At 61.2% G+C, this 68286-nt stretch overlaps 1 protein-coding gene across 8 annotated transcripts; it reads left to right on the plus strand.

The window, feature by feature from the left end:
• Positions 1-17569: 17569 nt before the first annotated feature.
• On the plus strand, positions 17570-45751 carry MEF2D (myocyte enhancer factor 2D). 8 transcript variants are annotated; one of them, XM_045086733.1, is made up of 12 exons: positions 17570-17929; positions 33327-33514; positions 34079-34282; positions 35702-35836; positions 36499-36709; positions 36908-36964; positions 38393-38583; positions 39077-39097; positions 40207-40336; positions 43327-43558; positions 43959-44265; positions 44472-45751. In XM_045086733.1, the coding sequence occupies exons 2-12, from the start codon at positions 33461-33463 to the stop codon at positions 44481-44483; spliced, it is 1554 nt and encodes a 517-aa protein (XP_044942668.1). In that variant the 5' UTR covers positions 17570-17929; positions 33327-33460; the 3' UTR covers positions 44484-45751. The 8 variants fall into 8 exon arrangements, with proteins under 8 accessions (XP_044942668.1, XP_044942669.1, XP_044942673.1 ...); XM_045086734.1 differs by having other exon boundaries at positions 17571-17929; positions 43330-43558; XM_045086731.1 differs by lacking the exon at positions 35702-35836 and adding an exon at positions 35518-35655 and having other exon boundaries at positions 17578-17929.
• The last annotated feature ends 22535 nt before the right edge of the window (positions 45752-68286 follow it).

A 68286-nucleotide genomic window follows, 5' to 3' on the forward strand; every position in this document is an offset into this window, starting at 1 on the left:
GCCCCGCGCTGGGCCTGGAGCTTACTCAGAAATGTATACCTACCTACAGATCAGTCCATCACAGGGTGGAAGTTTCTGGAAGGTGTCTTTCACCACAGTGGGTCTGAGGCTGCTCCCGGGGGCGCTACAGAGGAAGGAGGGCTGTTGGATCGCAGGGGGCACTGTGTGGCTGTGCAGATCACCTGTCCGGGTGGTCTTAGTTTCTGCTGCATTCCTTCAGCCATGAGAAACATTTTTCCATGTCTTTAAAATTTCTCCAAAAACATTCACGTCTCTAATGGAGCCCATATATTTAATGCAGTTAACATCCATGCAACGGTAAGCGGCTGCTTCCCAGTTTCACTATTAAAGCCTGGAATGGCCATCTGTGTCCGAGAGCTTTCTATTTCTAACTTATTGCCTTAGAATAGAAATAACGAGATCAGCGAGCAGGAGCTTTTCTTTAAAGACGGTTCGCTTATTTAAGTCATCTCTGCATCCAGTGTGGGGCTCGAACTCACAACCCTGAGATCAAGAGTCCCATGATCTCCCGATGGAGCCAGCCAGGTGCCCCAAAGAGCATGAACTTTTTTTTTTTTTTTTTTTTTGACAGACAGAGATCACAAGCAGGCAGAGAGGAGGAAGCAGGCTCCCTGCTGAGCAGAGAGCCCGATGCAGGACTTGATCCCAGGACCCTGGGACCATGACCTGAGCTGAAGACAGAGGCTTAACCCACTGAGCCACCCAGGCGCCCCGAGCATGAACTTTTAGAAAATTACTGTTTTTTTTTTTTCCCCAACTATATATTCATTGTAGAAAGTTTGGGGGAGTAAGAATATTTCATGATACCATTACAAAATGATGACCACTTATAATATTTTGATGTCTTTTCTTCCAACCATATTTGTAACTAGAATCATGCAAAGCATATTATTTCATACCTGTTTATTTCCATCTACATTGAAAACACTTTGCCATCTTAAATGGGCCATTCCAGGGGCACCTGGCCCTCTCAATTGGTAGAACAGGTGAGGTGACTCTCGATTTCAGGGTTATGAGTTCGAGCCCCAAGTTGGGCATAGAGCTTACTTAAAACAACAGCACCAACTGGGGTGCATGGGTGGCTCAGGGGGTTAAGCCTTTGCCTTTGGCTCAGGTCATGGTCTCAGGGTCCTGGGATTGAGCCCCGCGTCCGGCTCTCTGCTCAGCAGGGAGATTGCTTCCCCTCTGTCTCTGCCTGCCTTTCTGCCTGTTTGTGATCTCTGTCTGTGTCAAATAAGTAAATAAAATCTTTTAAATAAGTACATAAAATAGCACCACCAACAACATCCCAACCACCTAGATAGATGGTTTGTGTTTTGAGGGAAGAATGCTGTGCGACAAACCCTTTGTGGAGGTCCCTTCCTTTGGGGAACTGATGTCCCTCCCTCCACACAACTGTGCAGCTGACAGCAGATCTGCCTCCCACCGCCCAGGACCGTGGGCAAAGGACTTCTTTCCCCTGGGCCGTGGGAACTTGAATTCGGAGGGCGGCACCCAGGAAGGGAAGCCCGTTAAGGCTGAGTCACCCACTCGCAGCACCCTGTGGAGAAGGCCACCAGCTTCTGGCACTAGGATGCCCAGAGGGGTCAGACTGTCATCTCCCCCAGGTCAGGTCACCCCACCCCACCCCAGCCACACGCGGCACCTCCCAGCAGCCCCCCATTGGCTGATGTCCTGGGCCCAACGCTTCCCCGCGGACAGGTCACTTCCTGGTCCGTCCTTTTTCCGGAGCCTGTGCCCGGGTGTGTTTCCTCGGACTCTCCTTCCAGAAGGGAAGTTGCTTCGTCAAAGGGTGTGCGTTTATAAAGGGTCTTCTCACATGTGGCCTAGCGTCCAGAAAATCTGCTCCGGTGAACACAAAGAGGGCACCGGAGGGGAGAGAAGGAGGTGCACGCCCTGGGGCCGGACGCCCCGGGTTCTCCGGTCCGGAGAGAAGCCCAGCCTGACCGGCTGATCGCGGAAACCTGCCCAGGCTGGGCCTGAGCACCTCCGCCGCGGCCTTTGTGCTCTGTCTCGGTGTCTGTCTCTGAAAGAAAGAAATAAAATCTGTAAAAGTAAATAAATAGAAATAAAATTAAAAGTACGGCTTGCCGATTGTGGTAGCGTGACCGGGACACTGGGACGGGAAGACAACATCCGCGGGACACTGGGGGCTCGGAATCCAGGTGGGGCTTCAGTGAAGACGAAGATGTTGATACCGGTTTCTTAGAGGGGCGCCTGGCTCGGTTGGCTGGGTGACTGCGGGGCTCGATCCCAGGACCCTGAGACCACGACCTGAGCCGAAGGCAGAGGCTTTAACCCACTGAGCCACCCAGGCGCCCCTGGTTTCTTAGTTTTGACAAAAATACCACAGAAACTCCAGGGTTAACCTGAGGGAAGCTGGGTAGGGGACCACGGGAACTCCCTGCACTGTGCTGCGACTTTTCCGTAAATGTAAAACTATTTCAAAATTAAAAGTTTATTTAAAACTGTATTGCACCAATTCATAGTCCCGCTGGAAGGACACAGTAGTCTTACCACAACCTTGCCAGCAGCAAGTATTTTTAAAAATTCAGTCCTTCAGCAAATATTTCTTTTTCTTTTTTTTTTTTTTTAAGTTTTATTTATTTCAGAGAGAGCTTGAGCAGGGGGAGCAGGAGAGGCAGAGGAGGAAGCAGACTCCCCGCTGGGAAAGGAGCCCGACAAGAGCCTCGATCCCAGGACCCCGGGATCACGACCTGAGCCGAAGGCAGACGCTGAACCAACCAGGCGCCCCTGACAAATATTTCCCAAGTGCCCTCTAGTGCCAGTCCCTACCTCAGGTGCTGGGATCCTTAGGTGCTGGGGTCCGGGAGCGAAGCAGACGTGGCCCAGTGACAGCTGGCTGGTGAAGACGGATACTCCACTGTCAGAAGCGATAAGCGCGGGGCGCCTGGGGGGCTCAGCGGGTTAAGCCTCTGCCTTCAGCTCAGGTCATGATTCCGGGGTCCTGGGATCGAGCTCCAAACCGGGCTCTCTGCTCAGCGGGAAGCTTGCTTCCCTGTCTCCCACTCCTCCTGCTTGTGTTCCCTCTCTCGCTATGTCTCTGTCAAATAAATAAATAGAATCTTATTAAAAAAAAGGGGGGGAGCAATAAGCACTTTGGGGGAAGGAGCCCGGGACCAGGCGCGAGTGGCGGAGACGAACGGACGGGCTGCACTTCCCACCCGTGCAACTAGGAAAGCCTTCCCTGAGGAGACATCCCAGCCCTGCCTCAGGAGGAGGAGTGGGAAGCCGTGTGCTATCTGGAGAAAGGTGACAGTCAAGACCGAGGGCCACCCTGGCACCTGCTGGTGACAGCCTGCACAGACGGCCCCGGGCCACACAGACACTCTTGCTCTGAGGTTCGGGGGAGCCCGGCCCTGCTGCTCAGCTCCCGGCGGGACACAGAAGGACACAGCTTCCCCCGTGTGAAATGAGCCGATTGGGAAAAAACGAGGGTCTCTGTTGGTTTTAACCTTTTTGATGATGAATGAAAGTAGCAGATGGTATTCTCGAACAGCGACGTCACACAGTCCCCGCTTCCCCGTGCTCTTATCGCGACATCAGCGCTCCCGCCACTGACCGGTGATGTCGGTGCCCCTCCCCTCGAATCCGCCAGTTGGTCATTAGTGACAGCGAGGTTACTGTGACTTCTACAGCAATGACACCACAAACGGAGGCTGCGACTTCCACAGGTCCTGGGACGGCTGCTTTCGGGAGCCTGCTGCCACGCCATGAGGACGCCGGGGTCCCGCGGAGAAGTCAGGTGTCGGTGTCCTCCTGCCCTTTCCTGCTGACGCCCCTGCGGACACCTGGCCAGGTGAGGACGGCTCTGCGGGGTCTCCGCCCACACGAGGGGCCCAGAGTCCGAGCCGCCCCCCTGCTGAGCTCAGCCAGGCCCAGATCCACAACCAGAATCATCCCCTTGTTATTGCTGTTTTGAGCCACAGGTGGGTTTTCTTAGATTTATTTATTTTTATCGGGGGGAGGGGCAGAGGGAGAGAGAACCTTAAGCCGACTCCCCGTTGAATGCAGAGCTCTACACGGGGCTCGATCTCATGACCCTGAGATCACAACCGGAGCTGAAATCACAAATGAGGCTTGGCCAACTGAGCCACCCGGGTGGCCCTTGAGCCACTAAGTTTTTTGCTTTTTGTTTTGCGTTTTTATTTTTTTAAAGATGTATTTATTTATTTATTTGACAGAGAGAGAGATCACAAGTAGGCAGAGAGGCAGGTGGGGTGGGGGACGCATGCTCCCCACCAAGCAGAGAGCCCGATGCAGGGCTCAATCCCAGGACCCTGAGACCACGAACCAAGCCGAAAGTGGAGGCCCAACCCACCGAGCCACCCAGGCACCCAAGCCCATAACTGTAAGAGCGAAGCTGAACATCTTCACTATTTTTATGTAATATATTTTTAAAGATCTTATTTTTAAGTAACCTCTACACCCAATATGGGGCTCGAACCCAAAACCCTGAGATCAAGAGTCACCCGCTCCAGCGACTGAGCAGCCCGGGCGCCCCCATTTTTATCCACTACATTGAAGTCTTTTCACACCACGATGCCACATCCTTGACAGGGCCGCTTTTTCTCTTTCCACATAAAAGTGTGAAAACAGGACGAGGCCATGGATGGAGCTACCAGAGATCCCTCAAAGCCGGCTCAGATCTACGAACAACGCGTTCCAGCTAGAGCTGTTCAACTAACGTGCAGCAGGTGTTCAAGGAACATCTGTTAAATGAATGAATAAGGCTGTCCTTGGGGGGCGGGGGGTGGAAATGAGGGGACGTTGGTCAAAGGTCACAAACTTCCAGTTGTAGGAGGAGTAAGTTCTGGAGACAGAAGGCACGGAGCGGTGATTGCAGTTAGCATCACTGTATCATACACTGGGAAGATGCTGAGGGCAGGTCCTAAATGTTCTCACGACTGGTGAACATGGTAACCATCGCACCAAGAGAGGCATTACTTAAGCCTACTGCAGTGCTCATTTCTCTTTCTTTCCCTGTATCTATGTATCTATCTTTTGTTACACTATGTAACATGTTACACTCTGTAACCATTACATAGTATATCACATTATATTATATATTAACTGTTACACTATGTAACAAAAAATATAGAGAGAGAGATCGTTACATTGTATACCTTAAATTTATATAATGTTATGTCAGTTATAGCTCAATAAAGTTGGGAAAAGAATCATAATTCTGTCCTCATTTCTGCGCCTTATTTATTTTAAAAGATTTATTATTTATTTATTTGAGAGAGAGCACGTATGAGAAGGGAGAGGGTCAGAGGGAGAAGCAAACCCCCTGCTGAGCAGGGAGCCTGATGTGGGACTCGATCCAGGGACTCCAGGATCATGAGCTGAGCCGAAGGCAGTCGCTCAACCAACTAAGCCACCCAGGTGCCCTCTGCACCTTATTTAAACTAGAACCAGCGTGGGGTGCCTTGCTGACTCCGTTGGCAGAGGCTGTGCCTCGACTCTTGATCTTGGGGTTGTGAGTTTGAGCCCCACGTGGGGTATAGAGCTTACTAAAAAAAAAAAACTTAAATAATAAATAAAATAAAATATCACCAACCTGGGGCGCCAGGGTGGCTCAGTGGGTTAAGCCGCTGCCTTCGGCTCAGGTCATGATCTCAGGGTCCTGGGATAGAGTCCCGCATCGGGCTCTCTGCTCAGCGGGGAGCCTGCTTCCTCCTCTCTCTCTCTCTGCCTGCCTCTCTGCCTACTTGTGATCTCTCTCTGTCAAATAAATAAATAAAATCTTTAAAAAAAAATATCACCAACCTAATGTAATATGTTCATAAAATTCAGATGCATTTCAATATTTTCCCCAAATCCCGATCTATCAAACCTTTCATTATGAGGGGCTTACAGCAAAGCTTTACTTGGCTTCTCTTCCTTTTTTCTTCTCTTCTGTTTCCTATTCATCAAACCAAAGAATGTATCTGTCATCTCCAAGGACTCAAGGCATACGTAGGAAGGCAGGTGAAACTTTGCAGCACCCCATCTTCTCTAAGGGGAAGCCCTGTCATGTTTTGGTGAAGATCCTTCGGGGCCTTTTCTCCTCATGTTCATGGTCATGTTCTCAACATGTTCACCAACTCACTGTGGCAGAATCTGCTCTCTTCCGCAGGTGGGCGGGACATGTCCTATCACACCTGCTCCCCCACCAGGTGGGGGCTCTGTGGGACCCCTGGGCGGGCCCCGCGACTGTCTCACGAGTGTGGCACAGAAATGATGTGGGGTCGTTCCCAAGGCTAGGTCCTAGGAAGAAACATTGATCCCCCTTGGTGCTCTATGTAGGACACATAACTTCTGAGTCCTACACCACTCCTAAGAATACTGGCTACCGGGGTGCCTGGGTAACTCTGTTGTTAAGCGTCTGCCTTTGGCTCAGGTCACGATCCCAAGGTCCAGGGATTGAGCCCAGCACCAGGCTCCTTGCTCGGCAGGAAGCCTGCTTTTCCTCTCCCACTGCCCCTGCTTCTGTTCCCTCTCTCACTGTCTCTCTTTCTGTGTCAAATAAATAAATAAAACCTTAAAAAAAAAAAAAAGGGATTCTGGCTACCTGGAAACCCCTGGGCCGGGAAGAACACAAAGACGGGACTAGGAGAGACAGGATCATAGCTTTGTCTGGACCCCACCTGTCTGAGTGTTCCCAGCCCGAGCGCCAGACACATGAGGAGGCCTTCACCCTGGCCCCGTCAGGACGCAGCCAGCCAGCGGGAAAAGCACCCAGCCACCCCGTTACTCCCCGACCCTGCAAGTTAACACGACACGCCTGCTGTTCTGAGCCGCTAAGTTTGCTGAGATGATGGTTTCCCTACTCATACGTGCCTGATTTGTGCAAGTGGCCTAGTCTGGCGTACACTGCTCTGAGACGGGCTTTGTTCCCTGGAAGTCAGCTCCACGTCCAGTGTGGGACTCGAACTCATAACCCCAAGATCAAAAGCTGCATGCTCTCCCTACCGAGCCGGCCAGGTGGCCCTGAGACTTGCTTCTTCCATCGGATAATGTGTGTCCAGAGGCTGTGTGTCCCCGCGCCGGCCCCATGGCTTGCTCTGCAAGGCTGTCTGACGTTCCATAGCAGAGATGTTCCATCACAAAGCACGAGGTCTCTTCTGTCTGGGGCTGGGTCCTCAAAGGGAGGCTTTCTTGGGAGCCCACCACAGTGTGTGAAGCGAGTGGAAGAAACTGCGGGGCTCCCCACACCCCGCCCGCACTAACCTCCGTGGCGGGAGGGCCTTGAGGAGCTCCTGGCTATCGAGGACATCTGTGCAGGTCTCACCTGGGCAAAGAGACTGTGCACAGAGCACCGCAGCGACGCGGCCCGTCCTCCTCTCCCCTCCGTTTGACATGTAATTGACAGGTAACTGTAGGGAGCTGCAGACGTGTGACAGACGGACTCGGTCTCTGTGCCAGTCGTGAAGTGGTTGCCGCAATCAGTCCAGCAAACCCCCATAAGCACACAGGCTCAAATGCACATTCAAATCACCTGTGCCTTTGGGGAAACGAGAGTTGTGCTTGACAGGTCAGCAGCACAGTTCTGGGCAGTTCTGACCACCTGCCGGCCGGGTCCGCACGTGCCCGAGGGGTCCAGAGTGGCCCACCCCAGCCCGCTCCCGCCTTCTTCTCTGACCTTCCAAGACGCTGATGTGGGTCAGCCTGGAGCGGTGAGGATCGAGCCTCCCGATGCCCAGGGAACCTCCTGTTCTCTGCAGTTCTCTCCAAGATGCCTCCCAGTCCAGGCAAGGCCACCGCAGTGGGCCGCAAGCGGGGGTCCACGGCTGAGCTCCGCAAGGCGCACACAGGAAGTCATGGACGAGCAGGTGGGGAGTCTATTCTCACCATTCTCGAACTCCCATTCTCTGGTCTTCCCATTCTCTGGGAAGAAAACAGGCACTGGCAACTGTGCCCCTCTGTCACCTGTTGTAATCACTCACCTCTCCACCAGAGGACGCTCTTTTGGCCCTTTCTGGACAACTCTGGCTCCTCATGTAATTTCCCCACTGCCCGGCCAGAGAGAAGGACACACCTCAGACATTCCACGAACCGCCGTGAAGCTTGGGGCTCCCCCAGAGCACAGCTGGGGCCCCACCAACAAGTCTGCATGGGCCCTTCAACTTGCCCTTGGCCACAGGGGATCTTCACCTTCTGGGTGGATGGGAGAAGGGGTTGGTTGCAAGGCACCAGACACATATTGTTCGGCTTTTCTTTTCTTTTTTTCTTTTTATTTAATTTTTAATTTTTAATTTTTTTTTTAAAGATTTTATTTATTTGACAGAGGTCACAAGTAGGCAGAAAGACAGGAAGAAAGAGGAGGAAGCAGGCTCCCCGCTGAGCAAGGAGCCTGATGTGGGGCTCAATCCCAGGACCCTGGGATCATGACCTGAGCTGAAGGCAGAGGCTTTAACCCACTGAGCCACCCAGGCGCCCCTCTTTTCTTTTTTAAAAAAAGATTTTATTTATTTATTGGACACAGCAAGAGAGGGAACACAAGCAAGAGGAGTGGGGGAGAAAGAAACAGATTTCCCGCGGTGGGGCTGGATCCCAGGACCCTGGGATCATGACCTAAGCCGAAGGCAGACCCTTAATGACTGAGGCCCCCAGGTGCCTCATCGTGTGCCTTTTCTGTCGTAAACTCTAGGAGTATCCGCTTTCCACTATCACTGCAGAAAGCCAGGATCAGAGAGGGCCAGTGACTTGCTAAAGGTCTCACAGCAAGAAGTGGCTGAGCTGGGGTGGGACCTTAGGTCCACCCGGTCCAGCCTTCTCTGCTGGCTCTCGCTCAGCCTGAGCCGCTCTGAGGCCACTGTGTGAGCTTGGGGCTCTGAGGGCTCTCTTTTCTTCATTAGCACTTGAAACACCGAGTCCCTGAGGATACCTCCCCTCCATGCGGACTCCTGGGCCCAGCGAGTGTCCCTGTGACCCTTGACGGGGCAACAGACAGGCCTGGCTTCGAACCCAGAGCCCCTTCTTGCTGTGTGCCTATGAACATGCTCCTTAACCTCTCTGAGTTTCTGCTCCATCATCTGTATGAGGAGGACAAGAATTCTGTGACAGACGGGCTGTTCATTGTACGATGATGAGAAAAGCGTGTCTTGGGCCTTGCAGAGGGCCTGGCATGACACAGAGATGAAAACGAGCCAGGCTCGTGCCCTTTATCTTCCGTTTTCTCTCTTTCTCCCTGGATCAGCTATCAGGAGGCCCCTAGGTCCTCCCAGCAACACAGCCCTTAGGGGCAAGTCTGGGGTGTGGAACGGGCAGCTGGCGACTTCCCAGCCCTCCCGGAGGGGGTCTCTGCAGAAGTCGAGGCCCACGCCAGCACCGACGGCAACAGCTCCCAAACGGGTCAGCATGCGTGCTGCCTGCCCCTGGCCACTTCCCCAGGGCCCCAACATAGGGCCACAAATGCTCACCCCACGTGGGCGCTCTCTCTGGTTGGGAGCTAAGCCCATGCTGGGCCACGGGTCAAGAGTGGTGACAGCCTGTGTCCGCACTGCGGACTGCCCGAGCGTCTTCCTCAGCCTGGCAGAGATGCAGCTGGGTGGGGAACACGACCTCTGTTAGACTCCGGGCCACCTAAAATACACGGAAAATAACATTATAGAAATACGTCAGCCTTGAGAACACTCGGACCACTTTCGGGCGGCTTCTCCTCCGGGGCTCCTCTCTGGCACCAGGCCCCCACCCACCCAGCTGCCACCTGCAGTCCCTGCATCTCCACAGGGGCCCCTACCCTGTCTCGGGCAGGGCAAGCCCTCCCCTCCCATGACCAGGGAAAGATGCTTAAGCATCTTTCCTTCTTCCCCCTCCCCGGCCCTGCCTGTCCTCAGAGACAGTCCCACGGGAGCTACGTGGGCTCAGCATCCTGGAGAAGGACAGCACGCGTACACTCCCAAAGACAACACACTTACTGGGTGACAAGTACATCCCTCCTGTGCCACTGGCGTGAGGACGGTGGGAGAGGGAGGCTTGAGCTCTGTCCACTCAGCTCCTTCACCTGCTCCCTGCCTCCCCGGCCCCTCCCATGCCCTCCAGGTATACAACCTCTGGTTGCTTAGCAACAGCCAGCTTCTTCCCCCTAACCTCAGCATCGCCCCTGTAGCTCTAGTGGGGGTGGGGGGTAACCTGGACTTTAGAGGAGCTCCTGCCAAGGAACATGTGGGAACAAGCCCCCAGATAGCCGAGTGAAACCCAGGGTGCTCTATGAGCACTGCGGTCCCCACACTGACTCTCGGAAAGTCCTGTCCCAGCGTCTGCCAGCCTGCTGCTTTCCCCTCCCACACTGGATGTCCCCTCTGCCATTCTGCCCTGGGTCTCTGGGTCTGCCCAAGTGATCGCTTCCTCTCTTGGGGCTCAAAGCTCTTGTCCTCCTGTGACCCCACCTCCTCTGGCCTCTGTCTCCCGGGCTGTCCCAGCCTCTCCGAGGGCCCCTCAGCCTCTCCGCAGGCCCCTCAGCCTCTCCGAGGGCCCCTCAGCCTCTCCCAGGGCCCCTCCTGCTCAGAGGCCCATCACCTGCACCAATCCCCTCACTCCCTGAGTTGTCATAGCAACTGTGCCCCCACCCCCCAGTTATTACCTTTCTAGGAAAGGCCTGTGCAGGGGAGGGGGGTCACAGAACAGCTCCCCACCCCCACCCCAGGGTACCCAGCTTCCCCATTTGCCTGCCCTGGACTTGTTTCCTTTTTTTTTTTTAAAGATTTTACCCATTCACTCGACAGAGATCACAAGCAGAGAGGCAGGCAGAGTAAGAGGGGGAAGCAGGCTCACGGCTGAGCAGAGAGCCCGATGTGGGGCTCGATCCCAGGACCCTGAGATCATGACCTGAGTTGAAGGCAGAGGCTTTAATACACTGAGCCAGGCGCCCCATGGACTTCGGTTTCAGTGGAAACTGACCCTGAACTTGCGGCCAACCAGAAAAGCATTAGGCCCAGAAAAATAGTCCAGAGGCTCAGGGGACAGTCAGGAACCCGCCTCACCCGGAAAAGCCCCCCCAGCCTCGGCAGACAGGGTACCCTCAGAGGGCACAGCATCTTCCTGTCTGTGTCCACCTGGCTTGACCTCTTTACCTGCACTTCCTGCCCCCCACGAAGTCCTGGAAGCTGGGGTCTGATAAGAGGATCTATGGGCTAAGAACCAGGACTAGGAAGCAGTCATCAAAGGGTCCACTGAGGGCAAACACTTCCAGAGTCAAGGGAGGTGGGTGGGGCCCAGCTCCCGGGCAGGGCAGGCTGGGAGGGGTGCAGGGGGAGGGCCTGAGGGAGGCCCAGGGAGGGAGGCCCCGGTCCTCCTTCTAGCAGAGGAAGCAAGCGAACAGCAGATGGAACTTTCAGGCAGGAGGCCTCACTGAGTGACCTCACTTAACCATGTGCTCTGCTCCGATGGCAACCTGGCGAGCCTCCCTGCTCTCCTGGGTCCCCGAGCCGGAGAGCTTTTTATAGTTCATTCCCCAACTTGGGTTTGAATAATTAAACAAGATGGACAGAAATAGCAGCTGGACAGCAAAGTTGGGTTATTTTGGGGTTTTCTGGAACACAGAGTGCTCCTGGGCAGCGCCCTACCCCTGCAGGGGGCGGAGTCAGCACTAAGGCTGCCTGGAGATTCGCGGGGACCCACCCGTGTCCCTCAGGGTTCCTGAGTTGGTCTCCCCCACTTCTTCCCTGGTCTTCAAGGAAGGAGAGGGCTCCCAGGGCCCCCAGCTCACAGCTCCTCCCCGGGGAGGAAGTTCCTTCTGTTGCCTGTGGCCCTTCTACTTCAGAGATGGTGACAGATACTGAAAATCAGATCGATAAGCCACTTCGAGACAGGCTGAACCCGGATGAGGCGGCCACTGCCCCTCTGGCCAGCGAGCTGGAACCAGGTGGTAGGAGGTCTCGTGCCCTTGCCCCTCCCCAGCTAGAACTCTGGGGGAACTGAAGTCTGGGGTGGGGGACGGGAGTTCAGAGCAGGACAGGGGGACTGGGGCCGGATGAGCTTGGGCTCCGGAGAGGAAAAGGCCAAAGACAGCCTCGTGTCTGGGCTAAGGAGTCCTGAAGGGGCAGGAAGCTCTCCTCCTCCAGCTCCCTTTTAAGGGGCCTCTGGCCCTGCAGAAGCCCAGCCCGGGTTTCCTGGGGCAGGGTCCTAGCACCCGGGCTGGGGATGGGGAGAGGTGGGGAGGCCCCCTCAGATCTCCCCTGCAGACCAGTCATTTGCGGCTGGCTTGCATAATACTTTTGGTTCAACCACAGTGACTAGGGCCTCATCCCAACTCCACCTTGAGGCTCTGCCACGGAGGTAAAAAGACCCGGGGCACAGAGGGGGCATTTGTAAAGTTTTCCTCCTTGGGGCAAGCACTTCGAGGCTGGGTTTGGAGGTCGGATTTCAGGAAATACTGAAATCATTCATTCATTCGTATTTACTCATTCAACAAGCATTTTAAAGCCACCAACTATGAGCCTCACCCTGTGTTGGTTCTGGGACTAAATGAGTATGGCAGGGGCCTTGCTCTCCAGATGCAGGCAGTTTAGTGGGGAAATGGGCGTCCTAAAAGCTGCTCCCTCCCACTGCGGAGTGCTGGAGTGCTTACATGAGACAGGTCCTATAGGAGGGCTCTGGGGGCTCTCCATCATCAGCGTAGTATACGGTCCAGCAGCATTAACCCCATGTGACACCAAGCAGAGCTAAGATGAAGAGACTTGTCCCAAATCCTTCAGTGAGAAAACAGTATAGAGGGAATTGGAACCCATGTCTCTGTGATTCTGAGGTTTGTGTGCCCTGTGGTCTCTAACTCATGGAAGGAAGATGCAGGGTCGTTAAACGCCACCAGTGTTCATGAGAATGAGGCCATCTTTCTGCCAGTACATGCTAACCTGCCACGTGGGGCAGTCAGGGAAAGCTTCCTGAAGGAGGCGGCTTTGCACTGGATCCTGCGGCTTCTACAATTACCAGACACCTGTCCACTTGGTGCCGGAGATACCAAGTGGACGGGTATCTGTGTCCAAGAACGAAGTCCTTGCACTGTGGGCGAGCAGGGCAGAGAGGAAGGGAGGGCTCACGTTCTAACTGGGCAAGTCTTAAATGTCAGTCCTTTACCCTCAGAGCTGTTCTGCGCTCCCAGGCGCAAACCCCGCACTCCTGGGGAACCTGGAGGAAACGCCCGGCTCTCCTGCTCTGCGAAGCAGCCGAGCTCCTACCTGTCCTGCCTGCATCCCTTCCTGTGGCAGCAGATTTCCCCACCTCTCATCTCACTCCTTTCTCAAGGCCAAACTCGGAACAGCACCCGGCAGGCCGAAGGCGGCTGGCCCTTTAAGGCCACCTTCTTCCCCCCACGTGCCGTCTGGTTGGGCTGGCGACGCTGACGCACGCATGACGTCAATGGCAGCTGGCGGAGTCTGGGCACGAGGAGCGAAGTTGGGATGGGGGTGGGGGGGGCGAGAGCGAGAAGGCGGTTCATTTGCATTTAAAGGGGCCACTCCCGAATCAGTGGTCAGGGCGCTAAAGAAATGTGTATCTGGCAAACTTTCTGTCCTGGGCTACGGGGCAAGAAAAAGGCGTGGTACAGCTGAAGTCGAAGGTGACTTGAGCTTACGATGTCAAGTTTGTCCTTCCGCGGAAAGGGAGAAATAGTCCGTTGGTGCCCGGGCTGGAAGCACGTGACCTGGAGGGGGCGGATGGGGGGGAGAGGGAAGGAGGGAGGAGCTGGGGAGCCGAATGTCAGGCTTCGTTTCAGCTGCCCCCACCCCCACATCCTGCCCACCCTCTCGCAGCTGCCACCACATCCTGCCCAGCCTGGGGCAGCGAACTCTTGAGGGGGGGCACGGACTGAGGACCCGGCTTTGGCACCCCTTTCCTCCCACCTTCAAATCCAGGGTAGAGCCTCTGCCCTTTGCCCCAGGCCTGGCCCCAGGCACCCTGGCACGGAGCTTGGAGCCTGCCTCTGCCAGCACAGCCCTGACAACTCTGTGCTTAACTCCGCCCCCCCCCATTCCTGGCCCAGAGAGGGACTTGTCTGGGCCAGAGCCCCCCATCCCTGGCTAGCACAGAGTTATCGGTGGACTAATAGAGGAGGTTGTCAAGACAGTTTTTATAATAGTCCCCAAAATACACGGACATGCACGGGTTCCTGTAACAGACATTGCTGAGTGCCTTTAAGGACAGGCCCAGCAAGGCCCTGAAGTCCCAAAGCTGGTTGAACTGCTGCCCTCCAGGATCTGGTGCCCTCCAGGAGCTCAGGATCTGGTGAAGAAGAATAAACTGGAAACCAAAAATGTCAGTCCTGTTTGGTGTGTACTGATGAGGCAGCCACATAGAGTGGAGGGGACTGGACTCAAAGAGGGGTGCGGGGTGATGCATGAGCCCACCCAGAGACAGTGGGGTCTGACAGCCCCTGCCCTCCCCGGCACACAAGATGGAAGGCATGGGGAGAGACTGAAAAACTGGGAGGAAGAGTACTCAGCCCAGTAGAAGGGATGGGATGGGTGGAGTGGGGGTGGGGGCGGGGTGGGGATGGTCCTGGGAGACCCATGGAGCAGCCAGGCAGAGGCGGGAATTGCAGGCAGGAAGCGAAGAAGCACTTGGGGATGAGGAAGACCTTTCCAAGTAAAGATGGATTAGGGTGCTTGGGGAGGTGTGACTATAGGGGAGCTGTTGGTCCCCCTTTGCTGTCGAAACTATGAAAATGATACTGTACAGAGGAGTTACCACCTCTTAGGACTTTGGTGGGTACCTGTCTGACTTCTCGGGGATTTCATAGCAACTTTGGTCTGTAAGATGATGTTTCTTGACAGAAGATGGGGTGAGAATCAGAGGGGCAGAAGGAAAAACTGAAATCCAGGCACCTGAGCTGCGAGGGTGTTTTTCCCCTAGAGGATTCTGGCATGGGTAGTGCAGGGGCTAGAAGAAGAAGATGGTATGAGTCAGTTTCAGGAAGTCTTTACTATAACCTAACTTCCAGCGACGTTACCCCCTAGATCCTTTCTCAGCCCTTCACGGAAATCAAGACCTCATATTTGCTATTTTTCCTTTCCGTGAAGTTCTCCCTACAAATCTAAATACGTGTAAATTCTATCTTGCTTGTAATGTCAGCCTCTGCGACTCTCTCCTCCTCTGTTCAGCATCTCAAGGTCCACGATACCCCATCTCCCTCACTCGACTCTTCCTCGCCTCCTTTCTCTCTTCTTCTTCTGGCCCTTTAACACCCTCCCAGGTGACTCACCTTCCTTCCTCATTCCTTTGTTAAGGACCCAACATTCCAAGGCAGGGAGGACTAGCCAGCCAATCACAGCCCCGGCAAGCGTGCCTCTGGCTTGAGATTGGCTGGAGCTGTGGTTGGCGGGAGGCTCACCGCTCAGATGTATCAGAGGTTGGGGAGGAGGGGTCTCTGGAAATCAGACATAGGGAACGATTTGTTCTGGGGCTACTTATGTTCTTGGAGAGAATCCTTCAAAGGGAGCTAGGGTCCTAGGGGTCTCTGGCTTGGAGAGCCTCAAAACTGCAGGCAGGCTGAGAACCCGTCTTTCTTGGTCCCCTGGGGGCTTAGCTTCCCCGTGCCCACTTCGGTTTTTCCCTCCGAGATCTTGGGACCCATTGGTCTGAAGGCTGCGTTCCCAGGCCTGTTCCTAAGAAGTCTTTTCCAGCAGCCCTGTCTCTCCAGTCTCAACATTCTGCTTTCCCGACGTCGGAAACAGCCGGAAAATAAACACCCTGATGACTAAACGGTTTCTCCAGCTAGAGCCTGGGGAAGCACTAAAAATAGAGGCCACAAGTGAGGGGAGGTTCCCCACTTGAGGGGGGGCACTTTCCCATCTTGCTACTGCCCCAGCCCCAGCCCCAGCCATGGCACAAGCCTCTGTTCTTCTCACAGTCCTAGGGGACAGGGCAGATGGGCTCCCCTTGCTTGTCCTGGGGAGTTGGGGGCAAGCTAGCCCTGCCTGGCAGGGGGACAGATTTTCTGGTGCTGGGGCCTCATCTCCCAGGTCTGATGGGGAACTGAGAAGCTACATTTGGGGACAAAGCGGGACACTGTTTAAATCAGGTTTCCTGAAGGAGCGGCCAGGTGGAAGGGTTGGGAACTGAGGCCAAGGGAATTGGAGCCTGCTGGCTTCCCATTTTAAGATATACAAGATAAGCCTCCAAACTAGTGGCAAAGCGGTTCCACTGATCTTGCCTGCTTTGAGGCTTGTATGGGATAATGGGCCTAAAGGGGTTGTGACAGTCCAGCCCTTAAGTTATTATAACGTAGCATGAGACACTGGTTTAAGCAATCTACCTGCATAAACGAATTATTTTCACACCTCACCTATGAGCTAGGTACTATTATCACCATCTTCATTTCGCCCATGAGGATCATGAGGTACAGGGAAGTTAAATAAGGTCCGTGTGTTCACAGGTAATATTTGGTGGAATGGGGACTTGAACCAAGAAGGCTTGGCTACTCCGTTGTTGATGCTTTTAATCACCATGACTTGCTGCTTGCCTGTGCTTATTAGTGTCTTCACGCAGAACTTAACCCAGCACTTAACCTAGAATCTAGTCTTTGTTCAGTAAATCAGACCCAGCCAGATAGCAATCAGGGTGTGTGGAGAACTGAGTACCCTTCTGTTCTGCAAGGTTCTTAGAGATCGAAGCCGTATTCCATCATTTCCTCAAGCACCAGGTCGACGGCAGCAGGATTTGGAGGTAACAGGGACGCTGGAGAAGGAGTCCGAGGGGCCGGTGGGTAGGCATGGCCAGTGGTAGGGCACGTCAAGATTTACCACGCCCCAGGGCAACTAGGCATTTTTAATTAAAAAAAAAAAAAATTTTTTTTTTTTAAGAGCTACTACGGCTTCTTTAATAAGATGCTGTTGGGCGTTTCCTGTGCTGGGGGAAATTAAGGTCCCGCCCCTTTAAATTGCCCCCCTCGGCTGTAAGTGCTTTGGGGCCGCAGGCACTGGGGATTAGGTCACCCCAGAACTATGAGCTGTCGCTTTAAATTGCTGGGCGTCTGCCGAGCCGGCCCGGGAGGGGAGGGCCGGCACAGGTAGAGGAGCGAGCGAGCTCCCCAGGTAACCCGCGGCCGGGGACGCGCTGCTCTCCAGCGGGCTTCGGCGCGCCCTAAGATGGGGAGACGGCGCCTGGTCGCCATGTAGCGTCTGCCCTGAATCTGCCTACTTAGACTGCCACCGCCAACTCTCCCGGGGCTCGGGGGTCGAGGGGGCGCGCTCGCGTGCGCCAGTGCGCGGCGGCCGCCCAGCCCCCGGGGAGGACCGCGGCGAGCGCACGGGGGCAGCAGCGGCGAGGGGCACCTCGCGCGGGCCGTCCCTCCGCCGGCCGCTGGCCTCGCCTCCCCGCGCCGCCGGCCCGGCCCCCCTCCCTTCCCCTCCCCTCCCCTCCCCTCCCGGCCCGCGGAGGGATCCGCCGCTCCCGGCGCCGCAGCCTAGCCTGGAGGGCGGTGGGTGGGGCGCCCGGCCCGCCCGGCCGGCCGCGGGAGGCGCGAGGCGGGGCCGCGGCCAGGCCCGCCCCCTCAGGCCCCGCCCCGCCGGCGCGGGCTTTTCCCATTGGCCTCCCTGCCTGTCCATCAGACCCCCGGGCCCCACCCCTCAAGCTAGGCTGAGCTGTGCCTACGTCGGCCTCGACTCCCGGGGGCTGGAGGAGTTACCTTTGGAGCCCGAAAGGAGGAAGGAAGCAAAATATCAACAACGCCGAGGCGGCTCGGGCGCTCGGCCCCGGTCCCCCCTTCCCGCCGCGCGCCTGCCCGCCCCCGCGCCCACGGCGGGGGCCCAGGCCCCCCGGCGCCGCCCAGGGCCCGCGCGGACGCCGGCCTCATTTGTTATTCCCCCCCGCCCGGAGCTGCGGCTGCCCGGCGTTGAAGATCCCCCGGACCGGGGGCGAGGGCCACCCCTCCCAGCCGTGACACCCCTTTCCCCCAGCGGGGCCGGTGAGTAGGGAAAAATAATGCGCCTGCCGCTTTAAGAGCCCCCCTCCCCCACCCCGTCCCGGGGTTGGGGTGGAGGGTGGTCTGGACCGTCCCCCTGAGGGGTGGGCTGGGGTGGCCCCCGGGTGGGAGGAACTCGCGGAGCGGGCTGTTTCCGTGCGGCGGCGGTGGGAGGCTACGTGGGGGGCTGCTTGTTTGTGTAGGGACTCGGCCGGGGGACAAGTGCAGGGGGCTCTGACTCCCCTGCGTGCCGGGGTCGGGGTGGGGACCTGCGCTTGGGGGCGCGCCCGTCTGTGGGTGTCGGGGGTTACGACGGCCAGCGAGTGGTCTGGGCCGGGGCGCCATCCTCAGAGGGGGTCTCCGGTGACAGCCGGGAGCGACTGACATTTTAACAGCCGGCCCTCCCTCCCTCTCCCTGCTCGCGCCGCCTGTTCACTCCTCCTTGGCCCGAAATGGTGCAGAAGGGGGCCTGGGAGGGCGGCGGGAGGGTGGGGGCGGGGGGAGCCGCAGCTGTTTGGGAAGCGGGGGAGGGAGGGGGGACGTTGTTCAGATGACACCGGGGTGGTGGGTCGGGGTGTGTGAGTGTGTGTGTTTGTCCCCGGCCCGGGGTTGCCGGGTGCCTGTGGACTTGGGACGCCGGGTCACCACGGAGGTGGGCGCGCTCGACCCTTTCTTGGGACCTCCCACCCCCACTCCGAGACCCCCCGATCTGGTTTGTCAGCAGCCCCAGTTGGAGAAACCCTGGCCAGAAGTTTGCAGCTGCTCAACATCTGGGCAAGAGTTCTCCAGTCTGTCTTTCCACCAATGGCAGGCTGAACTGGTCTGGGAGTGGGGGTCGAGGGAGTGTTGGGGGGTTTTCAAGGAGACCAGGATGAGTCTTGTGTCTTGCCCTGTGGCAGGCCCCTGCCGTCAGATTGGGGTCTCAGGGGGATGGGAGAAAGGGTCCCTTCTCCTTAGTGGTTCAAGCCGACCTCTGGATAGCCTCTGTAGGTCTGTCCTGGCCTCGGGAGGGCTCCAGGGTGTGGGCACCCTAGGAACCACTGACTAGGTTATCCCAGGTTTGTCCTTCTAAGTGGGAGGCTCTCTCTACCTCCTCCTCTTAAACAGGGCATTGTTGGTGGTTTGGGGGAGGCTACAGTGGGTGGGTCCTCTGCCCCCCTTCCCTGTGCTGAGTCCCCTTTTTGAGGTCTCCTTATTGGCCTGTTTTCTTTGGTTTGGGGGTGGTCCTCACCCACCCCTCCCCCAGCCCCTCCGCGGGTCTCCCAGGCAGTTCAGGGGCCGGCCTGGACTATGGGAAGTTTGCCGTCTGGGCCGGTGACCTTGGGCTGCTCTGGCCTCGAGATAGGAGGGGAGCCCAGGCCAGCCCTAGATTGGGTGTTTTGAAGTTAGGGAGCTGTCCGCCTCCCACTCGTCTTCACACCCCCAACAGGGAAGTCTTGGGAGCCAAGGAGAGCATTGAAAAGGCACATGTCAGTGTTCACAGATGTCCAGCCCGCCTGTGGCCGCTGGGTCACACCCGCCCCAGGACTTAGCCTGGCTGTCCCAGCTCCCACGGCCTGCCTGGGAATGAATTTCCTTCCTGTGGTTTCCCAGTGTGTTGGGCAGGAGGTGGGGGTGGGGTGGGATCCCAGCGAGGGAGGCTGAAGACCCGCTTATGTCTTATGTTGTGTTATGTCTTATGTCTTATGTCTTTATGTCTTACGTTGGGTGATTGGGGAACACTAGGGCCTACGTACGGCTCTTTCCTAGTTTGCCCTAGGATGGGCATTTGGACTGTTGGGTCTCAGTGGTCCTATTCTCTTTGTGGTATCTCCCTGCCCCCCAGCATACCTGTATGTGCTTGTGTACCTGGGTGTGTGTGTAGGTGTGTGCGTGGACATGTGTAAGTGAGGGGTCTCTGGTTTCTCTGGGAAAAGGAAGGGTTTTCACTCGTGTTCCTCTAGGGACCAGAGATGTTGAGCCATGTACCTGAAATCACACAGCAGGTCTGTGTCAGGGCTTTAGTCTAAGCGCCAGTCTTCCAGGCGTGGCTCTACAGTAGGGAGTGACAATGAGAGGGAAGGCCTGGTCCTTGCTCTTGGAGCCTCAGATCCAAGGGGAGCAGCAGGACCCAGGCAGAGAGAGCATCCTGACCCGTGTGCTGGGGGATGGGCGTGAGGGGCTGGGCTGAGGCTTCTGTCTCCTGTGCCCAGTGCCTGGAACCGAGTGGTGGAGGACTGGGAATGGTGGCTCTGACGTCCTGCCCATTGTCCCCCCTGCTCTGGGCCTGCGGCTCCTGGGCTGGAGGGCCCTGGGCTTCCCAGCTCTGCCCCGCTTGGCTCTAGGCTCTCCTCACAGACCCGGAGATAGGATAGTCTTTCTGGCTGCTGTTATATAATCTTTCTCCAGCAGGGTGGCTTTTTTTTTCTTTCTTTCTTTCTTTCTTTCTTTTTTTTTTTAATCTTCCTTGGTCTTTCCTGGAGGTGCAGTGAGGAAAGAAGGTGGAGGGTAAAGTCCCTGGCGGGGGTGGGGGGCCGTCTGGAGTACCAGTAGCAGGGAGGGGGGGGGAGGCCCCCAGCTCCACTGGGGCCCAGGGAGGAGGAGGCCTCAGGTTAGACCCTCACAGATCGCCACCTAGCCTCCCCCAGCCTCCTCCTCCTCAGTCTCTGCCGCGGGCGTCCCTCGCCCCTGGGCCCCCAGAGGGGCCTGGCCTTCTGCTCATCTTGCTGACCTTCTCCCCCGGCCACCTGGGCCGCTGCCCCCTGGCTGGCACCGGGTCCAAGATCGCGGTGCTTGCCCTGGCCCTGTGGGGGGGCCCTGAGCCGGACGCTCTGCCCCCTTTGCCACCTACTTTTCTGCCTGTGTGGGAGCAAGAGGAGTTGGGGATGGACGGAGGCCTCCAGCAGGGCCCTGGTTGTACTATTCAGAGCCTGCTTCTCTGCCCTTGTCACCCAGAAGGTGGTGGCCTTTCTGGAGAAGAGGGCTGGGTGGGGGGCAGGTGAGAGAGGCTGGCCTGGGTTTGTTTGGTGTCCGCAGTGGGTATGGGAGTCAGACACGGGTCTCGGGTCTGTCGTCAGGGGTCAGGTTCTGGGTCATGGTGCTCTGCGGTGGGGGGCTCTGCCCACCCCATGGGTCCAGGCTGGGACTCTCTGGGCTCCCTGAGGACCCCCAGTTTGAGGCAATTATCCTGCTTGTTACAGGGCAGAAGGGGGTGGCGGGGGGAGCACGCATCGCCTCGGCATCACTGTCATTGCTGGTGGCTTTTATGAGCCAGTCATGGGGCCGGAGTCCGGCCAACCGTCTGTCCTTCTGTCCCAGTTTGGTGACTTACTCATGGTGGGAGGGGGAGGTGCGAGGTGCTCCGAGCTCTGTGTGGGAAGCTGGACACTGTGCCGGCTTCTGGTTGGTGCCGGGCTGCCCGCCCACCACTGCAGCAAGCGGCCTGGCGCTCAACTTCGGAAGAACTTAGCAGGGTGCTTGCTGAGGGGACAGCGGTGGCTCTCCCTTGGTCTGGGAAAGAGGGAGCTCTAAAGGTGCTTTCTTCCCCAGCCGCTCTTGGGGGCTCTGCTATCTGAAAGGCTCAGACAGTGGCATGGGGCTGGGTATTTATTTTCTCTCCTGCCCCCTTGCCGGGAGCCTGCCAGGGGGTGCTGGCGGGGGGTGGGGTGTCCTGGTGCAGGCCGCCGAGCCCAGATGCACCTAGCAGGTTCCCAGCATTTAGGGGCACATGGAGTGAAGGTGTGCGAGCTCATACACATGGGTGTGCGTGAAGGTGTGCAAGCTCATATACACAGGCATGTGTGAAGGTGTGCGAGCTCATACACACGGGCATCCGTGAAGGTGCGGGAACTCATACAGATGTGCGTGAAGGTGTGTGAGCTCATACATGGGTGTGTGTGAAGGTGCGGGAGCTCATACACACGGGCGTGCGTGAAGCTGTGCGAGCTCATACCCAGGGGTGTGTAGACGCCCACTGAGCAGCTGCCACCCCGCGGGGGTGAGGGCCAGTGAATGGGAAGATGATTAAGGGATTGGAGGCCGCCGATGGGTGGGGGACCAGGGGGAGGAGGCCGAGGCCTGCCAGGACTTGGCAGAGGGAGAGCTCACTGGAGCAGGAGGGACTGAGGTTAGACCGCAGATGGGCAGCCCTGGGGCCTGGCTTGCCAGTTGAGGAGCCCTAGCTGACTCCCATCACTGCCCCTGCAGTGCCCCCCGGGGGCTCCTCCCCGCGGCCCTGGCTCACACTGCCTCTGCCCCTCCCCCCCCCACCCCCGTACCTCCACGTGGGCCACATGCCCTGGGCTAAGGCAGCTTTCCAGGTGGACGTGAGGCCATCGGAGCACCCGGGAGACCCTGTGGTTTGCCCCAGTCTCGGTCTCCCGCCCCACTCACTGATGAGCAAGGCCACCCCCATGTGTCAAGGTTGCATCTGAGCCCTCGGGCACTGCGGGATAGATCCCTGGCCTGGGGGGGTCCCCAAGGCAGCTGATTTTTCCTTTTCCTGAGCCTGTGTCCCCACCTCGCCTTTCGGGGAGCCTTGCCATGGTTTTGGCTGGTCCTGGCCGCCATGCATACCTGGCAGACGAGCTCCCTGACTCTGCATGGACCCCGAGAGTCTGCAGGGGTGGGGAGGCCCGTGTGCCTGCCGTGGGAGCTCTCTCCCTCTGCGGAAGGCTTCAAGGGGAGGGGCTTGTCCGGAGCTCAGCTTGCTGCTGGCCACACCCAGGCGGGACCATATTTACTCATTTAAACTCACCCTCCCAGGAGGCTCTGGGCTCTAGGCCTGGTCACTGACCTTGGCTTGGTGCCTCTGGCTGGGTGCTCTGGCCACTCCCCAGGGAGCTGGGCAGACCAGGGAAGCATATAGAAAAGGAGATGTTTTTGTCCTCTGATCAAGGGACCTTCCCCTCCAGCCGTATCCCATTCGCTCTTCCTTTGGAGACCTAACACGGAAACTCCTGAGATCCCTGGGGACTGGAGGAAGGGAGCGCTGGTCATGCTGTCCCTGTGTGCCACACTCTGTGCCGGGCATGCAGACACCCGGAGGCTCCTCGGTTTCCTGGCATAATTGTTCTTTATAACTGGGGAAGGGAGGCAGAGATGGAAGTGGTTTGCTGGGGGCTGCGTCTGCTCCATCCCCTTGCCTCCATGTCACACGGGCCAGCTGGAGTGGGAAGGTCCCTCTTCCCCAGTGAGGAGTTAGGGGCTTTGTCTGAGGTTAAGGGAAGGGTCCTGGCGAGCAGGAGGCCTGGGGAAACCTGGGAGGAGCACAGGACGGCACATAAGGGAAGGATGAGCCCCTGGACGCTCCTGGGAGCCCCCAGCCCCAGGGTGGAGGCTGAGGTTCGGTGGGAAGCTGAGGGAGATGTCGCTGTGATTCCCCGGGAAGGTATCTTTTTTTTTTTTTTAATATTTATTTATTTATTTGATAGAGATCACAAGTAGGCAGAGAGGCAGGCAGAGAGAGGAGGGGAACAGGCTCCCTGCTGAGCAGAGAGCCCGTTGTGGGGCTCGATCCCAGGACCCCGGGACCATGACCTGAGCCGAAGGCAGAGGCCTTAACCCACTGAGCCACCCCGGCGCCCCCGGAGAAGGTATCTTTGCCTGACGGCACGCCATGGCAGGAGGCCCCCAGAAAGGGACTGAAGGACACCTACCAGTACCCCCTCGAGCAAGGTTTCATGAGGGGCCGGCGTGGGAAGATGGGCCGGCAGGAATCCGGCTGGAACTCAGGCCTGGCTGACAGGAGCCCGCCCAGGCCCAGAGGTTTGGGACTCTGTCCCGGAAGGAATTGCTTGGACTCCCGGGGGAGGGAAGCCCTGGTCATGCAGGGAGCCCACCTCTGCCCCTCATCACTGGTGACAGAAAGAGCTGCTTCCCCTGGGAAAGTAGGGAGGGTCCGTGGGGGACATGTGGGGCCCTCGAGCCAGTGCTTGGAAAGCGGGTGCTTCCTTTCTTCTAGACCCCGACGCCAGCCCGACCCAGGACTTGCTGGCTTGGGCAGCGCCCCAGAAGGGGGGGTGTCCTGGCAGGGACCGGGGGTGTGGGAGCGGAGGGGGCCCTGTGGGGGCCTCCAGGCCTGGGGCTCCGTCTCACGTGGGGTTGGGTTGGGGACGTCAGGCCCACCCCTGCCTCCCCAGCCAGCTGTCTCCCTGCCTCGGAGCCTGCCCTCCTCCTCCACCTCCCCGGGAGGGAGTCTTCTCTCCGAGGATCCCTTACTCCCCCCCGACTTCCCGCCCTGCCCCCGCCAGCAGCCGCTTGGTGGGGCTGAGGGTTGGGAGAAAAGGAAGGCTCATCCCCAACCCTGCGGAGGAGACAGTGGGTGGGGCTGGGGGCGGAGGGGAGGGGTCTGTCTCCGTTCTGGAGTCTTCCTGCTCCAGGCTCCGGTTGGATCAAGCAGCATGGAGGCAGGGGGATGGCGCGGCTGACCTCAGATTTTGAGGGTCTCTCCTTAAAGTGTGCGTGTGTTCTGTGTCCTGCGAGGGGCAGTGGCTGGGGGTGGCCCTGGAGGAAGGGCCAAGCCTGAAAGGGGGGCTTGACCTTTGAGCCCCTTTCCTCCAGCCCCCACAGCTGCTGGCTTCTTTGGTGACTCCCCTGTGCACCCCCCAGGGCAGGCCTGTGGGGCCCAGACTGACCGGGTAGGGACAGGTGTCCTGGCCCAGCTGCTCCCTCTTGTTTCTCCCACCTGTCAGCCAGGGGGTGGGGGGTGAGGCGATGGCCCCGCAGGGGAGAGTAGGAACCCCTTGGCCCCTCACCTGCTCCCTGGGGCGCGGCAGGGGATAAAGTGTGGCAGAAGGATGGGGAGAAGAGAGGGGGCGGGACCCCCCTCTGGGATTGGGGTGGGGGTGTGGGGTCACAGGCAGGGGTCGCCCAGGGTTCCGCATGCGGTCCCTTCTCCGAAGGGGGCTGTGAGTGGCATCAGGCACAAGTGTTTGTGTCCCTGTGAGGCGGTACCCCCCACCCGCCTGGGCCCCCTCCCTCCAGCTGGGCGTCTTAGCCTCACCTGGCTCCTTTCCTGCGAGCAGGGAACTAATCCCGTAAGAGCCGCCTGGCTGGCCGCCCCGGCCAGCCCAGCCCCCGCAGGGCCAGCCCAGCCCCCGCAGTCGCAGTCCTCCTGCCCGCCCCCGCCAGGGCTTAGAGGACTGTCCTTCCGCAGGAGGAGACCCAGCCACCGCCCTGAGCGGCCCCTTTAAGTCCTCCGTGGCTCCCTGAGGTCGTGCTGTCTCTAGGAGGATTTGCTTTCTCTGATTGGATTGGCCTCTTTTGGGCCCGTCTGTGACCGTAGGGGGACACTCTCTCGCAGCCTGACCCTCCAGCTTCCCTTTGGTCAGGCCAGGTGCTGCCCCCTGTGAGGGCCCGGGCCTGGGGCCTTGTGTCCTGTCTGCTCCGCCTGCTGGTCCCGCAGTCAGGGCCCGGAGCCCGCCACCTGCCTCGGCCAGAGCGGCCCTGCCCAGCCCTGTGCCCGGGAAGGGAGGGTCCCGGCACCGCCCCCCGCAAAGAGCGTCCTTCTGAGACTGCCCACTGTCCTGCCCTCCACTGTCTCCCATTCCCTCGGGACCCTGCATTCCACAGTCCCCCTGTGCCCTCGTCCCCGCGGGAAGTCCCTCCCCCGCTCTAACCATCAGTCCACCCCTGGCCGCGGCAGCCGGGCCGGGGCCCTGGCGGCATTGCTCACCCAACGGCTCTCTGGCCGACCCGCCCCACAAGGCCCCAGCTGCCACTTTCACTTCTGTCTCCCGAGACCCCAGAGGGAAGTTGGGTGGGGAGGTGGAAGGTGTCACACTAACCGTCCCAACCGCTTCAGATGGCCGGGGCCCCGGCCACCGCTCTCATCTCTGTGACCTGCGTGGAAGGGCCGGCCGCGGTGGGAGGGATGGAGGCCTTCTGGGGAGAGCGGACCGCCGGGCAAGGGCAGGGCCACGAGGGTCGGGGCTCTAACTGGACAGGCGCATGAGCCCTTCCGACGGGTTGCCCACCATTCCCCGTTGGCTGGAGGGTCATGCTGGTGCCTCCGCGCTCCCCGAGACATTTCCAGCTGCCCCTGCTTGGTTGGGTGACTTCTAACAAAGCGAATTGGAGTCGCAGAGACGACTCTGAGGCCAAAGCGGCCGCCCTCTGAAGCCCTCCCTGAGCCTAGGATCTGTCTGGCCTGCATGAGGCCGTCCACTCTCATTTGGAGGCTTGGAAGCGGATTTTAGAAATGAAGCTGGAGGCGAGAGTAAAGGATTGACAGCCCGTCCTCCTCCTGCCCCAGCCCGCGCACTATGGGGTGGGTGGGGTTTCTGTCCTAGGAACCCCCCCCCCTCCCCGGGCAGCTGTGGAGCCCCCTTGAAGCTCAGGGATTCTCTGCTGTGGTCCCTCTGTCTCAGGGTCACACCCCCGCCCGTTCAGGGGAGGGACAAGAGCCCAGGGCCTGTGGGACAGAGAGCTCCGTACCACAGCTACTCTTTTGGGTTCGGGGATGCCTTCTGGCCACGGTGCCCAGCTCCATCTCGGGGGCCCAGGTGTCCTGGGTGGGGGCGGCCCAGTTCCTGGAATGGGAAGTTGAGCCCTGTTGGAATAAGGTCAGAGACACTATGCAAATCCCCATGCAAATGAGCGGTAGTGAGTCAGTGCTCTCTGGCTGCTGGGTAGAGCGTGAAGCAAGGCTCAGGCTTGGGTTCCAGAACCAGCCCCACTAATGACCATGACCGTGACCTCGGGGGGACAGTGACTACCCAAGCCCTGGGTCTGATAGGCTTTCCAGGTGTGGTTGGAGTTGGGGAGGCTGCGTCTCTGCAGCCAGGGCCGGGGTAGCCCCTCTCCCCTGGTACCGCCCTTGCTGACCACGAGAGCCTCTGTCAACCCTTTGCTTCGTGTTACGAGGGTTCAGAAAGCCCCTTGTGCCTTTATCAGCCCCGTCCCTCCTGTCTTGTGGCCCCCACGCTGTCCCGCCCCCTGGGCTGGAGGACAGTGGGCCAGCCAGGCCATGTCTTCTGTTACCTCCCCGTGGAGGATCCCACCCCTGACCTCCCTTCCTTTGGGGCCTTTCTAGGGAGCACAGTAGCCAAATGGCTTGGCTGGAAGGGCACTCGGATACCGTCTCCCCTACACCCACCCGTTGTACGGACCAGTGGGAAAGAACATGGCGGGGGGCGGGCAGTGACTTACTCAAGGCCACACAGTCATGTAGGGCCAGAGCAAGGGCTAGAATCCAGGCCCCCGGTGCCCCTGCCAAGAGACCCCGTGCTGTTCTGGGCTGCCTGTTGCCCAGCCACAGCCACCCCTTTGCTGCTAGGATTCTACCTCCTCCCACCCCCAGAGTCTTGCAGAGATCAGGCCCGGTGGCTCCAGAAAGTTGGGAGGGTTTAGGGTGAAGGGTGGTTCCCAGCAGCCAGCCCCGAGGCCCCCGGGGACAGCCAGAGCTGCGGTGGGCGGTGCTGGAGCCTGGGTGGGGGATGGCCGCTGCCCCTGTAGGGCACTGGACACTCTCCGGCCGCTGCAGGCAGGATGGGAGCTAGGCTGGGGCGGGGAAGGGGGGAGGCTTGGGAGTCAGACCCTCCCTGGAGAGGCATCTCCTGGGCAGAGAACAGGATGACCCCATCCCAGGGATTTGCCTCGAGGGAAGCCTGGGGTGGGGCTCGGGAGAGGTGTCCAGCGGAAGCCGCGGGGCCCGTGTGCCCGGTGCGCTGGCCACGCCGGCTGCTCATTCTGGCATGGCCGCTCCTGTCCCTTCGGCCAAGGCTGCAGTGTTTGCCGCCACTTGCCTTCCTAGGGCACCTGGGACCTGAGACCACCCTGTTCTGGGTCCAGCTAAGCCTGGACTGGTCCTCCCCCTCCCCCCAGCCCGCCAGCCCGCCCCCAGGTCCCTGTCGGTGAGTTAAAATTAGCTCAGTGCCCAGGCTAAAAATAGCCCCTGCCCAACCCTGAGGCTGCTGGGCTGGGGGAGGGGAGTTCCCGAGGGAGGGGAAGATGGTGGGAACCGGGGGTTTGGGAAGGGAGCCTGCCGACCAGCACTCGGAGGGGAGGAGGGTGGGGCTGGGGATCGCCTGTGCCTTTGAAAGCAGACACTGGAACTGTGGGGTGAATGAAGCAGGACCCTGGGCTGGGGGGGGCGCGGTGGAATGGAACAGAGGGGGGGGGAGCAGGGTGGGGGCGTGAGAACTGGGCCGGCCGGGTGCGGGCGAGGGGCGCTGCCCTCACTTCGGAGGACCTCAGAGATGGCGAAGGAAGGCGCCCCCCGTGTGTAACCCAGACCTGGGAACCCCAGCACCCTCTTCCTGGGCCCTGTGTGTTAGTGTCGGGGTTCACCTGCCTACCCCGCTCTTGCGGAGTGCACCCCCCTGTGTCTCTGCTTGGAGGGGAGAGGCCTGGAGGGTTGGGAGCCCTGGGATGGCTCAGGACTGATGGGCTCCTGGGCTGCCCTCTGCCCACCGTGGGGGGCTGCCCTCTGCCCACCGTGGGGGCTGCCCTCTGCCCACCGTGGGGGCCTGCCTGCCCTCAGGAGCCCGGATGCCCTCGCCCTCCGTGGGACCTGCCCTCCCCGCTTCGTCTGTCGGCCGGACTGCAGGGATGCAGAGGGCAGGCCTGGCATCCTGTCTGGCCGTGCCCCCGTGCCCAGCCCAGCTTTTGGGCGCAGCTGAGCTGCCTCTGAGTCTTGCCGCCCCCCCAGCCTCTCCTTATCTGTCTCTGCCTCACCCCACCCTCGGCCCCCCTCTTGGCCTCTCGGCCTCTCTTTCTCTCGCCCGTCTGGGTGTCTGTCCCCTCTACCACCCTCCTCCGTGTCTGCCTCACCACGCCTCCTCCCTCGTTAGTGAGCGGGCTGCTGGAGGCCGCCTGACTGTGGGGGTGACAGGTGGATTGGATTGTCACCCCCTCCCCCAGCGCCTGCTGCTTATTTCATGCCCTGCAGCCCAGCCACGGGGAAGGGGCGGGAGGAGGGATGACAGCTGTCTCCAGCGCCGCCTGCCTTCCCTCCAGTGCCGCCTGCAGCCTGGATCAGCCGGAGAGGAAGGGACGGAGGGCCTGCCTGATGAGCGGAGAGGGGCGCAAGCCCAGTGCTCTGTGACGGGGGGGGGGGAGGGGGGGGCCTGCCCGCTCAGCCTCTCTGGGCCCCTGCTGCGTCTGACCTGCCCTGGTGGCGCCACTCTGGAATCAGATGCCCTCAGGTTCCTGGGGGCCGCTGGGCCCTGGGGCAGCAGGCCTGGGGTGGGTGGGGGCCATGGGGAGGGAGGAGAGAGGAGCTGGAAGCTGTGTCAGGGCACCCCCAGGAAGGGCATCTGGGCCACAGCTGCTGCAGGTCCAGGAGGCTGCCCCGGCAGCCCCCTGCACTCTCCCCACTGGCCCCAGGCCACCCTCACACAGGAACTGAGATAGCATCATTCTGAAACCTGAGAATGGTTTGAATATTGCTCAGGTACCAAGAGGTGTTAAACTGGGGGAGGGCCGGCCTGTTTTTTCTCCTGTGGCCCCTCCAGCCCGAGACCCCCTTTAGGGTACACTTTGCATATTGTTTGCACCTCATTTGCATGTAAATAGAACCCACTCCGTATTGGGCCTGGATCCCAGCTTGGACAGGTGGCCCTCGGGGTCCCTGTCAGGTGGTGTCAGCCCCGCAGCCCCTTCCCGTTTGCCGGGGCTGCTCTGCTGCTGCCTTCCCTAAAGAAGGTGGGTCTGTGCCTGCCTCCTGGGCTTGGCCCAGCTGCCGTCCCCTTCCCCTGTGCTCTCCCTGTCCCCACTCCCTGCCCCCAGGAGGCCAGCCTGCCCAGCTCTGTCCTACCGGCACTACCTTGAGTGGGAGAAGCAGAAACTGCCAGAGCCTTCCAGGGGCTGCTTTCGGTGACACAGATGCTGCCAGCCTGAGGACCGTAGCTGGGTCCTGAGGTCAGGCGGGCCCTGGGGCCAGCAGAGCCGGACAGCCAACCCAGCCAACCCTGCTGTGTACACAGCAGCTTGCTAAGCGCCCTCCAGCCCTGGGCTCCAGGAGAGACAGCCAAAGTCAGGGCTGGGAGGGCTTCCTAGAGGACGGGAGAGGGCCGGGAAGAAGAGGCCGCATGGGGGCAGGCCGGGCCAGGGGGCAGAGGTGCCCCCAGAAGAACAGCTGTTCGGGCCTCTGGCTCCTGGCTGGGTTAGGTCACCGGGCAGGGGCTAATCAGGGAGGCCCAGGTGTTCATCAGGATCTTCCTAATTGAGTGGGAGGTAAGCGGGACAGGTCGGGCCTCCTTCACCCTGATGGGGTCCGTGTAGGGTCCTCGGTGCCCATCCAGGCCCCAGCCACCCTCCTTCCAAAGTCACGGGTGAATTCGTGTTCTGGCCCCAGAGCGCTCAGACTCTGGGCCAGGTGGAGCAGGCAGCCCGGGTGGAAGGGGGGGAGGTTATCACAGACCCAGCCTGCTCCGTGGGGGGCTCTTGGTCAGATAGAAGGAAGGACTGCCCAGGGCAGGGGCACCTCGTCCTCTAGCGCTGCAGGCACAGGGACAGGAGCAGTGCGGGGTGGGGGCAGGAAGCGTGGAGTCCGGGGCTCCCCTGGCAGAGGGGACAGACTGGGCCTGGTCTTTTTGTCCCTGACTCCACTCTGGTCAGAGGATGCTTGGGGCGGGGGTCCTCTGTGGCTTCCCTGTCTCTTCAGCCCTGATCCCTCTTGCATCCCAGCTCCCCCAGCATGAAGCGGGGGTGGGGGGGGTGGTGTAGGAGATCAGCCAGGGAGCTGGTTGCCAGGCGACAGTTGCCTAAGCAACCCCATCCTCTCCATCTCCATGTGCTCGGGGCCGCTCCGCAGACTTCAGAGTCTCACCCTCTGCACCAGGCAGCCCAAGGATGGGGAGGGCTGAGGCCCGGCCCGGAGAGGCGGGCTCGCTCAGAGGGCTGGTGCTGTCCAAACATACAAGTTCAGGGGCACAGTGAGAGTCTGCAGGTCCCGCAGCGGGACTGACCGGAGTGAGACCACAAGAAGGCCTTCTCACAGGGTCGCGAGGGAGACGGTCCTCGTCTGAGCAGAGCCTTCCTGAGCTCCTCCTCGTGGGGGGGTAGAGTGCGAGAAGGCCGGACGTGGCCGGACGTGGCTCCGGCTGGAGCTCGAGCTCCCGGGGAGCCGGGCATGGAACGGAAGCGCGGGGATGTAGCCAGTGTGCGGTGGTGGTAAGTGCTAGAAGGGCAGGGACCCTGAGAACCGAGGGAACGAGGTCAGACCGCAGGAAGGACTTTGCGGGGCTCCCAGGAGCACAGAGAGGCTCTCTCCCCACTTGGAGGAAGAGAGAGAACTGGCCCGAAGCTGATAAGAGGCCACATCCTAGCAAGAATTTGCTTTTACACAAAAGGCGGCGAGAGGGAGCTGGGGGCCTGGGTAGCGGAGGGAAGGTAGCCGCTCTGAGCTTGGGAGGGCAGCCGTGAAACCCGTTACACGAGGCCGGGCCAGGCTTTCCAAGAAAAAGCAGTCGTGGTGGCTCCCTTGTTCTCCGCGCCCCTCTCCGCCCTCCCCGCGAGCCCAGAGTCCCGCAGCTCTGAGGAACACAGCTTTGGGGTTGCACTGGGAAATGGATTGATGGGGGCTGAAATCCTTGGGCTGGGGCCTTCCACGTGGTCTTTGGCAGAGATGGAGCTATAGGCAAGGAGTGGGGCGGCTGCTGGGCCACTCAGGGCTGTGGGGGCTGGGTGGCTGTTGTCCCGTGGGGACAGTAGGGGACCCAGAAGCCAAGGAGTACCCGGAGAACAAGGGAGAGAGGAAGAGGTTTGGGACCCCTGTCCGGGAGAGGGGGATGGAGGATCCCTCTGGCTGTGCGGGAGCGCCATGGGGTTGTTACCTGCCCTCTCGGGACAGAACAGAAAGAAGCTCTCTTTCCAGCTGGGCTAGGGAGAGCCTGAGGGCCAGTCCTAGGGGCAGGAACTGATGGGAAGGGGTGTTCCCGACTCCCCCCAAGTCCAGATGCCCTGCCTCCCCCCCTCTCCCCTGCCCTCCTTGACTGAGCTGCCAAGGCTGAGCTCTGCCGTCTACCGTGGGACCTCAGGGGCCGTGGTTGAGGGGGGCTGGAAAGGCTCAGGGAAGACTCAGCAGCCCCTGAAAGTGTGCCTGTCCTCTCTGCTCAGGTTGGGGGCACTGAGAGCCCACCTGCTGGACTGTGCTGTAGGGTCTCTGCCTGGAGCTCTGTGGTCGGGGGTCAGGCTGGACCTCCACGGCCAATAGTCTTCCTCAGACCCAGAGTGGCTTTGGAAAGCGTGGACCTCCTGCTCACTACCACCCCACCCCCAGCCCTTCTCCCAGAAGGCTCCACCTCTGATTCTCCCCATTCACAGAGCCCAAGGGGCCATGGGCTCATTGGGTGCCTCCATCCCACCCCAGGTCCATCCAGTCCCTGAGGGCTCACCCAGCCTGTCTGGGCACCGCCCACACCTGAGCGCGGGCACTTCCTGGGTCAGCCTGGGCTTCCCCTCCGCACACACTGGTCCGCCCTGGAGCCGCCCAGCTGGCTGCTGAACCTGCGGAAGGGGGGCGCGTCTGCATGCTCCTGGAGGCCAGCAGCCTCGGCGCACGCCAGCGGCTCCGTCCTTGATCTGTGCTTCCAGGATGGGGGGGGCAAGGCTGGGAAGGGCTGGAGCCCAGACTGGACTCGGGTCCTAGACGTGGTGTGGTCCCCCAGAGCGGCATCTGCAGGCTGTGCCCTCGGGGCCGCAGCTGCCCCTGTGCCTGTTGTTGTCCCTGAGCCCTGTGGCCCGTCTGTGTTTACGTGTTTTGTGCAGACCCGAATGGCCTACGGGGCCCAAAATAGTTGTGGATCGCCGTGGACCCCCGTGCGAAGAAAGCTTGCAGACTCTGCTGTGGGGTGGTGGTGTATGTGTCTGTTTATTTTAAGCAGCAGAAGTGGCTCTTGAAGCAGAACTTTGAGGCAGAGGCCCATGGAGGAGAGGGGGATACGGGAGTGGAGCAGCCCCCGAGGGAGGAGGAGGGGGCTCTGCAGCCCCAGCCCCACCCCGGGTCCCCAGGCTCCAGGCTGCTCTGTGTGCTTGACCCTGGGCCGCAGAGTGCACCTGTCCTGGCACCAGGGTTAGCAGTGCGTGGCCCTGGTAGGAGGTGCTCTCTGCACTGGGCGCTGCGAATGGCAGTGCCCCTTTAGGCCCGAGGGGCAGCCGGCAGACCTAGCTGTCTCTACTCCAGGTGGGTTCTGGGCAGAGGAGAGGACTGGGGGCATTTTCCAGGACCCAGACCCTTGGAAGCCAACTAACTGTGTGTGATCTGGAACCCAAGAGCAGCAGCGCTGGTGTGGAAAGAGCCTGGTCTGGGGCCTGAGCCTGGGCGTAAGGGCCTGCTGCTGCCTCAGGGCACCCCCATGTCCCCATCTCGAGGATGGGGTGGATGCCGCCAGCCTCTCCCGGGTGCGGTGAACCTGGCCTGCGTGCTGGTGCTAGCCAGGGCTGACTGTCCTCTCGTGACCCTCCCCTCCCCTCCCAGGACGCTGTGCAGAAGCTGTCCTGCAGACCATGAACTGAGCCCTGGTCCCAGGCTGTTCATGAGCACAGTGTGAGGCGCGCCCAGACCCGCCACCCAGAGATCCCTCCCCCCAGCACTGAGGATCCCCAGAGAAGATGGGGAGGAAAAAGATTCAGATCCAGCGGATCACTGATGAGCGGAACCGACAGGTGAGAAGGGGTATTGGAGCCACGTGGAGGGGGTGAGGGCAGGGAGCTGGCCTCTGCCTCCACTCGCTCCTGCTAATCCAAGAGGGCTTCCTTGAGGAGGGGGCCTCTGGAGGCTATTATGGAAGGGGAAGGAATGAACTGGGAGGAGAGGAACCCCCAGCTCCCTGCAGCTCTTGGAACTCTGTATCTTAGAACTCCAAGGCTTATCTGCTGCTGTAAGAGGAGACCTGGGTGTCCCCCCCCCCCCAAGTAACCCCCGCGCCAGGGGCCATACGCCAGCTTCAGGCCATGCCCGGGCACACCCTGTTCCCCAAGATTAATTCTCCCCGTCTTGCTACAGCAGGGAAGATCCGGGAGGCCCTCCCGTTTTCCTCCCCGACCCACTCACAGCCCCCGTGGAGCTCTGTCTGTCCAGATTCTCCCCCTTCCACGAGGCAGCTCTGCGCTGCACGGTGGCCTACGCAGGCCGGAAGGTGCTGGCCTGTCCCCGCCCACCCCCAGGCCAGGGGCTCCGGAGCAGGCTCTTACTGAGCCCCACCCCGCCGGCCCTGCCGCCGCCCGCAGGTGACATTCACCAAGCGTAAGTTCGGGCTGATGAAGAAGGCGTACGAGCTGAGCGTGCTCTGTGACTGCGAGATCGCGCTCATCATCTTCAACCACTCCAACAAGCTGTTCCAGTACGCCAGCACCGACATGGACAAGGTCCTGCTCAAGTACACCGAGTACAACGAGCCGCACGAGAGCCGCACCAACGCCGACATCATCGAGGTGGGCCTGGGCGCGCACGCTCCCGCGTCCGGACCGAGGCGGCAGGCGGGCAGCCGCCGGCCCAGTGTGTACCCCGGCCGGCCGGCGGCTGCCCACCCGGCCCGCTGCGCCTCCGCTCGTGCCTGTGAAGCTGGCAGGACGCCCCTCTGCTCCGTCTCCCTCTGGTTCTTTTTCTCTCCTCATCCATCGTTGGTCTGCTCTTGCATCTGACTCCGTCTCTGTCTTTCTTCCTCTGTTTCCAGCTCTCCCGCTCTGCCTCTGTCCCTTTGTGGGTCCCTGGGGTTCAGTTTTCTGTTTCAAAACAAGCCAGCATTGCAGGCTGTCGGAGGACACAGGCCTTGGAATCCAGTGGTGGCCTTTCCTGGCCATGTGTCCTCGGGCCGTGGTGCCCACGTCCACAAAGCAGGGCCGGGGCGAGCTTGGAAGGGTGTGGTGGGACTTAAACGAGACAGCCCAGTTCCTGCTTCTCCCATGGGGCGTGCGTGCTTTCAGGGAACAGAACTTCTGCCAGTGAGGCGGGTGCCCGGGAAGCCACAGGCTGGGCCTCTGGCTTGAACTCCAAGATGTGGAGGAAGTTACCTTAGTTCTGTAATAGAGAAAAGAGATTACTCTCAACTAGAACGGAAGACGTACATTCGTTATCCACTAACGACAGAACGAGCGTCTGTGAAGGTGTTTAGAGCAGGAAGAGGGAACTCTGGGGTCTGTTCCACACCTACCAGGTGGTCCCCGACATGGCGAGCCCCCCCCCCCCCCCCGGCAAGGACAGCGTGTCGGGGGGTCGTACGGCAGGGGCTCCCTGTACGCCAGCTTCCTCGGGCCTCTTCCTCTGTCTCTGTCTCCGCGTCTCTCCCCCTCTTCCTGTGAGCAGGGCTGCCTTTCCCTTGTGGGGTACTGGGGGTGGTCAGGCAGGGGCTGGTCCCCCTCCCCGGCATCAGCTCCCAGCCCATCCCCCCAGGGCCCCTCCCCACCTGTCACCTGGGAAGCAGGGGTCTGTGCCAGGTGCATTGTGGGCCCCTGCCCTCCCACCCACCCCGTGGTGGGCCCTGGGGCCTGAGCCGCTCCCGGTTGTTCCCCCCGCCACGTTCCGAACCCAGCGCGTGTTCCCACAGTAACACGAGGAGGAGAAGGGGGCGGCCGGGACATGCTGGGGACCCCGAGGAAGGGGGTGGGGAGAAGGTAGGAGAGCACCCGGGACCCCGCTGACGCCGGCTGACGCCCTGCTGCGGTTGCAGACCCTGAGGAAGAAGGGCTTCAACGGCTGTGACAGCCCCGAGCCCGACGGGGAGGACTCGCTGGAGCAGAGCCCCCTGCTGGAGGACAAGTACCGGCGCGCCAGCGAGGAGCTGGACGGGCTCTTCCGGCGCTACGGGGTGAGCCCCACTCACCGCGTGTCTGTCGGCCCCTTCCGGCCCCCAGGCGCTGCACAAGAAGCACAGGGAGTGTGAGAGCCCCGAGGTGGACGAGGTGTTTGCCCTGACCCCCCAGACGGAGGAGAAGTATAAAAAGATAGACGAGGAATTTGATAAAATGATGCAGAGTTATAGACTGGCCGTGAGTAGTCGCATGGGGCCGCCTCCCGCGGTGCATGGTGTGGCTTCCGCCGGCCCCCGGCCGCCCCCGATGCCTGTCCTGCGCCGAGGCTGGCCGTCACCAGCGAGGCGCCACCCAGCCGCGCTGTGGGTGCCTGTGGCCCGGCTGAGTCTCCGTGTGGGCGGAGTGCGGGCCGGGAGCGGCCGCAGGGCATGTGTAGATGACGTGAGGGCCGTAGCCAGCAGGAGAGTAGGGCCGGGTGTCCGGGGGGCCTTCGTGGACACTGCTGGCCCGAGCCACCCGCTGAGGGAGCACAGGTGACATGGGTCCCGAGCCTCGGTGCAGGCCGTCCCTAGCTGCGTGGGTGCGCGTGGGTCTGGGTCTGTCCTCAGGCCCTCTAACCTGCTCCCCGTGTGTCCAGCCTGGCTGAGGACTAACCCGCCTCCACTGGGGGCCTTCGGGGGTCCCTGGCCCCGTCCGCTGCGAGCAGGTCTCATTCTCTGGGCCAGAGCTCTGGCCCAAAGCGCTCCCTCCAGCAAACCGCCAGGCGGGAGAGCGTGAGCCGTGGACCCTCGCACACACAGCCCACGATCCAGGAGCCCGGGCCTGCCTGTCCCCAGCCACAGTGGGTCCGGGGTGGGGGTGTCGCCTGGCCTGACCCCGCTTCTCCATCTTCTTTCTAGTCCGCTGTGCCGGCCCCCAACTTCGCCATGCCCGTCACGGTGCCTGTGTCCAGTCAGAGCTCCCTGCAGTTCAGCAATCCCAGCGGCTCTCTGGTCACCCCTTCCTTGGTGACGTCATCCCTCACGGACCCGCGGCTCCTGTCCCCCCAGCAGCCAGCGCTGCAGAGGAACAGCGTGTCCCCGGGCCTGCCCCAGCGGCCGGCCAGCGCAGGTGAGGTGGGGAGGAGGCCCGCCGGGCCCTCGGGGCTTCCGTTACCAGCAGGAGTTGCCCTTCGGCCAGCACAGCCCTCCGTCGCTCGCTTGGGTGGCTCCTGAGGGGAGGGACCAGGGCTCCTGCCGCTCTGCGGGCCTGGGTCCCGCTGTGGAAGGTGCTGTCCCGCCAGCTCACTGTGGCTCTGTTTGTCCCCAGGGGCCATGCTGGGGGGTGACCTCAACAGTGCTAACGGAGCCTGCCCCAGCCCTGTCGGTGAGTGGTCTGCTCGGTGGCCTCGCAGGCCCCAGGGACCCGGAGGGACCCAGAGGAGATGAGAGGAAGGTCCCAGGGCCCGAGTTGAGCCTGAGGGTGGTCTGCAGCCTTGACTGGCGTGGGTGGTCACCAGAGACGGAGGCTCAGGGAATCCCGACAGACGGGAAGAAGAGACCCACGTCTCCGCGGGGGGAGAGGGAGGCGAGGCTTCTCTGGTGAGCGGGGCGTCTGGGTGGGTTCTGGAGGATGCCCGTGTCTGGCGCTGCCGACGCGTTCCCGCTCGGACCCCCGGCCGCCGACAGCCTCTCCCCTGCCCTGTGCTGCTGGCTGGCTGGTGACGATGACTTCAGATGTCACCGTTGACGTCATGCCGACATTCCTGCCGTCCCCGGAGTGATCCGGAAATTGGGATGGCGGCAGCCCCACCCTTGGAGGGGAACGGTGTGTTCCCGGGGGACAGAGCAAGGTGACACTCGGAACTGTGGTTGTCCCCACGTCTCTGGGCTTTAGAGTCTGCAGCTTAGCCCCAGGCACCATCCAGTGCTTTGTTGGGAGTGACGGGCACCAGGGTCGGGGCGTGGGGGCACGGTGGACATCCTTTCATCTCTGAGGAGGGCGAAGAGGGTCGGAGAAGGGCCTGCAGTCTCCAGGCCGAGGCGGGCCTTCCCCGTGCCCAGGCCCAGCATGTGGAATGTGGGTGGGGGCTGGCATGACGTCCAGCCTGCCACGTTGCCCTGGACGAGTCCGTGTGCCTCTGCCCACCAGGCCTCGAGTTCCCCATCCTGGGCTTGGGGCTCACCCCCCTCCTGTCTGCCTCCGAGGTTCAGCGTGAGGGTTCAGTGAGCTCGGATGAATGAGGGGGCCTGTGTAGTTGGTGGCTTATGACACTGGTGGTCACCAGTTGTGGGGGGGGGTGTTATCGGTCCCCCGTGACCAGCAACAGCACCACCACCGGCCGACGGCTCATCTCCCCCAGGGCCGTGGGCGTCCTGTCCCGTGTACCCCGTCTCTGGCCAAAGCTGCAGTCTGAGTGGTCGGGGTGCCTCGGGAGTCCTTGCGGAGGCCCAAGTCCCAGGCTGCCCTCCCCATCTGCAGCCGGGCCCCTGTGAGAAGTTAGGGCAGGTCATGGGGTCGGAAGGTGCTGGACACCCTGCCCTGTGTCACCAGAAGGGAGGTGGGGAGGCGAGGCCACGTGGCTTCTGGCTCTGGTGCTTTTGCCCCCGTGTTCTGGCCCACATGGCCTAGAGCCAAGGGAATAATCCGGTAATTCCGGAGTGAGGGGGCTTCTCCCCTTCTCCTAGGATGGGGGTTTTCGGGGAGGATCAGAGAGCTCAGCAGTCCCCGCGAGCCTGAGTGTGGAGTCCTGGCCCAGGGGTGGAGGGCTGGGTCCGTATCTGTCCTCTGATCTGACGCCCTTTCCTCCTCTAGGGAACGGCTATGTCAGTGCTCGGGCTTCCCCCGGGCTCCTGCCCGTGGCCAACGGCAGCACTCTGAACAAGGGCATCCCTGCCAAGTCTCCACCTCCGCCCACCCACGGCGCCCAGCTCGGAGCCCCCAGTCGCAAGCCTGACCTGAGGGTCATCACCTCCCAGGGAGGAAAGGGGTTGATGCATCATCTGGTGAGTGGGGGTCTGCACCGAGGGGCAGGGGCTGGGGGTGGGGAAGGGCCGAGCTCCGGCAGGAGGGATGCGGGCCAGCCGGTCTGTGGGCCTGCCCAAGGGAGACCACAAAAGTTGGACTTCCTGTGAGCTCTCGCTCTCCAGAGGGCCCTCCAGGAGGTCAGAACGTGGACGTGCCACCCGTGAGGGCAGGAGGAAGGGACAGGAGGTGGGAGACAAGGTTCTGTGCCAGAGAGGGGCAGGGGGGGAGATTTGCCAGCGCCACGGAAAGACGAGGCTTGGATTGTGACGGGTTCCTAACTGGTTCCTAACTGGTGGACATCGGGCTGTGGCATTTTCTGGAGTCGGTGTGGACACCAAAGAGCCCTGTCCGGGCTGCACAGCTGTCCTGCTCCTGTGTTAGGAGGTGGACGGGCGGCCGTGGGGGCCGGGGAGTAAGGCGAGGGCCAGGGCCGTACACTGAACCGCCCCTTGCTTTCATTTCTGCTCCCAGACGGAGGACCACTTAGATCTGGTAAGTGAGGCCCAGAGACGTGTGTGGTGGCTTGGAGCCCTGGGTCAGCCTGTGGCCCCGCGCGGCCCTGGGGAGCGTGCGCCCCGTCCCTCCAGCGGCCTGTGTGCTGTGCGGTGTTTCCTCCGTGCTGGGCGGGGTTCAGGGCTGAATGGGGCAGGGGTCGGGGGTCAGATGTGCACGTGCCTGTACCTGTGTGTGCGTGCCTGTGTGCCGTGTTCACCCACACCTCCTCTGCTCTGCGTGTGTGCACGCGCGTGTGCATGGGGTAGGGGCCGGCCCCAAGCCTCAGCGGGCCTGCCTGCTGCGGCCCCAAGATGCCTGTCTTGGGGGGGCTGCGCCAGACTTGCCCCCGGCTCCATCCTGCTGAGCTTGGGACCCAGGACGGGGGCCTCCTTAGCAGGGGGCAGGCTGTCGATGACAGCGCGTTCCCAGAGCTGCAGAGATCCCAGGCTGAGCCAGATTTACCTGGGGTTGGGGGGTGGGAGTATGGGGGAGGGGGCTCACCACAGCCCCTCTGCCTGGCCCTGCTGGTCCCGCACGCAGCACGCCTCGCATGTGCTCAGGCAAGGGCAGCTGCGCACGCGCCCTCCCGTGTGCACACTGGCCACCGCCTGCCGCAAGTGCGGGGCCTCTCCCTCCCCGGTTCCCCGACGGGGGCCAGGGAGGCTGGAAAAGGCAGCGGGCTTTGGCGGCCAACACGTCGGCAGTTTCGGCCGCAGTGTGGGGCTGGAATAAACTGACTCAGCGGCGGATGGGGCTGACAGCCCCGCACACGTGTGTGCACACGCGGGCCCGCGCCACGCCAGGCCCGGCGTTCCCGCACAGAGGCCCGCGTGCTCCGGCTAGGCGTGCGGCGAGACGGGCAGGGAGGGCGGCCCAGTCTGCTTCTCCGCCCGGCCAGGCGCGTCTCCCGCCCCAGGTCTCGGCCTCTCTGGGAACACGCCAGCAGTCCTGCCTGTCCGCGTCCCCCCTCCAGACCGAGCCTAGGGCTGTTGGGGGCCTGGGGCCCCAGCTTGTCCTTGGACAGGAGGGCTGGGGGGACTGCAGCCCACCCTCCCGCCACCTGCCTGGTGACGACCATCCACCAACCGACCCCTTTCCTCCTGCAGAACAATGCCCAGCGCCTCGGGGCCTCCCAGTCCACCCACTCGCTCACCACGCCAGTGGTTTCCGTGGCAACGCCCAGTTTACTCAGCCAGGGCCTCCCCTTCTCCTCCATGCCCACTGCCTACAACACAGGTGAGTGCTTGGGCCTCCAGCCCACCGAGCGGCCTGGCCTTGGGGCTGGACCGGGGCCCGAGGGGGAGCAGGAGAGAGTCGCTGGGGGATGCTCGGGGGGAGGGGAGCCCCCACCTGACGGAGGTTGCCAGGGTTAGCAAGTAGAAACTGATGCCCACTGAAATTTGAATTTCAAATAAAACACAATTTTTGAGGATAAGTGTGTGTCAAAGACTTTCTTCTGCTAAAATGTTAAAAAATTACTCATTGTTTTGTCTGAAATTCAAGTTAATAAGTAGGGATTCCCCATTTTTAATATAGGGCCTAATGGAGAAAGGAGTCCCTGCCCTTAGGGAGCCTCCTGTCTGAGGAGGAGCCAAGCCAGAGGTCGGCTGACCAGGGGGCCCAGGGCTGGGGAGGGGCATGGGCTGGGCAGCGCAGCAAGGCTCTCCTGGAGGAGCAGGAGCAGGAGGAGGAGGTGAGGGAGACGGCGCCGGCGGAGCAGGCCAGAGACAGAAGTCTGTCAGGGAGGTTTGCCCGGACTGCCAGGAGCGCCAAGAGGGGCTCGGGGAGGAGGGAGGCGAGGGGCTGACGAAGGTCGGGCAGGGTGTGCGGGCGGAGACATGGCGGGGGGCCTCTGGGTGGAAGAATTCGCACAGGACACCCAGTGCTCAGGCCCTCCTGAGTCCCCCACAGTCCCCTCCTGGGAGCAGGTGGTGACGCTCTGGGCCATCCTGGCCTGCGCTCCACACCGGACTTGCTCACGGGGAAACGCCTCAGCACCTTGTGTCTGAGGATTTGTTTCCCCGCCGAGACCTCAGGCGCTCCACAGGGTCCCAGTCCCAGGACTGGCTTGTGCTGCGGCTCTTTTGTGCTGGATCAGACTAGACCAAAAGGCCCTTAAACTCCCGCCTCCCCAGCCCCTGCTCCAGAAACCTGTATAGGTGGTCGCACCTCCTGCCTCCTCCCCAGGAACAAAGCTAGAACCGCACCATTGCAGACACAGGAAGCCCCCCGGGGCAAGACAGGGAGCTGGGGCAGCCCCGCCACGGTGAGGGGCCGGACCCCGCCAACCGCGTCTGCATGCAGATGTCCCTGCCCAGGTGTCGTGTGGTCACCCCTCAGCCCTGTGCCCTCGGCCCTGTGTTTGCGGCTCTTGTCTGTATGGGGCCCGTGGGCAGCCGCAGATGGCTGTGCCCCCAGGGGCCGGTCTCCTCTTCTAGAAGAGTGGAGGGCGGGCGGGGTGGGCGGCAGAGGGCAGCACAGACCACTGTTTCAGAGCTCCAGTGTTTGGAAACCCCGGAACGCGGCGGTGGTTTCCTGCCATCGTGTCCGGCCCTCGGGAGTCTCCTGAAGCAGGAGGGGAGGTTAGCGGGCCTCTGTGACACTGGCACAGGCGCCCGGCAAGGCCAGACTTCAGACTGTTTGGCACTTTGGTGTGAAAGCACGTTCTGACCCGGGGCCTGCCCTCGGGGCCCTGCTGGGAGGTGTAGGCCCCCTCGTGCCCTCCCGGAAGCTGGGGCTCTGGGTCCGCAAGCTGCTGCAGCCACCCAGCGCACCTCCGTTTCCACAGCAGGTGTTTTCAGGTGGCCCTCCGCGTACAAACGGAAACGCGCTGCCGTCCAGCTGTCTGGCGTTCCTAGTCCCTGGCTCCTGCTCAAGTTCTGGCTGAGGGCAGGCCGGCTCTGCTGGTGTCCCGGGGAAGGGGCAGGCCCGGCCCCTCACTGGCGCTGGCCGCAGAGTTCCGCGGGTCGCTCTGGGTCCGGAGCGAGTGGGTTGCCAGGCGGCCTGTGCGCCATGTCCCTCCTTTCCAGGGGGCCCTGGGCCTCCGCACAGTTGGGTCCCCAGTGTGGTGGCGACGTGCGGGACAGGAGCCGGGCCCCTCGCATCTCCTGGCGGTGGGATAGCAGGGGCTCCTTCCTGCCCTCGCTCTGCTTTTGTTATGGACCAGTGTCTCAGCCTACAGTGTTGTTATGAGACCAGAGGCAGGGACTGTCTCCGGGCGAGACTTAGGGATTAGCCAGGAGCTCGGGGTCCTGTCTCCACCCGGGGTCCCCCACACCGGACGCTGTGATTGCCTTGCTCGTGAATTAGGAACAGCCCCAGGCCGGTCTTTGGGATCCGTCCTGTGCGCCAGATGCCGTGGTGCGCGCCTGCGTGCCTTCCCTCGCCCGTCAGGCCTCGTGCTGTGCGTGTTGGGCGGACAAGTCCGAGTGCCTCGCTTGCCCCAGGTTCGGGGCCTCCAGGGGCCTTGCTCTCGCCCTTCTTGTACCGTTGTGCAGTGGTGCCGTGGTCCCTGCACAAAGACCAGGGCACAGCCAGGGAGCCCTTGAGTGAGAGCGCAGCAGGGGGACCACGTGGGGTGTGCCTGTGTGCCCCCACAACGCCATTGCCCTGGGCTCCTCGGGGCACCTCTGCCAAGCAGCCCAGACAGACTGCCGTGGGAGTGCCCGGCCTGGCATCAGCTACGCAGACGTCAGCTTCTTCCTTAAGACCGAGACAGTAGGAGCAAGGAGCTCCGCCTCGCGGGGAACCCGGTCGGGGCCACAGGGGTTAGGGTGCCCTCGCCGCCGCTCCGCTCCGTGGGCCCAGCTGGGGCCACGCACATCCACCTGGTGGCTGTGTGGACACGGCGGCTCGAACCCCTGGACCCTTGTGCACTGACAGTCTCGCAGCGCAGGGACACGGCCCCGGGAGAGGGCGGTGAGGCAGTTGGCTTCCCTGCAACATGTGCCCGGGGTCCGCAGGCACCCGTCTCAGGCACGTGAATCCCTGTCTGTCCAAGCGATGACGGTTGGGCTGTGTCAGACCCTCCTGACTTTCCCTCTCAGTTGACATCTTGAAAGTGACACCTACCCGTGGTGAAAGGGAAAGAGAATAGTTAAGCTGTTTTAAAAACGCATCTCTTCCTCCTGCCGAGAAGCAGCACCTGCCGCCTGGGAGGCGCACGTTCCCTTCTCCGGTCCCTGTGCTGGGGGGGCGCTGAGTCCTTCTGTCCGTCCCCCCCCCAGCAGATTACCAGCTGAGCAGCGCCGAGCTCTCCTCCCTCCCGACCTTCAGCTCGCCCGGGGGGCTGTCACTAGGCAGCGTCACGGCCTGGCCGCAGCCCACGCAGCCTGCGCAGCCGCCCCAGCCGCAGCCGCCCCAGCAGCCGCCGCAGCCGCCGCCCCAGCCGCCCCAGCAGCCGCCACAGCAGCCCCAGCCGCAGCCCCATCTGGTCCCCGTGTCTCTCAGCAGCCTGATGTGAGTCCCAGGGCGCCCTGGGGCGGGCAGGGGGCTCAGGGAAGGCAGGGTTGGGGCTGGGAAGAAGAGGTCCCTGTTGGGAGCAGGGTGCCCCCCCCCCAGGTGCTCTGTCCTCAGCGGACGGCACGGGACATGGGGCACAGGGAGGCAGCCCCGGAGCCCCTCCCAAGCCAGCCCAGAGCACCAGGCTGACTTGGGTGACGCAGCGGAAAGAACTAACGTGGCTCCTTCCCTTCTTTCCTGTCTCCCCTCCGCGGCCCTCCCTGTGCGGCTCTCCCTGTGCGCTCTCCCTGTGCGGCCCTCCCTGTGCGGCCCTCCCCGCCCCGCCCCCCCCCCCCCCCCCCCCCCCCCCCCCCCCCCCCCCCGTTCCCCACCTCCTTGCTTCTGTCCTGGTGCCCAGCCCGGGCAGCCCGCTGCCCCACGTGGGGGCCGCCCTCACAGTCACCACCCACCCCCACATCAGCATCAAGTCGGAGCCCGTGTCCCCCAGCCGGGAGCGCAGCCCCGCACCGCCGCCCCCAGCCGTGTTCCCGGCCACCCGCCCCGAGCCTGGCGACGGCCTCAGCAGCCCGGCCAGCGGCTCCTACGAGACCGGGGACCGGGACGACGGACGGGGGGACTTCGGGCCCACGCTGGGCCTGCTGCGCCCGGCCCAGGAGCCCGAGGCCGAGGGCCCTGCTGTGAAGAGGATGCGGCTGGACACCTGGGTACTGTAGCGCCGCCCCTCCCGCCGCCGGCCTGCTGCACCCCGGGGCCGCCCCCACCCCCGAGCCCCCACACCCGGGAGGCCTCTGGGCCGCCCCCTGCCCTGCCACAGGCCCCTCCAAGCCGGCCCAGCCCTGCGGGGAGAGGGGAATGGGGGGCGCCTAGCCCGGGGCTGGGCCCTGACCCCCGCTGTCTCCTCTCTCCGCAGACATTAAAGTGACGATTCCCACCCCCTCCTCTCAGCCTCCCGACGAAGAGCTGACAATCTCACCGCCCACCCCTCCCCGCCCTGGGCTCCTCCCGCTCGACCCCCACTTCCTTTTGTGCTCCGTGTCCTGTTGACGGTTACGTTTGTGTATAATTATTATATTATTATTATTATTATTATATTTTTTTTAATTTGGATTCTCGCTCTGGAGAGGAGGACGGTCCCGCCCCCCCCCGCACCCCGCCATTTCACTGGTCGGGGGGGCTGGGTTTTTGCGGGAAGGGGGGGGGACACTTTGCACGTTGTACACATATGCTGCAGGAGGGGTGGGAGCCCGATGGGCCTCTGGGACAGGACAGGTGCCGAGCCCTGCATGTGGAGCCTTCCCACCCCGTCCCCCCAGACAGAGGGAAATAACCAAAAAACCTACCAAACGACAAAACCCCTTACAATAGACTGAAACCCCAAAGTCAGCCTGTTGGGTGGGTTTGTGTTTCGGGGGGAGGCGAGGCACAGGTTCTGGAAAGGGTCTCTGCACCTGGGCTCTTCCTGTGGCCGCAGGCACCTGGGGCAGAGCACCCCCGCCTGGCCCCCGGCACCCCTGCACGCACAGCACGCACCCCCGAGGTGTGGGGGTACTGGCCGAGATTCTGGCCTGGGATTCTGAGGCTGGGGGCAGGGTTTGAGGTGGGGACCCCTTGGAAGCACATTTAGAGAGAAAGATGGAGAGCCGTGAGGAGGGGCCGAGAGCTGGGGTGAGGGTGAACCGGGGGCCCTACCCTCTCTCGCGGAATCCGCGATGTAGTGCAATAGCTCTCCGTCCCTCCGGCAGCAGCCCCAGAAAACAGGCCGGAAAGTGCAGGGGGGATGGGGAGGGGGATGCTCCGGTGAGGGGCTCGGCGTGCTGGGCAGGGGTGTGGGGCTCGCTCTTCCTTGCACGGACCTTCCCGCAGGAGGACACTGGGCTGGCGTGACGGTGGGAGGCCACCTCCCTCCTTGGGTCCTGGGCCCTCCCCAGTCCCCCCCCACATCCTCCCGCCCCCGACCCCACCCCCCTGCTCCGGGCGTCCTCCTGGTCGGCTACCTCCTGCCCCGCGCCCCGGCCGCAGCCCACCTTCCCTCTTGGCTACTGTAATTGTAAATAGCAACCTTTGGAAAACGTTAGCCGTGTAACAGGCCAGGAAACTGGTTTTTTTGTTGTTGTTGTATTGATATGAAATGAGATTCTATTTTTGTCAAAGTATATTGTAATAATAATGACTCAAGCGGCCCGTACTGTACAGATGAGACTCCTCGCTGTTCTTGTTCCCTGAGCCCGCCCTCTCTGCCGGGACCTCAGGCTGGAGCCCAGACCAGACTGGAGGGGGCTGGGCCCCGCGGGCAGGTGGCTGTGCAGGCCAGCGGGGCGTGTGGCCCAGTCCTTCCCCTGCACGCCGCTCCCTGGGGCGTCATCCCAGTGGGACAGTAGGCGACAGACAGGGCTCACCTTTGCAGTCCTGCCTCTGGGACTCAGCCGTTTGCAGTATTCTGACACTTGACGCAGGGAAGGAACCAGAAGCAGGGGTGTGTGTGACCGCACGTGTCCCTGAGCGTGTGCACAAGGCCGTCGGGAGTGTGTGTGTGTGTGTGTGGGCGTGGACATACCCGTGTGTGTCTCTGAGCCCATCCGGGCCAGTCCACAACCGAGAGGCGAGCTCCGAGGGCATGTCCCGTGCGCGAGCCTGGTGTCTATGGAGGGATAGGAGCTCGCTGTGCTGCGCGACCCTGGCTGCTGGCTCCACGCCTCTCCGGCTGGGTCCCTGCCACCACCCCGGCCCCTGCTCCGTCCGCCCTCGGCTTTGACAGGTTGGGACCACCGTTGTGGGGAGCCTGCAGTCGCCCCCTTGCTTCTCCCTGGGGCCCCGGCTCTCCTGGGCTCCAAGCACGAGTGGCCATCTGGCCCCTGGCCCTTTGCACACATGCAGCTGCCCTTCCTGCTCCTCCCCTGCCCCCCACCCTGCTTTCAGGGCCACACTCATGTTCCTCTTCCTTCTGGAAGCTGCTTCTTTGTCTGGGCCATGACCCTCCCTTACTCAGAGTTGAAACCCCAGCTGCCGACTGGGTACACAGCCTGTCCTGGCCTTCTCCGTGGGTTCCTGGAGGGAGTTTCAGGAGTCGAGGAGCCTGGAGCAGGGCCTTGAACTACACTAGGGTATAGTCTTGCGCGTCCATCCGCAGAGCCTTGCCCGGCGTCTGGCACGTAGTCGGCGCGGTAAATGCTGAACGTGTGAGCGACAGGTGCGCAGTACAGCCTGAGCGGCATGGTCCCTCCGCAGGCCGGTCCTGCCGGCTGTCCGCCCACCTTTGGAAGCTGGGCTCGACCACCACTAGACACACGGGGGCGGGACGAGAGCCCCTGCGGTTCACGGTGCAATAATCACCAGTTTTGCCCTCTGCCTTGTGATGGCAAACCTGGCTTCTGATTACCATGTGAGCGTGTGCGTGTGTGTGTCTTCTCTCTCCCGGGGGGCAGGGTAGGTCTGTGAATGAACATGTGACATTTCTGCAATTCAGTATCCCAAGGTTTCTCTTGGGGGCAGGGGCTCCTGGCTGGCCAGACGCATGGGTCCCTCAAGGGGGGCTTCATTTCTTCCTCTCACAAAGCCAAATTTGCCTCCACCTACTCCTTCCTCCGAAGAACTGGGCATTCGCCAAAGTAATCCGTGACTGGAGTCCTCCCGTGCCCCGCCCCTCCCCAGCCTTCCCACCGCTTTCAGGGACTGGGCAAGAGGGCCCGTTCCACGGGGACGGGGACGCACCATTCCTCCCCCACCCCCCCGCAGTGCGCTCGACGCAGCAGACTGACCCCTGACCTTTACCAGCCCTCCCCACCTCGGACAGGAAGGAATTAATGCACCTTCTCTTGATGATTATTTATTTCTTTGGAGAGACAGAAATGATGTAAAAGTGTATCTAGAAATATCTATATCTATATATTTTTAACTGACTCTTTGGAACCCCCTGGGATGGGCCGGGGGTGAATTCAGGCTTTTGTGGAGGAAACCTGAGCCCCCCTCCCGCCCTTCCCGGGACTCGAGTCTCCTCCACCGTCAGCGATGGGGGATGGGGGAAGGCATGGGATTTGTGTGGGGGCAGGGGCTGGAATGTTCTAGAGAGAATCTGGATTCTCTTTGTCTTCCCCATTCAAGTCCTAGAAGCGAGAGGGAGGGGAGGCATGGGCGTGCCCCCAAACCCGACAATCACCCACACTCCTGGGGCTGCTCCTGAGTCCTGGGCAGGGCGAGTCCAAGCGTGTGGCTGTTGATTTGTTTTCAATATTTCTTTCCGTGCTGTATGGTGACGCTTTCTTAGTATTCTACACAATAAGAAGACAAAGTCCTCGGGATTCTTATGAGTTTTGTTTGAAAACTCTTTCACTATATTTGTTGTAAAGAGGTTTACTATTAAAAGAAAAAGAATACACGTTTCTGATACTTGGGCTTGGGTTCTGGTTTCTTTGGTGTGGCCCAAGGGTCTGCTCAGCCCGGTGGGGGGTGGGGGCTGGGGGCTGCTCCCAGATCTCAGGTGAGTGGCTCCGGCAGAAGCAGAGGCCATCCCGCACGGACCAGGGTTGTCCCAGGGGAAGCCGCATGGAGGGAGGGGTCCTGGGGCACGAGAGGCGGAGCAGCAGCGACCAAGGCCAGGTCAGGAGCAGGGAGATGGCGGGCAGGGCTCCTTCTTCCTTTAGAACGTTTTAACGGGGCCAGGGAACCTCCCCCTGCTCTCTCAGGGTGCCCCGGAGGGCCCCCCAACCTGGTGCCTCACTGCCTGGGGTGTGGCTGGGCCAGCAGGGTGTGCACGGGTGGAGCTGGTGACGCCCCCGCATCTACAAGGGCAGGGAGTGCCCCGGTCACGGGGCTGGTGCTCACGGCATCGTGGGGTCGGCCAGGCCCGCGCTGCTGCGCATCCCACCTTTCTGCTCCCTCCGCTGTGGCAGAGGGGGTGGTGCAGAAGGGCTTCCCACGTCCTCCACACGCGGCCCCGCTCCGGCTGCCTGCGCTGGCCCCTTTGAGACGGCCTCGGGGTCCCCCAGCCTGGCGCTCGTGGGGTCCTCTCTCACGCCAATGCACGGGGGCATGTGTCTGAGGAAGCCCGGCTGTGCAGAAGGCAGGAGATTGCTGCTGAGTCCCTCTCCTCATTTTAGGGGATGCCTAGGGCCATGTCACGGTCTGAAGCAGCCCTGGGGAGAGGCCCAGGTGACCGCAGGGGCCTCCTGTCCACAGCCTCCCACACAGGTCCAAGCCTCCCCAGACACGGCGAGGCGCCCCGCTCCGCTAGAACAGGCCGCCGCCCACCCGGGCCGTGAGGTCACCTGACGCCACACCTCGTCCCTCGCGCCTCTGTTCCTCCTCTGTGGGCATCGCCGCCCGGTGTCCTGGGTAGGCGTCACTTCTGTCCCAGACGGACACAGTCCTCGGTCTCCGTGTTGGCACGCCAGGTCATGGGCTGGCCGATGGGCTGTGATGGCCAGTCACATCCTGGCTCAGACTGGTGCTGTCCCTGCTGTGGAGTAGCCGGGGCCATCAGGGGGCCCAGGTCACTGTGCTGCCTCCAGGAGCTGCGCTGTGGACTTGGTCGCAGCAAACGAGCCACAGAGACTCAGCTTCGTGTCTGCTACACAGCCTCTCCTCCCCTGACCGATGCAGTGCTCGCTCGCACGGGACAACCTTGAAGCCCCGGCTGCGGCAATGCCGCCCTTGGGGGCGCCGCCATCTCTGCACACGACCTAGTCCCGCACCGGGCTGCCCGCTGGTCCTCCCACTTGGCGGTCCTGTGGCCGGCGTACGCAGTCGGTCTCCCCACCGTGAGCCTCCCCATCCCCGGGCTGCCCTCCCCACCTGGGCGCGGCTCTGCTGGCCTCCCATCGCAGCGTCCAAACTCCCCGGCTGGACTCCAGGGCCTCCAGAGAAGCAACGCCACCTTGGGGTCCGGCGTCGCCGGCGTGTCCCGCGCGCATCCCTTGGACCCTAGACCAGCCCCGCAGCCTGTCCCGCGTCCTGGCAGATTCTCCGTATCCAGGCTCCTGCTCTCTTTCCGTCTGAAAGGCAACCACTCCATGGGAGCCCCTTGGCTAGGCGCTGGAGACAGACAGAGGCCCGGGCAGCTCCCAGCTTAGACACGCGAGTGGGCGGCCTGCAGCAAAGGTCACGTCGAAGGACAGGAGTGGGCCCAGGAATCAGCCCTGAGGCCCACCCAGACCCCGGCGAGGGGACACCAGGGGAGGCTTCCGTGCGGAGCTGGGTTCGAACACGTGAGGGCTTCTGGGCGAGCACGGGCAGGAGGAGCACGGGCGGTGGGAGGGAGAGCGGTGTGCTCCGGAGCTCCAACACTGGTGCGGGTCAAGGGAACGGCGGGGAAAGCCGAAGAGGCAGGCAGAAGCCTCGCCGTGCAGAGCCATACTGCCCCGGTCTGGGCTTTATTCTGGAGATGTTTGGTCGTCCAAGGATTGTACGTGTGAGAGGGACTTGGGGAGATGTGCACTCAGCTCTTGCCAGAGCGACCTCCCTCCCGCAGCGATGTGGAGGACCAGTGGGAGGAATGCAGAATCTGGGCCCAGTCAGGATCTTTTACAAGTGAATTTAGCAATTATTAAGTTCTGAAGATTTTGTTTTTAAGTAATTGCTGCAACCAGCCTGGGGCTCGAACCCACAACCCACAACTCCGAGATCCAGAGCTGCCCGCTGCAGTGACGGAGGCCAGCCGGGCACCCCTCCGTAGAGGTAGAATCACGGGACTGGGGAAAGGCCTGGCGAAGGCGGAGGAGAAGGAAAGGGAGGAGGCTCTGTGGGTCCCAAACTCATGCTTGGAATCCTGAGTGTGTGGTGAGGCTGCAGCCCCGGGTCTGTCCGGAGAAGTGGTTTTGTTTCAGGTCGAGTCGGAGGCACACCCGGAAGCCAATCACGGCGCTGGGAGATGTTTGGGCCCTGCGGTGCACATCGCCAGGGGCGTGAGGAGGTTTTTCTGAAGAGGGAAGTCATTCATGGTGCTGGTCACCTGTGCAGTCGACCTCAGGACATGGGAACTCCAAGGACCATGACGAAGGCTGGGGGCCGGGCAGGGAGAGAGCCACGTCTACGCCCTGAGCTGCACACGGGCAGTGGAGCTGTGCAGACAGAACCACAGGTGGACTTCCCTGTGATCTCCTGCCTTTGCCACAGCCTCGCTCGACTCACTGGCCTCGTGCTCGTGTTTCGTTTTTTAAGTTCTTTTTACCCAACATGGGACTCCCGCTTCCCACCTTCAGCTTCCAACTGAGTCGGCCAGGGCCCCCCACAAGGGCACACTCGTGGTGCCTTCTTTGGGGGCATCCAGGGGCAGGGAAGGGGACATGGGTACTCTGCTCCCCAGGAATGGCTGTGGGGCTTGTCACGGTGGTCAGGGGAGTGGGAACCTACAGAAGATCTGGTTCTAAAGGCCCAACTGGTCCTAGGGACGCCCCGCGCTGTTTTGTTTTTTTTTTTTTTTAAAGATTATTTATTTATTTATTTGACAGAGAGACATCACAAGTAGGCAGAGAGGCAGGCAGAGAGAGAGAGGAGGAAGCAGGCTCCCCGCTGAGCAGAGAGCCCTATGCGGGACTCGATCCCAGGACCCTGAGATCATGACCTGAGCCGAAGGCAGCGGCTTAACCCACTGAGCCACCCAGGCGCCCTGGGTTTCTTTTGATAAGGGAAAATGCCACTTCTCTGGAACCTGAAGGATACTCCAGAGGAACGGAAACCGTTCTGATCCGTAGCGAGTGCTTGCTAAGTGTTGGTCCTTATTTCGACGGCGGCTTGTCAAAGCCACAAGACTGGATGACTGACTTGGGGAAGAGGAGGTCCGGGGGCCCCAGTGCTCTACACTCGTTGCTACCTTTGAAACCCGCCCTGCCATTCAAGAGTCCCACTCCTGCAACTCTCCCTCCATGAAGCTTTTCCTGACTTCCCTGCCTTTTCCCCTGGTGTCGAGAGAATGACCTCTAGAGTACCCTCCTTGTCCTGTCCAAAGTGGAGGTACTACTTTCTATTTTCTCTCCGCGACTGGACTGCAAGCGTTTTAAAGAGGCACTGGGTGGTGTGGTGCCTGGGGCGCTCAGTGGGTGAAGCCTTTGCCTTCAGCTCAGATCATGATCCCAGGGTCCTGGCATCGAGTCCCGCATCAGCCTCCATGTTCAATGGGGAGACTGCTTCCCCCCTCTCTCTGCCTGCCACTCCCCCTGCTTGTGCTCTCTACCCACACCCCAAATAAATGAAAAAAAAAAAAAAAAAAAAAAAAAAAAAAAAAAAAAAAAAAAACTTGGGCGCCTGGGCAGCTCAGTGGGTTAAGCGTCTGCCTTCGGCTCAGGTCATGATCCCAGGGTCCTGGGATCGAGCCCCGCATCGGGCTCTCTGCTCCGCGGGGACCCTGCTCCCCCCACTCTCTGCCTGGCTCTCTGCCTGCCTGTGATCTCTGTCAAATAAATAAAATCTTAAAAAATATAAACAAAACGTACAAGTGCGCCCTCTGACCCAGGTCCGCACGTGGCTCGGGGCCGGGCACACAGTAGGGTTCGGTCGCGGTAAATGAGAAGGGGTTTGGGGCGCCCGCAGGGCTCCAAGCCCAGACTGTGGTGACCTCGCGCTGCTTCTCCGCTCCGCAGCCCGAGCCGACCGCGTCCTGGGCTGGCCGCCGGCCCTCCGAGCGGGCAGCCCCGGCTCCTACCGCACGGACGCGGCTCTCGGGAGGCCGGAGGCGGGGGGTGGGGACTGCCGCAGCCCCGGCGGCCAGGCCAGCGGCCGGAGCTCGCGTCCCTCCGGCTCCTGCCTGGAGCCCAGGGCCGGGCGACTGTCCCCGCCTCGTGGCCGCGCAAACGCGTCGGAACAGCGAGCGGCGCGGAAGCGGACACGCCGGCCCACGGCGGCCCCACGGCGGCTCGGCCGTGCGGGCGGACGCGGGCCGGACCGGCGGGCGCGGCGGACAGCGCCTCGGGCCGGTCCCCCGCCGTCGCCCACACGTGCCCCGCAGAGACCCGGGCGGGCGCCTCCCGAAGGCGGAGCGGGTTGCGGGGCGGCGCACGGCGGGCGCTCAACACACGGCCGACGGGCTGCCCCGCGGTGGCCTTTACCTCGGGCCGCCTTGCGGCCACCACGCGGCCACCACGCGGCCACCCCAGCAACCGTCGGCGGCCGCGCGGCGGGCGGGCGCGCGCATCCTCGGGCTCGTCCCCGCTAGCGCGGGCGCGGACAAAGGCCCAAAGCTCCGCCCAGCGCCCACCGTGGGGCGGGAACTGAACCTTGGAGCTTGCTCGGTTGGCCACTCCGATGACGGACGGGGCCACCAGCCAATAGGAGCCCGAACAAGACGCACGCGTACACAAATGCTTGAGCCCTAGCTGGGTGGAGGCGGGGAGGCGAAGCGGGCGCGCCGCGGCGGTTTGGGTCTCGCGGGGGCTTGGAGCGGCGGGTGCGCATGCGTCATCCCGGCGCCGCGCCCTCCCTACGCCGCGGGTACGGAGGAGGCGCCCTGGGGGCTGGGTCCGCGCGCCCCGCCGCGGAGCCCCGGTGCGCCGTGCGACTGGGCGGCGGTGCCCGGAGCGGACGCCGCGGGGAGGAGCCCGGCCGGCTCCGCGCGCAGACGGTGCGGCCACGGGCCAGTCCGCCGGCCGGCGGGGCCCGTCTCGGGACGGCAGGACGCCCGGGGCGAACCCGCGGAGGAACCGTTGTAGAAAGCGAGCAGCGGGGCGCCGGCTGTGCGGGGCGGGAGGCCGGGGACGGAGTCGGCCGGGTCCCTCGGCGGGAGAGGGGCGGGGCGGCCGGCCGCGCGCTCCTGACCGTGCGAATGGGACGTGAGTGAGTTGGCGGGAGCCTGGGTGGCCCGGTCGGTCCGGCCTGGGACTCGTGGTACCGGCCCAGGTCACGATGTCAGGGCGCTGAGATGCAGCCGCGACCTGGCTGGTGGGCAGCGCCGACGCCGTTGGGGAGTCTCCCTCTCTCTCAAAGAAAGAAAGAAAACCTAAAAAAGGCGGGGGGGGGGGCGCCTACAGCTCAGGGTCCTGGGATCCTACAGCTCAGGGTCCTGGGATCCTACAGCTCAGGGTCCTGGGATCGAGCCCGGCGTGGGCTCCCTGCTTGGCTTCTTCCTCTGCCACTCCCCCTGCTCCTGTTCCCTCTGTCGCTGTGTCTCTGTCAAATAAGTAAATAAACTCTTAAAACTATGAGAGTAGCATCATGGCTCCTCCAAAAGAAGTCGTAGTTGGAGGAAAGGGAGAAAGTGTTCGCCGTGCTGGGTTTCCAGACAACTGCCATGCGCGTTGTCACAATAGCCCTTCAAGGTACTCGCGTGCAAGAAAGGGACCCCAAAGTCACCGGAGGCCGGCAGGACACAGGAAAGGAAAGCGGAGTGTGCGGAAGGCGGGCGCGGGGCCCCGCAGGGTTGAATCACCAGTGAGGCAAGCGCGGTGCCTGGGACGGGCGTGGTCAGCAAGCACCTGCCCAGACGGTGAGGGACTGGACTTTGTCGCCGCGTGGGCGTCCCGTTGTGAAGAGCGGGGCCCTGAAGGCGGGCGGACCGCATCGTGGCAGGCTGGCCATTGCCAGGGTCAGGACTACTGGAGAAGCAACTCTCCTCTCTGGGCAAGGCCTGCCTCCAAGCCCCCTCCAAGGACGCCAAGTTTGTCGGCGATGGAAGACGAGACGGCACTAAGAAACTCGGGTCCTGCACCGCGCGGCGGGAGCAGTCACCAGAGAAAGGCCTGCGTGGCAGACCCACTGCGGGAAAGCTGGTGCGGGAACAGCTGTGAGGTGTGTTGTCGCACGTGGCCACCGGCCACTGGGCCCTCCCAGCCGAAGAACAGTGGGTTGATGGGCAGCGATACAGAAGCGCCTGTGGACAGTGCCCTGAACAAGTGGGAGCCGGAGGGAAAGAGCACTGGAGTATGAGTTAGGAGACCCCGTTTCTAGGCCTGTCGCCTTGGACAAGTCACTTCAGCTGTCTGGAGTGTTTCTCCTCGTACGTTAAAGGACGTGCTGGCAACCAGAACTCACAGAAGCATGCGCCTCCGCGCCTTCTGAAGATCTAGTTAAATCGGCTCATACAGGTGAAGACACAGGATTTCCATCACTGGGACGTGGCTTCCTCCGCTGCCCCACGGTGCGTTCCCGGTGCTGGGACTCCCGTGGTTGAGCTGGCGCACACGCGCGGAAAGTGCGGATGACCCAGGCCCCCGCGCCCCGCGGTGCCCGAGTCGGGGCCCAGGAGAGGTCTTTCGGGCTCTAGAGTTCTGTGATCCGATGGTGTTCTGTGGACTGAGAAGATGGAGCCGTCTGGTCTGCACCGTGGAGGGATTTCATCATGCCGGCTTGCAGGCCGGGTCACAGAAGCAGTGGTTGGACGGGTTCTCAGGGAACCTGCAGGAGGACACGCTGAGGACAAGCAACAGCCGGTTATCCCGTCTGGGAAGGAGGAGCCTTGCTGAGTGACGGAGGAGGAGTGTGAGAAGCAGGCGAGAACAGCTTGGGTGTCCAGTTCCGATGCCCAGGAGAGCCCGGCAGGCTCGCTCGCCCCGCTGGGTGGCGCTCCCGTACGTGTGACAGGCAGTGACAACCACAGAGCCCGGCCCGGCCGGAGCAGCCCGCTGTGTCTTCCGGTTTCTGAGGTGAAACTGGAAATCCAGATTTTTATTTGAAACCTCATGATTTGTAAGTGTTGAATACCAATTTAGATTATTTTAAAACCAGTAAAAAACCAAAACGCTGCTCCATTCTATGCTCCCTTCCAAGGACTTTCTGGAAAGTTCTTTCTTTTCCCTTCTCCAGCAGATTTCTGAATCCGTTGCATTCTGCTGCTTCTCTTCCTATCCTAAGTTGGCTCTGCTCCTCCGCTCAGTGCCATTTGAAGTCCACTTCCAATGTCCCACCGAACCCCTTCTGACCCGGGCAAAGGCTAAATTCATGGAAGGGCTCCAACTGGGCTCAACTCCTCACACTCAGAGACTGAGTCTTGTTCTTTTTCAAATTTTATTACAGAACCAAGAAGTGTTCCATTGGTGTTTATTGAACCGAATGGGAACATGTTTTCAAGAAAGGTGGGCCGTCAGCCTGTAATCATCAGATTTACAGAGAGATCAAAGTCTGTGTTGGCCAAGCGAAGGCCCCGGGACTGTAAGGGAAGGAGCGTGCCGGCAGCTTCGGAGGCAGTTTGAGCAGGGAGCGCTGGGAGCACGTCGCTGTAGTTCCGGAGGAGGAGGAGGGTTGTGCTGTTGTCACACACAGACAACAGACACGTTCTGTGCAGATCACGCGCTGGGGCACTTTGGCAGCAGAGGGAAGAGGTATGGAGCACGGGGTCCTGGGGACGAGTGCCACTTAGAGTTCTTGAGATGAGAAAGGCCCGCGTGTTTGTAGGCAGGCGGCCACACCGGCAGCTCCCGCGGGGCTGGGCGGTTCAGTGAGGAGCCCAGACAAGCGCTCATCTGCAGGCCTGGGGCCCTGGGGTTGGGGGGGGAAGGGGCCGCGGGGCAGGACGGGGACTGTGCGACAGGACTGGGGCTGTGGGCCATCTCCCAGCCCTCACCCTCCGCTGGCTGTGCTCCTTCGGCTCACTCTGGTTTGCCGGGGACTCTGTCTTCCGCTGCCCTTCCTCCTTGACCCCTGTCAGGGAGGCGTCTGTGCCCGGGGTTTAAGCCACCTCGATGCTAGTGACTGATTCTAGGTCTGGGACCGAAGCGTCTCTCCGGAGCCTCGCATCTGTGTGTCCAGCTTCACCAGTGGCTCGGTACCTTTATGAAGGGAACCGGTCCTTCCTCCTTAATTCTTCCTCCTGGTACCGGTCACGGTGCTTTCGCAGTCGTCCAAGCCACATACATGTTTTCACGGCTCTCCCCCCCCCCTCCCCACACGTGTACGTGTGAGTAAGAACACACTTGTATTTTGTGTACTCTGTTTCTTTTGACTTACTACTGTCCTACCACTGTATCATGTCAATAAATTTTTTTTTTACATTTTTAGTGGCTGCCTGGCATTATCTCCTCAGGTAGTAAAGTCTACAGTCTTGAAAATTGTTCTCTTTCTTCAGGGCACCTGGGTGGCTCAGTGGGTTAAGCATCTGCCTTCGGCTCAGGTCATGATCTCAGGATCCTGGGATCGAGCCCCACTTCGGGCTCCCTGTTCAGAGGGGAGCCTGCTTCTCCCGCTCCCCCTGCTTGTACTCTGTCTCTCTCAAATAAACAAAATCTTTTAAAAAAATCTTAAAGCAAATAATCATTTTTAAAAAATTGTTTCCATGGGGTACCTGAGTGGCTTAGTGGGTTGACGTGCATCTCCCCCTCTCTGCCTGCCTCTCTGCCTACTTGTGATCTCTCTCTCTGTCAAATAAATAAAATATTTTTTAAAAAATTGTTTCCTTTATTATACATAGCACTGAATGTATCAGTACATATCTTCTATTTCCTTATATTTAACACTAAGAACTGAAAAGAAGGCGAAGGAGTGTGACATCTGAAAAGCTTTTAATACATATTGCCAAACTGGCCTTCTAGAAAATGGTCCCAGAAGTGTATGGCCCACTGGTTGCCTATACCTTTGTTAGCATTGGATACTATTATTTTTATGTTTTCTAATGTGGTAAATGGTACCTGAGCCTCTAGCTCCCAACCCCCATCCTTCTGTCCAGTGTCCCCCATTTCCATCTGGTCGGTGCCACGACTGCCCCGGGGACACAGCTCACTGGGAGGGTGGGGGGGACAGGTGACGGCCGGTTCCTAGGGGACAGTTCTCAGTCTTCCGCAGTTTGCTCAGCTCCTGGCCCCACGTGTGCTGCTCTTGGGCACAGAGCTTTCTTTCTGGTGATTCTCCAGGATCTTCCCTGATCGACCTCTTTTTCCTAACTCCCCGCCTCGGGAAGGACGTTTTTCGTCGCTGCTTGTTGGCGCTGAGCCTGCAGGAGTGCGCCTGGGCTGTCTTCCCCTATAGAAGCAGCGCCGGGGCGCCTGGGTGGCTCAGTGGGTTAAGCCGCTGCCTTCGGCTCAGGTCATGATCTCAGGGTCCTGGGATCGAGCCCCGCATCGGGCTCTCTACTCAGCAGGGAGCCTGCTTCCTCCTCTCTCTCTCTCTGCCTGCCTCTCTGCCTACTTGTGATCTCTCTGTCAAATAAATAAATAAAATCTTAAAAAAAAAAAAAAAAAAAAAAAGCAGCGCCGGCTCTGGGAACGGTGTTCCTGCCTTCCCTTGCCCAACAAGCAAACACACTCCAGGCTCTCCGACACCGGGAAAGGAGAGTCCTGTCACCCTCTTGGGCTCTCACGCTGCTGCCTTCTTTTCTCCTTCCTGCGCCATCCAGCTTCTGCCAAGGGGAATCGGGAAGTCGTCCTCACTGGCCCGAGTTCCACCCCATCTCCTCTCCCGAAGCCACAGTCTTCCGGGGCCCACGCAGCCTCACCGCAGGGAGAAGGCCAGGGCTGTGCCCCACCCTTCAGTCGGTAGCTCGAGCTGCCACCGGGTCCCATTGGCGTGGCTCTGCCCTCTCCCTGCTCTCTCGGCTCAGGAGAGCGGCCGTGGTCCTGCGGGCCATAACCCTCGCCTCTGTGCTCAGGCTCAATGCCGCAGTCCGAGAGCTGCCGGGCAGCGCGTTCCTGCAGTGTGCCAGGTGCTTCCACACGTAAGCGCCTCTGCTCCTCCCTTAGGAGTCACGGGAGGCGCTCACGGTCCCCGTCCCTGTCACGGGGAGACCGGCGGAGCGTGGTAGCCTTCCACGTGCCTAGGAGTGCTTGGGCCTGTGTGGCATTTCGCCGCGTCCTCTCTTCTCTCGGTGCTGGACACGGTTGACCCTGTCAGCCCGGCCTCCAGGGCTTCCCTCTGATGCCAGCCCCTCGTCCTCCCAGTGCCCCCCGTGGGCTCGAGCTCCACCCAGCCGAGAGCGAGCCCTGGAGGCACCTGCCTGCCCCCCGCCCGCCTGCTCGCTCTGGCTTCGCTCTCTGGGCCCCTTCCTCAGTGCCCCTTCCTCCGTGCCCCGTCCAGATGCCGCTTCTCCATTAACCTTCAAACTCTCCACCGACACATTTAGCTCTACCTCTTCCAACCCCCACCCTTAGTATTTTTTGCTTTTTATCATATTTTCCCCTGTCTCAGGGATTTCTGTAAATGTCTGTCCACGTGACTAGTCTCGTACATTCTCGGAGGCTACGGACGGTCTCTTAGGCGCACGAAGCGACAGCACCCGCGCCTCCCGCCCTGCCCTGCACGGCCCTCCCGCGGCTCGCTCGCGCCGGAGGGGGCAGTACCCGCCGCGACCGCCAGAGGGAGCACGCGCGCCGCAGACGCCCCGGGGCACCCGCTGGGGACCGCACGCGCCGCCGCCGGTCCCCGTCCTTCCTCCGGGCACGCGTGGGGCTCTCTGGCCGTACGACTCCCGGGGCGTCTGGCCGGCGGCCCTCTGCAGAGGACCGGACCTGGACGGGAGCCCGGAGCCCCGGGACCCGCGCGCCGGCGTCGCCCCTGATCCGCGAGCCGCCGACGGCCCCCCCGGGAGAGGCTCTGCTCCCGGCGCCTCGGGGCCGCCGCGAACCCGCCCGCAGAGCGCCGCAGGGTCGAACCCGCGTCTGGCCTCCCGCTCGGGCCTTTCGCTCCCGCGGCCCCGCCGACCCTGGGCCTGGGGCGGGGGACGGTCCCGGTCAGCACCGGGAGGCCCGCCCCGCCGCGCGCGTCCGCCGAGCCGCAGCCCCGGGGACTGCAGCGGACGCGGGCTGCGCTCCCGGGCCAGGCGCGAGCGGGCGGGGGAGGCGGCGACCCCCGCGGCCGGCCCCGCGCGCTCCCGCCGACGTGCCCCTGCGCTGCCCCCCGGAGGCGTGTTGGGTCTGCGGACACCAGGGGGCAGCACGAGGCCACGAACCGCGAGGCGCGCCTCGGCCCGGCCGCCCGCACGCCCGGGCCCCGGGTCCGCGCGCCCCACGCGCTCCCGTCGTGCAGGCCCCGAGCAGGCCGCGGGCGAGGGACCCGGGGACCCGGGGGCCCGGGCGTCCTCTCTGGGCTTGTTTGCGCAGAGCTCCTCGGATCCGATCTCCAGCCTCCAAAAGGGAACAAGAAGGGGGTGTTGGAACGAGACTGAAAACCTGGGTGCGGGGAAGGGGGCGTCTGCATAGGGCGCCCCAGCCCAGACTGAGCCGGAGAAGAGCTGCGTGCGGAACCTTGTTTTGTTGTTTTGTTTTAATAGCGGTGGCCTGAGGACGTCATTCCCTCACCCATCCCTGCCCCCCCGGACCCTCAGTCACCAGACCCATCACCTTTCCCACCAAAGCAGAAATCAGGCATGTAGCTAACGGGAACTCGGTTCTTCCTCCGCCCAAAGCCAGGGCCCCCTGAGAAAACCGCATCTCATCTCGGCCAGGCCACCTGGAAAGGCTCCTGAGACACGAAGCCAGGGGCTGACCAGGCCACCACCCATTCCGGTGTTCTAGGGGCAGACACAGTCCCCGTGGAAGCAGACGCCTTCTCCTTGGCCTCACTCCGAGATGGAATCCCCTTTCTGGATCATTTCCACTCCTACTGCTCAACTCAACCTCTTTTTTCTTTTCTTTCTTTCTTTTTTTTTTTTTTTTTAAGATTTTATTTATTTGAAAGACAGATTACAAGTAGGCAGAGAGAGGGGAAGGGAAGCAGGCTCTGTGCTGAGCAGAGAGGCAATGCAGGCTCCATCCCAGGACCCTGGGATCATGACCTGAGCCAAAAGCAGAGGCTTTAACCCACTGAGCCACCCAGGCGCCCCTCTTTTTTTCTTTTTTCTTTTCTTTTCTTCTTTTTTTTTTTTTTTTAGATTTTACTTATTTATTTGAGAGAGAGCATGAGAGGGGAGAAGGTCAGTGGGAGAGGCAGACTCCCCTTGGAGCTGGAAGCCCCTGAGACTCCAGGACCACAGCCTGAGCTGAAGGCAGTTGCTTAACCAACTGAGCCCCCGCAGGCGCCCTCAACATCTTAATTAGTGGAGTCCCCATGGCCGTGCAGCCCAGCAATGCCCTCCGCATTTCCTTGAGCATGGTGGGGCCAAGACCACCGCCTCATCCTGTCTTCTCTGTTGGTGGGCGGTGGGCTGGGACGCTGCGGTCCTCCCTAGTCCTCCCTGGTTCCTCCAGACCTCACTTCTTGCCATGCTTCGCCTTTGACCGCGCAGCCGTCACACATAATGCGTCTGTATGTCCACATAGAAAGCACTTGGAACACAACTCCATGTCGACGATGATGGTTCTGTTTCTGACGATCCGCAGCATGTTACAGTTCATAAGGACTTTCACCTGCCTTGTCTAATTCATTCGTCCGCTCATTCATTCATTCATTCCACAAATATTCACCAAACACCTGTTATAGGCCTGTCACTCTTCCAGGCACTCAATAGAGAAATGGTGCCCATGGACACAGTCCTGCCTTCCTGGAGCTTTCATGGAAGCTTATGGTTTTCTCTCTGAGCTGACACCTGCGAGCTGCTGCGTTGTGCTGGGATCTTGGCTTTGGAAAGAATGTCAGAAACCAGCTAATTCAATCACTTCCCCAAATCAGAAATTCCTTCTACATCTTCCCTGGGCGGCCATTCTTGGCCGAACGTTCTCCCCAGCCATTTGAGCCCTCTTCCTCCGGCCAAACCTACTGTGCTTCCTTATCTCCTTGTGCTTCCCTGATTCTCCTCATCGGCCCATTAACTGACCGGCATCACTGACCGGCACCACTAACAGCGACGGGCCACCGCCTTTCTCCTGAAGCTTTGCGAATAGTTCCTCTTTTTCAAGAACAGTTTTAGGGTGTCTCCCACACCAGCTCAGGTAAGCCTCCAGGCCATGCAGGAATTATTCCCTGCACTTTGCCGAGGATGGAGGCTACCCCTCACCCAGGCAGAGGCCCCAGGGCTGTCTGTGGCCCATCCTCTTCTCCACACTCTTGCCTACCAGAAGCTCCTTTAAGATGAGCTTAGTCCAGGGGCGCCTGGGAGGCTCACTGGGTTAAGCCTCTGCCTTTGGCCTGGTCATGATCTCAGGGTCCTGGGATTGAGTCCCGGGATTGAGTCTCTGCTCAGCGGGGAGCCTGCCCGCCCCCCCACCCCCCCGCCAACCCCCTCGCCATGCTTGCCTGTCTGCCTGCTTGTGATCTCTCTCTCTGTCAAATAAATAAATTAAATCTTAAAAAAAAAAAAAAAAGATGAGCTCAGTCAAAAGTAGGGTGACATTCCTTATCTTTCTTGACCTGGATGTGGCTCTCCCCTACTAGAGCCAAGGATGGCATTAGCTTTTAGCTGCACTGGGATAGACGACCTCACTGGTTGTCACTGGTTCATAATGAGTTTGTATTTACACAAACATTCAGGTCTTACTGGTCCACGGTCTGGTTGCAAGTGCTCACTCCTGTCTTTCGCTTTCCCCCATGTTCTGTACGCTGGGGGCCTGTGCATCCTTCAAGGACCACACCTCATGCCACCTCCTTCGGGAAGCCTGTCCTGATTGCACATCACCTCACTTTACTGTTGTCTCTTTCTCTCTCCGCGGACTTTCTGTCTGACTTTCCGAGCACACATCCCGTCCAGCTGCACAGGCCAGCAGCCAGCATCCTTCTCTGCACTCTCCAATCGGGGCATAGTCCTCATTGCCCTGCGGGTCCCTTAGTGCTTTGCTGTATAGGTATCCAGCAAACACTTGTCAAGTGAGCACATCTTATACCTCAAAAATTCATATTTTGTCCCTCCACGTGTAAATACTGTATACACTCCTGCAGGGTTTTGTGACCAAATGGTTTCCGTGGTCCTGGGGCTCAGTCCTTGCTCTGCGTTTGTGCTGAACCTCTGCCAGGAGCTGTGTGCGGTGTCCCCGGATGCCTGCGGTGATCCGGTGAGGGGGGCATCACCTCTGTCTCACAGATGAGGGAATGGAGGCTAGGACTGACGCCGATGGTGTCATTTCTGCCACTCTGCTGCTTTTCAAGAGCCAAGACGTGCCCTTCTGGGGACCAAGTGTGTCTAGGGGCAGGGGCCCCAAACAGGCAGCTCTTGGGCAAAGCTGGGGACCCCTGCAGAGTTTAGGATAGGCTGCTGGCAGCTGCCCTGGGTTCTTTTAACCCCACCCCTTTAAAATTATTTTTATTTTTTTAAAGATTTTATCCATTAATTTGATATATATAGAGAGAGAGATGTCACAAGTGGGCAGAGACTCAAGCAGAGAGGGGGGGGGAAGCAGGCTCCTGGCCAAGCAGAGAGCCCTATGCGGGGCTTGATCCCAGGACCCTGAGATCATGACCTAAACTGGAGGCAGAGGCTTAACCCACTGAGCCCCCCAGGCGCCCCCCCTCCTTTTTCAAAGTAAGCTCTACGCCCAACATGGGGCTTGAACTCAAGACCCCAAGATTAGGAGTCGTGCTCTCTACTGACTGGGCCCGCTGGGTTCCCCATACACGAGAGAAGACTTTTTTTTTTTTTTTAAGCAGTAACTCCTTGAGGTTCTTGACCGGGTCACAAAGCAGCAGAAAGGGCGGTTGAGGGACTGGGTGTGTGGAAGGCACCGAGGCAGGGGAACCCGCGGGAAGACACTGCTGTTCCTTGCAGGCGGGACTCTCCCCACCCCTCCCGAAGAGCCCTCTCGCCTTTAAGTCTCTGCTGAGAAGCTGCCGGCTTTCTGGAGGCCCCACCCTTCGTCCCACACCCGGTGTCCCGGCCCGTTTACTGCCCTCGACGGGGACTCTGGGCTGTCTGATGCCCCGGGCTGGGTCTTCTGCACGCGCACACCCCTCCCAGTGCCAGCCGGGCTCCCCCGCAGCCTCTCTGCCCCGTCTGCGAAGCCCCCTTTGGTGACACAGTAATGACCGACGAGAGAAGGAAGGGAAAAGCCTTTAGAATAAATGACTTTCCAAGGGAATGCGGCATTTTCGTGTCCTGTCCCCACAGTTCTGCAGGCAGAGCTGAAGCCCAGAGTGCAGGAACCGCTCCCCGACGTCCCAGGTCGGGGAGACTCAGAGACGCCGCAACTGAGCTGGGGCTGAGGTTCGGGGCGGGGAGAGAGCCACCGAGCAGCTCGTCCCAGGTCCCCTTCCCGGCGGGGGGCTGATCCCCGGAGGCCCCGGCTGGCCGCCCCGCGCCCGCCCCTCGCCTGGATTCCCAGCGTCGCGGGCTCCCGAGAAGAATGCGGCTCCGCGGCATAAGTGACCTTTCACCCCGCAGACGAGCTAAGTTTGTTTTCTCCTTTTCTGTCTGTCCCGCAGCGGGAGGGAGGGGGAAATGGGCTGGGCCTTGTCGAACTTTCTCCCGCGACAATACCCTAGAGGAGTTGAAGTGCGAGGAGTAAAGGATCTATTTATTTTGGCTCCGGAGGGACAATGTAAACAGATGGTCTTTGATGGGATTAGCGGCGTAATCTCTAAGACCCTGGTAAATTGGAAAATGATCCATTATATTCCACGAACCTTTGGCGGCTTCGGCTCCTGGGGAGGGAGGGGCAGGGCCCAGGGGCACCTTGTTAGAACGGACCCCCCTCTGGGAGCAGCCCAGTCCCGCGGGAGAATTTGGGAAGGAGTTCGTTAGCTGCCCGGCGGGCCGGCCCCTCTTCTCCGGAGAGAGCGCAGAAATCAGAACTCACCCTGCGCCGTCTCAGAACTCCTCATCGGCCTCCCCTCCCTCCTCGGGAGGCTGCTGCAGGGTCCTGGCGACCACCCCCCCTAGCTAGTCCAGGGTGCTCACCGGGACTCTTGTGAAGAGACGGAGATCAACTCTCCCGCCTTGGAAGGCAGGATGTTTTTCTTAGAGTCCCAACTGTGTCCCTCCCACTGGATTTCCAGTCTGTTGCCCACTCCCAGCCCCACAGCCCCCTGAGGACTGCGGGGGAACCCCTCCACTCCATCCCTGGGCAGCCTGGCCGAGCCTGGGCCCGGGAGAGGGGGATGGGTAGCCGCCGCAGGGATCAGCCGCTGGGGGGGTGCGGATGTGAAAGGGGAGATGGGGCCATGATGAACCACCCGCCCAACCCTCCAGCCTCCCCGCTCACCTCCGTGCCCCAGAGCCCAAGCGCCTCCAGGCCTAGGAGCCCCTCCATCTGGAGAATCTGGGCTGGAGGTGGGGGCATATGAGAGCCTCAGTCTGCGTGAGGGGTGGTGTAGCGGCCCGGGTCCAGAAGCTGTCTGTCCTGTGTGTTAAGATCTTCATCTCCATGGGACGCAGCAGCTTCTATAGAAACTTGGATGCTCAGAACGTCTGGTCTCCGAATAACCAGGTGAGGGGGGGGCATCAGGAAGCTGGGCACGGTACAGACAGGCTTGGCCACTTGCGGCAGGCCCCAGGTCCATGCCCACAGAGCCCCGGAGGGAACGCAAGCTCAGCGTAGCGGGGTCGGCTCACGTCGCTAAATGCGTGACGTGATGTGTTTACAGCACACCTTTGTTTATTCATGTCAGCACCTGAATCCTGTCCAGAACTTTCCGTAGTTGCTGAACAGGTGTCTGATTGCAATTGTATCTGATTCACAGATTTAATTTAGGGGAATCCAAAACCCACACACAATCAAAGTGTGCATTTGTCCATACACAGAAGCCACACTTTTTTTGAAAGGAAGCACATACATGAGGGGGGCCGGCGGGGGGCACGGAGAAGTCACTCAGCTCCAAACAGAGATGCCAGCCCCTCTAAGTGTGTCAGCCCCGCTGGGGGGGTGCTGTTTCCAGGAGGAATTTGGCTTCTACAACATTTTATTTGGGGCTATTTCAATGTATAAAGATCTATCTTACTTTATTTTAGCATTTTTTAACAGATGGATACCTTATGATGTGTGTATTTTTTTAAAGATTTTATTTATTTATTGGACAGACAGAGATCACAAGCAGCCAGAGAGGCAGGCAGAGAGAGAGGAGGAAGCAGGCTCCCCGCTGAGCAGAGAGCCCGACATGGGGCTCGATTCCAGGACCCTGAGATCATGACCTGAGCTAAAGGCAGAGGCTTAACCCACCGAGCCACCCAGGCGCCCCTAATGTGTGTATTTTTTAAAACTTTGTTTATAGAGTGATCTCTTCGCCCATCGAGGGGTTTGACCGCATGACTGTGAGATAGAGTCTCCTGCTCTACCAACTGAGCCAGACTGGGGCCCCTAATGTATGTTTGTTTGGGTCTTTTTTTGCTTTGGTGTGTGTGTGTGTGTGTGTGTGTGTGTGTGTGTGTGTTGCGATGGCCTGAGCTGACACAGGGCTTTGCAGAGGGGAAAGGCCGCAAGCTCCGTCTACCCCAGTCCTCCTCCTCTCTACTGTCCTCTCCCCCCAGGACAAAAATCACAGAGTTGAGGGGACAATCCCGAACTGTAAGAAAGCTACAATTTCTTGAGTGTGAAGGCCAAGCTGGCACACTGGGCACATTAATTCTCTGAGTTCACAGCGCCGGGATGTAGGCTTCCTCTCCTCATTTTACCTGTTGGGAAGAGAGACTCAGAGAGGTAGCGGAACTGGCTTAGGGTCACACAGCCAGTTACACGGTGGGCTGCCATGGCACACCGCGCTCCTCTCAATACCCGGCTCCCTTCCGCAGAGCCCCTTGGTGTCCCCACGGACCCTCTCCCCGGAACGCCGGGCCTGGATGTTCACCTGGCAGCAGAACTCTCTGGGGAAGCCCTCCTCCTCCCTGTTCTCCGAGGGGGTTTCTCCCGGGGAAGCACCTCACTCCTCACCCCCCACCCCCATGGTAAGGGTTTTCTCTCAGGTTAGCTCATTCTCGGCCCCAGATTAAGACACAATACATTTACTGATGAAGTCGAAAATATTCTGGGCTGGGACTGACCCGGCAGGTCTGGGCTGGTCTCCTTCCCTCCTGGCTCTCAGGTCACCTCTGCACTGGGAGGACCTTCCTTCACCGAGGAAAGCGCTGGACACAGAGGTGCGGCCAAGGCAGCTGGGCTGGTCACTGGCTGCCGGTCACCCCTGCCACACCTCCCGAACCCACAGAGGTCTGGGGCAGGGGAGGGGGCTGGGAGGCATTTACTCAGGTGTTCTGGAGGGCCACCCGACGCTGAGGTCAGCTGGGGCTGAGTTCAGATAATAAGCTCTGGACGGAGCCAGCCTCTCAGTAGCCAGGAACGCCCCGCACCGGCAACTCCCGGAGGCCCAGGCAGGCCGCCGCTTAGGTCCCCGCCCCGGCCGGAATGTTAGAACTTCCCGGAGGCACCCAGGCCTCAGCTCTCCATCCCCTTCCCTGCTCCAGAGAACCACAGACAGGGCCCGCGTGGTCCATGCGGTCCTAATTCTTTGGAGGCTGGATCACTGGGCCCCTGGAAACCTGGGTCTAGGGGCAGAAGTGGGCGGCTTCAGAAGAAAAGGGAAGGGGCCCCCAGCGCCGCTGGAGGGCGGGGGAGGGTCGCCAGGCCTCTGGCCAGACTCGGGGAGGGGCGCGGCGCTCCTCCGCCGCCCCGGTCGCCCGGTTCTCCTCCGCCCTATTTCCCCGAATCTCCTCTCCGCCTCGTTTCCTGCCCCGGCCCCTGGTTCTGGGCCCCCCTTCCCCCGCGCTGTCCGTCTGGTCAGCGTCCCGGGCTTGCCAGGCTCCCCGGCTGCCCCAGCTTCTCCGGGGACCGGTTGCTCAGCTCCACGGCCCCGCACCACGGCCGGGCCTTCCTGCCTCGCGCTCACGCACGGGGGGCGCACGGGGAGTGGCGTGGCCACGGCCGCTGGCCCCCGCGCTCCCACGGGTCCCGGCGTCGAGAGCCTCCGCTTGGCGCCGCGAATCCGGAGACAGCGTCTACAAGGGCCTGGCGGCCGAAGCCGCGAACCCGAGGGAGGACCGAGCCGGGGGGATGGGCGTGCCCGAGGGAGGCTCTTCTCCGCTTTATTCCCCGGGGCCGGCTCCGAGCGGACGTGGGGGTGGGGGCGGGGCACGGGCACAGCCTCGAGCCGGGCTTTTCGCCGGACCCGGGTCCCGGGAGCGGGCCGCCGGCGCAGGAGACCCCGCGCCCCCCGGTTCCCGCGGCCCCCGGACCCCGCGGCCCCCGGACCCCGCGCCCCCCGGTTCCCGCAGCCCCCGGACCCCGTGCCGCATGCTTCCCGCAGTGCCCCGAATCCCGCAGACCCGCGTCCTGCATCTACCCATGTCCCGCGGCCCCGTCCCGTGCCCCGCCCCCGCTTCCCGCGGCAGTCCGCGGTCACCCCAGTCCGAGCCCCACCCCCGGCCCCGATCCCTTCGACCTCCGCTGTCCGCGGTCCCCGCTTCCGGAGCTGCCTCCTCCCTGCGGTCTCCCGGATCCCGCGACCCCGGATCCGTGCCCCCCCCACCCACCCGGCTTCCCGCGACCCCCCCGCTCCTGCAGCCCCCAAATTCCCGCGGCCCCAGATTCCCGGAGCCCCCGACCCTGCAGCCCCCCCGTTTCCCCCCCCCCGCTTCCTGCAGCAAACCCCCCCCCCCGTCCCGTGCCCCCCAACTCCAACGCCACATCGCCCCGTCTCGGCCTCTCCCCTCGGGCGCCTTGAAGCCTTTTCTTTTCCATTTTGTTAACTTGTCTTTCCCGCCATTTAATTTAACGTTAAGATCTTTGTTATGTCTTCCTTTCATTTTATTCAACATTATTTTATCCCTTCTGTTTTAATGACTCCGATTCAAATGGATTCTGTTCTCTGTTTCTGATTCCCTTTTTCTTTCAACGCTCTAGGTCACTTCGGCCGTCTCATCCTCTGGGGTACCCCCGGGGCCCTGTGCCCCAGAAGGAGCCGCGCCCCACCTGCCCCGGTGCCCGCGGAGCCCCCGGCCGGACTCACTGGGAAGCAGCGGGAGCCGCGCTGCCAGCGCCCAGAGAGCGCTACCGGACCAGGGGCGCAAGGCGTGTTCCCCTCTGGCCTGG

The sequence above is a fragment of the Mustela putorius genome, unplaced genomic scaffold (genome assembly GCF_011764305.1).
Source record: "Mustela putorius furo isolate JIRA1106 unplaced genomic scaffold, ASM1176430v1.1 tig00000997_pilon_pilon_pilon, whole genome shotgun sequence".
Taxonomy (NCBI): domain Eukaryota; kingdom Metazoa; phylum Chordata; class Mammalia; order Carnivora; family Mustelidae; genus Mustela; species Mustela putorius.

Excerpts from the sequence above, each read along its gene's own strand:
- MEF2D (XM_045086731.1), top strand. The coding sequence starts at position 33,461 with ATGGGGAGGAAAAAGATTCAGATCCAGCGGATCACTGATGAGCGGAAC. Across the intron at positions 34,283-35,517 it reads CCAACGCCGACATCATCGAG|ACCCTGAGGAAGAAGGGCTT; the intron begins GTGGGCCTGGGC and ends CTGCGGTTGCAG. Across the intron at positions 36,965-38,392 it reads AGCCTGCCCCAGCCCTGTCG|GGAACGGCTATGTCAGTGCT; the intron begins GTGAGTGGTCTG and ends TTCCTCCTCTAG.